The sequence below is a fragment of the Nicotiana tabacum genome, chromosome 20 (genome assembly GCF_000715075.1).
Source record: "Nicotiana tabacum cultivar K326 chromosome 20, ASM71507v2, whole genome shotgun sequence".
Classification (NCBI taxonomy): domain Eukaryota; kingdom Viridiplantae; phylum Streptophyta; class Magnoliopsida; order Solanales; family Solanaceae; genus Nicotiana; species Nicotiana tabacum.
Genome location: NC_134099.1, coordinates 36,411,234 through 36,483,322, shown reverse-complemented (window position 1 = coordinate 36,483,322; position 72,089 = coordinate 36,411,234). Strand labels below are relative to the sequence as shown.

General features: G+C 37.0%; 3 protein-coding genes across 6 annotated transcripts; 2 read left to right on the top strand and 1 right to left on the bottom strand.

Moving 5' to 3' along the window:
- The first annotated feature begins 15,028 nt into the window (after positions 1-15,028).
- Positions 15,029-21,510, top strand: LOC107778573 (uncharacterized). The gene is made up of 9 exons (XM_075240121.1): positions 15,029-15,539; positions 16,080-16,174; positions 16,367-16,492; positions 17,283-17,561; positions 17,652-17,783; positions 17,900-18,167; positions 18,812-19,342; positions 21,259-21,350; positions 21,469-21,510. The coding sequence occupies exons 1-9, from the start codon at positions 15,029-15,031 to the stop codon at positions 21,508-21,510; spliced, it is 2,076 nt and encodes a 691-aa protein (XP_075096222.1).
- Positions 21,511-34,910: 13,400 nt separating this feature from the next.
- Positions 34,911-36,433, top strand: LOC107813502 (uncharacterized). Its single transcript, XM_016638775.2, has 3 exons — positions 34,911-35,382; positions 35,487-35,611; positions 36,075-36,433. Exons 1-3 carry the CDS (start codon positions 35,118-35,120, stop codon positions 36,189-36,191), a joined length of 507 nt encoding a protein of 168 aa, XP_016494261.1. The 5' UTR covers positions 34,911-35,117; the 3' UTR covers positions 36,192-36,433.
- Positions 36,434-36,572: 139 nt separating this feature from the next.
- LOC107813503 (protein PLASTID REDOX INSENSITIVE 2, chloroplastic-like) lies at positions 36,573-40,731 on the bottom strand. Of its 4 annotated transcripts, none has more exons than XM_016638776.2 (3): positions 40,490-40,731; positions 39,841-39,939; positions 36,573-36,817 (listed from the first exon to the last, which is right to left on the bottom strand). In XM_016638776.2, exons 1-3 carry the CDS (start codon positions 40,688-40,690, stop codon positions 36,620-36,622), a joined length of 498 nt encoding a protein of 165 aa, XP_016494262.1. In that variant the 5' UTR covers positions 40,691-40,731; the 3' UTR covers positions 36,573-36,619. The 4 variants fall into 4 exon arrangements, with proteins under 4 accessions (XP_016494262.1, XP_075097077.1, XP_016494263.1 ...); XM_075240976.1 differs by having other exon boundaries at positions 36,573-36,792; XM_016638777.2 differs by having other exon boundaries at positions 39,841-39,930.
- Positions 40,732-72,089: the final 31,358 nt, after the last annotated feature.

Below are 72,089 nucleotides of genomic sequence, written 5' to 3'. Positions count from 1 at the left end.
ATGAACATCATAACTCATACACAGATAAGGTCTGAATTCAGAATTCTAAAGCATGGTATCAAAGTGATAACAGCAGAACCAGATTTATTGCATGACTTATAAAAGAAGTCAAAATTAGGCTTGCCTACTAAATTTAGCATGTTGGCAATAAGGACAGTTCTATTTTTATATAAGCAAATACCTAAGGCTTGTGTAGGCGTAAAGCAATATGCAGTAGTTATCCAAAATTATTAAAACAGTTTGGAGATGGTTTTTACCTAAGAGCATGTTGTTCTAATTGATACGAATGCAAAGATTATTGCCAATTTTATTCAGAAAACATCACGATGTAAGGTTATTTTTATTACCTTTTCATGAATTAGTAATTAACTAGGCGTCTTAAACAAAAATGCAAACAGGGTCCTAGGACATGATATCTAATATACACATGTGAATGACAGGATTGTCAAAAAAACAGAACCCCTAAGGCATGATTTCTAAATGCGCACAAGAGTTGCAAAATTATTCCGCATATGGCTTCTGAAAGTACAAGAGTAACAACTTTTATTCTAATGTTGTTATTGTCCTAGGAGTAGGATTTCTAAGTAATAGACATAAAACATGGATTAGTGATGGATGAGATGCTGAAGCAAGAAACATGGGTCCTAAGAGCATGATTTCTAATGCATGTATGACCCCTAAGCATGATTTCTATTACGCAATTAGGAATATAAACCTAACAACATGTTTTCTACCCTTTAACAACTACAACAACAACAACAACAACAACCCAGTATAATCCCACTTAGTGGGGTCTAGGGAGGGTAGTGTGTACGTAGACCTTACCCTTACCCTAGGGTAGAGAGACTGTTTCAAAATAGACCCTCGACATCCTTCCCTCCAAGAACTTCCCACCTTGATCTTGGGGAGACTCGAACTCACAACCTCTTGGTTGGAAGTGGGGGTTGCTTACCATCAGAGCAACCCCTCTTGTCACTATAGCATTCATATTTACCCCATCCCTTTTTACTAGCCAACCCCAATACTTGTTTACAACAAGTTATTACAGACCAACCTTGAAATGAATTACATAAGTAGCAATGAAAATAAGAAGTTACACTATAGGAAGCCTGATTAGGACTTCCTCTCTGAGTTATGCAATCAATCACCTCAAGTGCCAAGGTTGTTTCATAGATTTTCCTCATATCTAGGTGTGTCAAAGTTCCCTAAGGGCCTCAAGGGATATCGGGCAGTGCTCACACACAGATTGGATAACCAAGACAGAGTAAGTGCAGTGTGGAAAGGCCAGATTTTATGTGTCCAAGTTCAGAGGGAGCTTAAGGGTCCCAAGGCAAGGCTCACACAAAAGGGGCAGAACCTAGTGGTCTAAGAATATATGTGAGAGTGATTGACATAAATTTAAAAGAGTTGAGTTGGAAAACAGTTTTTAAACAACATGTTTGAAATAAGTTTGCAAAGAACAGAATAGTTTTGAAAAAAGGAGAAGGGAATATGAGCAACAATAACTTGGAACAAGACAGCACACACAGAGCAAGTTCGAAGGATAGTACAATTTCAACAGTCACAAGTAGGGGACTAAGGGTTTGGGGACATAGAGGGCCCAAATCAGAAATACATAAAACATGGATGAGAAGAGAAGCATTTAGACCAGCAAGCACAAAAAAACAAGTAGCAATTGATTGGCCTACAAACTACTACTTCAAAGAGTTAACAGGGGAATCATGCTTGAAATTAGAATAGTAACAAGACATAGGGACAGGGTATGGGAGTAATCATGCAGGGGTCTATTACACATAATTAGTCATGACTTAGTGTTAATCAAGTACATTAGGAGGCATGCTAGTTGAGGGACATAAACAGGAACTCAAGTAGACATGCTGATTACATTTGAACAAGAGAGGGCAGAACTTAAGCATGTTGAATAAAGCAGTAAACAAGAAGTGCAATTAAATAACATGAGACATTAGGTCAGTACAGAAAGGGACAAGGATTGGCAAACAATGGAGCATATAGAGTTGAGTTTCAGAATTGAACTAGGAACATACCAGTTAAGGAAGCAAAGTGCAGAAAAGTAAAGCAAGTAGAGTTCCACAGTCTAGCATTGGCTTTCAGCCGGCTAGATAAGCAGGAGCACAAGTAGTAGAGAAAGAAGAGAAATTTTGATTGTGTATGTGTGTGTTCTGAACTAATTGTTCATGTCTTATGCTAAAGAGAGGGTAGAGTATTTATAGTTTGAGAACAGGCAGGAAAATAAGGTAATAAGTACTGACTTAGCATAATAATAGAAATACAAATCAGAATCAATTAAAGACCCAGACTCCCTTCAATTAGGGAGTCATAATTCAAACGGGTACAAGTTGTATCAAGCAGGGAAAAGAACTGATTTTACCATAATAGTAGTAGTAAAAGCATGCAGCATGTAATAAGGACTAAGTACGGAATATTTTCAAGTAAGGAAAATATACTAACAACATATTGGGCATCTAAATAAGGTAGAGCACAATTTCAATTTTGAAAGTCAGTTCAAAGAATCACGGATGATATGGAAAATCACATGGAATCAGCACTAACTAAGGAAAGTGTCACAAAAATACGTAAACAATTTCGAAAAATCAGTGCAGAATTACAAGGAAAATACATAAAATCACAGATGTAGGTATAAAGAGATTACACAAAATCAACATAAATTATGTGAATAATCAATAAAGCAAATAGTCTGACCTATTAAACGATAAATAACACGTGTTTGGACAAAATCAAAGAAACCTTAAGACTAAATTAGGGTAGGAAGCACAAGAGCATATAGAACACACATGAAGTCTAGAATGTTCATGATAGTCATGCAACACATCACAAACAGACTCAAACTTCGAATCGAACCCAGAAGTATTAGGGTTTCTTGACAAAAATGAATCGAGCAAAAAGGAAAGACTCAGGTGATGTTTAAACATGCTAAAAATCAAAGTAATTGCTAAAATCTGAAAGAAATCATTTTTGCAAAAAGGGTTTTGAAACCCTAGTCTGGAAAATGAAGAAATCGTTTGAAATCGGAGAAATATTTTGAGGAAAATAGGTGAAAACTTTAAAAACCCATAGATTAATCACAGATCTAAAAGATTGGAGGATTTATAGTTAGGTTTTTTCAGAAAATAGCAGAGACGAAAAAAATCGTTTAAAAACTCATGGATACACCTAGATCAAAGACAGTTCTAAAGAAAAGTGGAAAATCTCAAGAGTTGGGGTTTCAGAGAACCCAAAGAAGATGAGAGGACTTTAAGATGTTATCGGTTCTGGCCGGAAAAGTCATGGATCTGACTCGAACAGCCATGGATGGCCGGGAAATGGCATAAAAGACCATGGATAGGAGTTGAACAAGATCTGGACTAGATCTCTTCGAGAACTTTCCACGAAATCACAAAAACGAGCAACCAGGAGACGTAGGAGACAAGAATATGTCTCAAACAGCCATGGGAATCTATGGATCGAGTGAGGATCGAAGGGATTAAGCTGGTTTTTAGGTGGTGGCAGCTAGGGTTATGTTTAGGTCTCAGAAAGAATTGGAGAGGAAGGGGATTTCAGGGCGGCTGTTTGTAACAAATGAGTTAGGTTAGGGGGTCGTTTGGGTTAAAAATGGTAAGAGGGAATAGGAGTCGTTGATCTCAAAGATCAACGGCCAGGCTGAGAAGGGTCTGGGTCAGGTAGGATTTTAATTTGGTTAGGGTCGGTTTTTTTAATTCGAAATTGGGCTGGGATTGGGGTTTAATTTGGGCTACAATTGAAAGCCAATTTGGCTATATTTTAAATAGCCATTTTTCCCTATTTGATTTATAAAAAATGGTAAATAGTTTTTTGAAAAATAATTTAAAGTGCTAAAATGATTTATAACACATAATTAGCAATTTAAAAATACAGGATCCAATTTTATGCGTATAAAACATAATTAAATCTTAAAAGGGCTAATATTGCAATTATGTGCAATTTAGCTTTAAAATACCAAATGTAATTATAAAAATATGTAAAACTTACTTTATCCATATTTTGGCATAAATATTGAAATACAATAGATGAATTATCAAAATAATAATTTTGAAAATAATTATTGGGGATTTTATGGATAAAAGGGGAGAAAATAAATCAATTTAAACCTTTAGAATTATGGAAAAATAATAAAATCTTTGGACATACTTATATATGCATATATATGCTATTTTGAAGGTATTTTACATATTAAAAATATATAGGGAAAAATTGGGTATCAACATTGACTATAGACAGTTGGATAAGGTGACGATTATGAATAAGTATTCGCTCCCGAGGATTGATGATTTATTTGATCAGTTGCAAGGTTCCAAATGTTTCTCAAAGATAGACTTAAGGTTTGGGTACCATCAGAAAAGTGTTAAAGAGGAAGATATTCTAAAGATAACATTCAGGACCAGATACGGGCACTTTGAGTTTCGTGTTATGTCATTCAGTTTGACCAATGCCCCAGTAGTATTCATGGATTTGATGAACCTTGTGTTTAGACCATTTCTAGATATGTTCGTGATTGTATTTATCGATGATATATTAGTTTATTCTCGTTCAGAGACTGAGCATGTAGATCATTTGTGTACTGTGCTCAGAGTTCTACAAAAAGGGAAGTTGTATGCAAAATTCTCTAAATGTGAATTCTGATTGAATTCTCACTTTCCTTGGGCATATTGTTTCAGGTGAAGGTATCTAGGTCGATACATAAAGGATTGAGGTAGTAAAGGCTTGGCCTAGACGCACGCCACCGACGGGGGTTCGTAGCTTTCTCGGTTTGGCAAGTTATTATAGGAGATTTGTATAGTGATTTTCTTCTCTTTCAACACCATTGACAAAGTTAACTTAGAAGGGAGCTAAGTTTCAGTAAACTGATGCTTGCGAGCGGAGTTTCCAGACATTGAAGGATAGATTAACTTCAGCACCGATTCTAACACTCCTAAAGGGAACCGATGGTTATACTATCTATTATGACGCTTCGGGTATTGGATTGGGTTGTGTACTGATGCAGCATGGTAAGGTTGTAGCTTATGCTTCTAGACAACTAAGAAAGCACGAGAAGAATAACCCGACCCACGATTTAGAGTTAGACACGGTGATTCATGCACTAAAGATGTGGAGGCACCATTTGTATAGCATTCAGGTTGATATCTATGCGGATCATAAGAGCCTCCAGTATATCTTCAAGCAAAAGGAATTGAATTTATGACAAAGGAGATGGTTAGAGCTACTGAAAGACTATGACGTTGATATTTTATACCATCCAGGGAAGGCAAATGTAGTAGTCGATGCCCTCAGCCGTAGATCTATGGGCAGCATGTCATATTTACAACCAGAGAAGAGGGGGATAGCCCATGAGATTCATCAGCTAGCTAGTCTTGGAGTTCGATTACTGGATTCAGGTGATACCAGAGTTATTATTCAGGACACGACAACATCCTCTTTAGTAACTGAAGTGAAGAAATGCCAGTACGAGGATCCTTTGTTAGCTCAGTATAGAGATACAATCCCTTACAAGGAAAAGACACCATTTGAGATTAGAGGAGATGGGGTCCTCAGATATCGAGGACGATTATGTGTCCATAATGTTGCATGGATGCACCGGTAGGTTATGGGAGAGACTCAAAATTCTCGTTAATCTGCCCATCTAGGAGCAAAAAAGATGTATCATGATATCAGAGAAATATATTGGTGGGACGGAATGAAAAAGGATATAGCGGAGTTGGTTGCTTAGTGCCCTAACTTTCAGCATGTTAAGATTGAGCATTAAAACCCCGATGGACTACTGCAGGCTATAGAGATTCTGACTTGGAAGTGGGAAGTAAGAAATATGGATTTCATCATAGGCTTACCTCATACCCAGTGTAAGTTCGATTCTATATGGGTGATTGTTGATAGATTTACAAAATCAGCCTATTTTCTGCCTGTTAGGACTACATATTCTGCAGAGGATTATGCAAGGCTTTACATTTAGGAGATAGTACAACTTCATGGTGTCCCTATATCTATTATCTCAGATAGAGGTGCTTAGTTTACAGCTAATTTCTAGAGGTCCTTCCAAAAAGGATTGGGGACTCAGGTAAGTCTTAGTACAACATTTCATCACCTGAAAGACGGACAGGCTGAGCATACTATTCAGACACTTAAGGATATATTACGGGCTTGTGTGATAGACTTCAAGGGTAGCTGGGATGATTATCTGGCACTTATTAAGTTCACGTATAATAATAGTTATCATTCCAGTATTCATATGGCTCCATACAAAGCTCTTTACGGATGAAAGTGAAGGTCGCCTATAAGATGGTTCGATATTGGGGAAACTAAGTTATTAGGACCAGAGTTGGTACAACAGGAAATCGAGAAGATTAAGCTTATACAAGAAAGGCTATTAGCAGCGAAAAGTCGTCAGAAGTCATGCGGATAATCGATGATGAGACTTGGAGTTTCAGGTTAACAATTGGGTATTCCTAAAGGTATCACTGATAAAAGGGGCATTATGAGGTTTGGTAAGAAAGGAAAACTTAGCCATCGGTACATTGGACCATATAAGATCATACACAATGTAGGCCAGGTAGCATATGAATTAGACTTCCCTTCTGACTTGGAGTATGTACATCCAGCCTTTCATGTGTCTATGCTCTATAAATGTATTAGAGATCCTTCCAGAGTCATGTCAGTTGACGATGTTCGGGTTACAAAGCAGCTATCATATGAGGAGACTCCCATGGTTATACTAGATAGACAGGTTTGGAGATTGAGGACTAAAGACGTAGCTTCGATGAAAGTACTTTGAAGAAACAATTATGTGGAAGAAATGACTTGGGAGGCCGAAGAAGACATGAAGTCTAGGTAACCTCACTTGTTTCCTCTTCTAGAGGAGGGTCCGACTGAGATATCACAGCCTTAAGATGCGTGTATGGATTCTTGTGTTAGTTATTGTCATTGGTCGTGTGAGGCCATTGTCTTTATTGATGATTGTGGCCCTATGTGGCATTGAATTATTGAGTTTTCTATAGAAAGGGTTGATAGAACTACTGTTACAAAGGCGACTCTGCCAAAATTTATATAGATCCCAGGGAATTAAAAATTCAGGGACGAATGTTTCTAAGGGGGGGAAGGATGTTACATTTCGCGTTTTTGTACGTTAAAGTTTCGTCGTAAGTTAAACGACATAGGCTCGGTAATGAGATTATTTTTGAGGTTATAAGTATTTATGGTATTTATAACAGGTGATAGGTAAGTGCCGTGAAGGTTAGAGGGTAAACAACTCAAAGAAAATGAGTTTCATTGAAGGTTGTCAATTTGGGATAAAATACGGTCCAAGCTATAATACTCAATATTTATGGACTAGTGTCATACAATGTACCACATGACCATGATAGTAAGGTATATAAAATATGTTAAAAGTAATTAATATTTTAAGTAAATTAAGATATTACCTAATTATGTTGGTAATGGGTTAATTACTTATTTGAGTGGGAAATTAACAAATCATTTGGAAATTGGTGGATAATTATTTGGTGGAAACATCATCCCCAACGTGCCAGCAAGAGGTTTATTTGCTAAGACCAAACAATGACTCTTTGGCTTATGTGGCTAAGTGGCATATTAAGGGGATTTTGGCAAAATAATCCTTATCAAGTGGGGCCCACAACCACTATGATAAGAGATCTCCCTAATTCATTAAAGGGAGATGCATATATTTGCAAAGTAACGGATGAAAGCTACAACATAATTCATAAGAAACTACATAATGTAATAGCAACGTGAATTGCTATTCTAAGGGAGACCGGTATAACCTTTTTCAAGAATATCATACGGATTTTTCCCTACTTCGATCTCGCCGTTACGTGTTTTGTTGTGATTGACGTGTGTTAGAGGGATTGTCAAGAGAATTGGCTCAAGTATGTTAAGGTTATCCCTTTTTTCCTTTTTGCATAATCCATACGATACAAACGAAATGAGCAAATGCACAACTTTTAAAAAATGACTCTATTCATAGAAGTTAAGGATGCCTATGTTCTTGATTCCACATGTGTCTTATTATTATATCTGTTACACCCCATATTTTCATACGTAGAAGTATACCATAAGTAAATTAATGTAAATGAGATGTTACATTCCGCATTTTCGTACGTTAAAGCTTCGTCGTAAGTTAATCGACATAAGTTCGGGAATGAGATTTATTTTGGGATTATAAGCATTACGCTATTTCAAACAAGTGATAATTTAACTCGTGAAGATAAGAGGGTAACTGAATCAAAGAAAATGAGTTTCGGAGAAGTTTGGTAATTTGGGGATAAAATACGGTCCAAACTATAATACCCCGAATTGATGGACTAGTGTCATACAAGGTACCACATGACCATGATAGTAAGGTGTATAGAGTGTGTTAAAAGTGAGTGGTATTTTAAGTAATTTGAGTTCATTCTTAATTATATGGATAATTGGTTAATTATTGGATTAGTGAAAAATTACCAAGTTAATTAAGAAAATTGTTAATTAACTAAAGAGTTGGTTAAGGTTAGACCCTCCCTATATGGCAGCAAGCCAACCCAAGAATTGTGACTCTTAAATTCATTATATATGTGTAAAGATTAGAGATGTGAGATTTGGTAAGTCTTAAGAATGTGAGTCACATATCCATTTATTAAAAGAGAGCCATTATAAGTCTTAAGAACATGAGAATTTAGAATCACACCTTCATTCTTAAGAAACATGATTAGCTCAAGATTTGCAATAGTAACATGAGGCTTCTATCACAAATTAAGGATGGTTATATTCAGCAAGTAACAGATCTTAAGCAAATTTCATACGAAATTATACTGCGTAATAGCAACAGGATTTTGCGATTCTAAGGGAGTACGGTACAATCCTTCTCAAGAATATCATACGGATTGTTCCTTATTTCGATCAAGAGAATCGGTTCAGGTATGTTAAGGTTATCCCTTCTTTCTTCTTTTGGCATGATCTACACGACACAAATGAAATGAGCAAATGCACAATTTCCATACATGGCTCTATTCATAGAAATACTAGATATGCTTATGTTCTTGATTCCCCATGTATCATATTATTCTATCATCTGTTCGTGGGTCTTAGAAAATACATAAGTTGATAAAGTTTATCTCATGATATTAATCAAAGGCATAATGGTCTTATGACACTCCGAAAGATTTTATTGACGTACTTCTCATGCATTGCATTTATTTATATTGACCCATGACTAGATGGAGTTATATATGCGTATATGTATATGGGATATGGGAAAGGTTATGGCATTATATATGCACCACCACCTGATCAGCTGGTATACGTTGATGATTTGCCCATAGTGGCCGAGATGATATAATGGGATGCCCTCAAAGGCTTGATGATGTTATGAACGCATATAACCATGCATGGTATGATATTATACGCATATGCATGATATTATAATATTAAATTATTCACAAAGTTATTCAGATATACATATTGAGTTTTTTACTCCATGTTTCTCTCATGTCTATTATTTACTGATTTTCATTCCTAACATACTCGGTACATTATTTCTACTGACTTTTTTTTTGCCCGGGGTTGCTGCATTTTATGTCCGCAGGTCCCAATAGATAGGTCGACAGTCCTTTAAGTAGGCTTTCAGCTCAGCGGAAGATGTTGGTGCTCTCCATTTGCTCCGGAGTTACTTGTTGAGTCAGTATGATTTAGACGTGTATTGTTTGGTATGGCGGGACCCTATCCCGACCTTTATGATAAGTATGTACTCTTAGAGGCTTGTACACAGAAGTCATGTATACGGATACTTGTATGGCCTTGTCGACATATATTTTAAGTATATAATGGATCACATAGGCCTTATAGGCCCTTATGTCACATGTATGAGTTTCTATATCAGGTTGGGCCATTCTATATCGAGTATTCCCTCATGTTTACTCTGCTTATCTCATGACGCTCCTTCTGGCCCACTTACCTATGGTGATGTAATAGGAAAGATACATTATGTTGGTACTCGTTTGAGTAAGGTACCACGTGCCCGTCGCGGCCCATCAATTTGGGTCGTGACAATATCTTCTGTTCATGGATCTCAAAAAAATATGTAATTGATAAAGTTTATCAGAAGGCATATTGATCTTATGATACTCCGAGAGATCTTATTGACTTACTCCTTATGCATTGCATTCATTTATACATGTACATTGACTCATGACTAGATGGCGTTATATATGTGTATATTACATTTATATGGTGTATGAGGAAAGGTTATGGCATTATATACACATCATCACCTGATCAGTTGGTATACATTGATGATTTCACCCATAGAGGCCGAGATGATATAATGGGATGCCCTCAGAAGCTTGATGATGTTATGTACACATATACCTATGCATGATATGACCTTTATATGCACATGCATGACTTTATAAATATTTCAGGATTTTCATAAAGCTATTTAGACTTACAGGCGAATTCCTTTACTTCATATTTCTTTTATGTCTTTTATGTCCTAATTTTCATGCCTTACATATTCGTACTGATGCCCCTATTTCCCGGGGCCTGTGTTTTATGTAGGCAGGTACAGTTAGACAGGCTGATGGTCCTTCTTCTTAGGATCCTTGATCATCGAGAGTTGGTGTGCTCCATTTAATCTGGAACTGCTTTGGGTTTTGGTACGATAAGTTTTTATACATATATGGGTATGACGAGGCCTAGTCCCATCCTTTGTACAGTTGTACACTCTATTAGAGGTATGTAGACAATCATGTGTAGTTGGATAGTATGTGGCCTTGTCGGCTTCTAGTTTGGATATATAGTTATCCATAGTAGCCTTGTTGGCTCGCCCTACCGTATTCTGCATGTATATGTATAAATGTATTTTGGGCATGTTTTCCTCGTGTATGCTATTCATATGATTCAACAGTTTATTGGTAGATGTTATGCATGATCTACCATTTTTATGTTATGTTTTAGACATATGCTTAGGGGTGTTCGACATGTAAGACTCGGGCACTCGTCATGGCCCATCGGTTTGGGTCGTGATAGTTATCATGAGTTCATGGCACGAAGGGTATTTCCGTGCAGACGAGGACGAGGGACATGTCTTATGTTGTGATATTTTTTCCTTGTGTGTACATTCATGCCTTTACCTGGAGTTATTACCGTTGCACCTATGTTATCTACGTGACTTGTCATTGTTGGTCTGTCTTTATCCTCTATCTCGATTATTGTTGTGTTGTCCATGCCTTCTATCTGTTTAACTGCAAATATCATGCCTCCCTTCCTACCGTTATATCCACATCCATGTCGTTACTTATACTTTAGTATAATCCTTCTACCATGTTAGTCATACATGCCTCTATTTGTTAGCTTATAAAGATCATATTTTCCCTTCTTATTTGTTATATCTATATCTACATCTATGTCGTCTACTAGGTAAAATTATGTTCTTCTTTCCTAATTAATGTCATTACTCCTATGCCTCCTACCTAGACCATTTATGTCGTCCAAATATATTGCCTCATTCATTATTGCTACTTATGTACTTCCTACTTTGTCTTTACTGTTGTCGTCATTTCTTTCACCCGGTTGGTACCGTTATATGTATATTTAGTGAGGCTGAGATAAATGCACGAAAGGTGTTGTCGTACCATTTGATTTGATGTCTTGAGTATGTTTCTCACACTATGAAAGTTATGGATTTATTACCGTGATTTGCTGGTTATCGCTCTAAGGAAAGGATTGGTCGTGATGTCGAGGAATATTAATCGTGGTTCTTCTAGAAATCGTTTTCTATTTCACATATTTGTTTCCTTGTAGTCTATTTTGTTATGTTTTTGTATTGTTCTATTGCTAGTCTTCTGTACAGGTTATATTAGTGAGTATCTTTTAACTAAAAGCCTTGTCACTACTTCACCAAGGTTAGTCAAGATACTTACTGAGTACATGGGGTCGGTTGTACTCATACTACACTTCTACACTTTGCGTGCAGATTTTGGAACAGAGCTGCGGTAGATGTCGAGGGTTGAATCTGAAGATCTTTGTGACGTCTGGATGTGGCTACCACTTGTCCCTAGGTAGTTCTAGAGTTGAATTCAGTTTATGTACACTTCAAACAAAAGTTATATTTAGTTCATATCCGTTTTTGCAATAATCCAGTCTTAGTAGTTCATGTCTTGTACTACCAGTCCTTGGAGTATTGTATGAAAATACAAATATATCATTGTTGATCACTTTTATTTTACTAGAATTGGGTTAACTGTTAATTGGCTGACCTAACGGATCGGGTTAGGTGCTAGTGGATTTTGCGTCGTGTATAATACCCTATATTTTTAGTAAGGGTGTATTGGCCATTAGCGAATAATAATAATAATAACTAATTTTTTTAAAAAAAAAAAGAAGAGGAAAGAAAATTAATAAAAAAATAACTAAGGGAAAAAGTAAGAATTTGAAACATAAGGGCCAAGCCCATTAAAATAGCCAAAGGTTAAGAGGGTTTGGGAAAAACTTCAAACAAAAGCTTTTGAAGAGAAATGAAGCAGCAGCTTCAAAACGGAAAAAGGAAAAACAAAGCCAGAGAAGGAAAGAAAGAAAGAAAAGAAGAAGAAAGCTTTGGGCAAAGGCCTTTAGAAGAACTGGGAGATGAAATTGAAAGTATTAAAGTTCTCCTTCGACTCAAGAGGTTAACCTTCTTCTTCTCATCTGTTGAATTATTTCACTGCATCGATACAATTTCATGTAGTACAAAAGAATTCAATATCAATATATATATATATATATACACACACACACAATTAATATGGAGATAATAAGGCTATAAAGGTTTGGTTTAAGCACTGATATGTCTAATTTTAGAGGAATAAATTATACTAAATAATTTGAAATTGATAGAATTATGGACTAGTTCTATGATTAAATATAAATCCACAAACAAAGACTAAAACACGAACCCCGATGATTGGGTATTCTAAATTAGTGATGGATTTAGCCAAAATGAGGCAATTAACATGAGATCAATATTATGTAATTATAGATTGATTTGAGGAAGTTGTACGATTTGCTCGAAGTGAAGCATTTGGTATTTTGGCACGAGTACTGTGAGTAGTAATCTTACCGCAATTTGTGTTTTCATAACTTGCATGATTTACACATGATTTTTAATATGAATATGTTATCGATTATTTTGAGTTGCATATGGGACAAGTCTTTTACTCGATATGATACCGAAATAGTTATTTGAGAAGATTACCGTTGTTTTAAATATTTTCGTTGTCACTAGATCTGTTTTACCGTTACTTGAATTTACTGTTATCGAAATGAAATTATATGATTTGATAAGAACCGAAATGCCCTATGTTGTTTTAAAATATTTCCTATGAGTATATACGGATTACAGACACAAGTATAAATGGGAGTAGACTTTGAAGGATCCTGTAGCTAACTGCGGGTTCATTAGACATACTGCACCGTGTATTTACTAATTATAGAGTATAGTTATAGCCCTCGCTAGTGGGAAGGTAGAACTAGCATACTGTTACCGATTTTCCCTCGAGTAGGGACTACCGTTATATTTGACTTCTTGCAAAGAAGTCCACAGTTATACTGATCACATGATCTGTTCATTGAAACCTCCCAAATGTGAATATTGATATTATACAGTGGTTACCGAGCTTATTACTAAATTTTATTTGTATTATACTATAAGAAAAGCATGATAAGACTGAAAATTATTTGTAGCTTCTGAAAGGGCATTTTTATGTTGTTTTATGTTTGATTACTAGCATGTTTTCTGACTTGTCCCCAAATTAAAACAGTTTTGGTTAAATTTTATTATTCACTGAGCTAGCGACTCATTCCCCGCTAATTTATTTTTACAGAGACAGTAGTTGACACAGGCGAGGATTTCGTTAATTAGAGCGCACAAGTTGATAGTTCTCAGTGAGCCTCGCACTTGTTCGCGTGGACGGAGATTTTATTTATTTTCATGGTCTTTCTTTGAACTCTTAAAGTCACTCCATGGTCATTCTTTAGTATCATGAGTATTATTTTGTTATTATAGTCTTATGTTGAGTATCGTTCTTTATTATCAAGGTTGGAGATAAATTAGTATTTCTGGTTGTTAGTGGGTTGATTAGTAATGGTGGAGACTCATTTTTGTTGATTGATTGGTTGTCAATTGTTTGGTATGATATTAAGATGTTTGATCGTTGATTTGAGACAGGGAAAATATTGGGATAGTCCAAAAATAGGGAAAACTCTATCTGATTTTCTGAAAAATACCGATGAGGCTTACTTGGGGGCACTTGCTCCTAGGTGTTGGTCATGATCCTAAATTGGGTCGTGACAAAGTTGGTATCAAAGCTTAGGCTTTATGTCCCAAGCCATGGAGAAATGTTTAGTAGAGTCTTGTTCATGGGTATGTAGGCGCCCATTCTTATGATCTTGAGGCTACTTAACATCTAGAAATGTTTTCCCTTCTTTCATTTTTTGATCATGCGTTGAGATTGACTTTGGAATATTTCTTTCGCAGATGGCTAGGACATGCACACCCTCATCTGCTGGACGTGGTGCTACCCAGGGTGGCGGTCAAGTTGGGGTTCATCAAACTAGAAGACAGACCGCTCTTCAACCTGAAGTTGGAAACATGGGTCAACCTCAAGCTTCTATGCCAGATCTAGTGCAAGAGCAGGGAGTTCAGAACGCTCCACCATCAGTGCCAACTGTTGTACCTACTGTTGCCTTACCTACAGATGCAGTTGCAAGGTTATTGAATGTGTTAGAGGCATTGGTGCCTACTAAGGGAGGAAGTTCAGCTCCTTAGGCTACTTTACAGACACAAGCACCTGCATAGACTCAGACTTTTGGAAATAAGGAAGTATCCCTACAAGAGTTTCTGAAATTGAAATCACTAAAATTCACAAATTCCGATAATTTAGCAGATCCTCAAGGTTTCTTAGATGGGACACTCAAGGCATTACGTGCTCTTGGATGTTCTAGTAAGATAACCATGGAGCTCGCAACATACAAACTAGAGGATATGGCGAACACATGGTATGAAACTGTATTGCTAGGAAGGCCAGCAGGAGCACCACCACTGACATGGGACGAGTTCACTAAGTTGTTCAAGAATCATTTTCTTCCAGACAGCCTGATGCAAAAATATGCTAGAGACTTTGAGAGATTGGTTCAGACTCTAGATATGGATGTGTCAACATATAACACTAAGTTTTGCAAGCTGGATATATATGCTTTTTACTTAGTGCCTACCGAAGAAGCTCGAGTTCAAAGGTTTGTTGATGGATTGGTCGGTCGTCTATACACTGTAGTAGCCCCACAGATGAAGACTTTATCCTACTCTGATGTAGTCAACCTTGCTAGAAAGATTGAAAACAAGGGACGTGATGAGCGTGCAGCTAGTGAATTACGTAAGAAGGCCAAGACAAGAGGGGCTTTCAATGGCGGTTTTAGTGAAAATAGAAGAGCAAGAAATCAAGGACAACAACAACAACAACAACAAGGTTTTCAGACATGGACACTCATGTCTTCACAGCCCACATTATAGACAAGGTAATAAGGGACCATCATCTTCTAGACATCGTAATTCTAGGCAAATATATGCCACTACTCTAGTCTACCAGACTTGTGGTAGATCACATTTGGGCCAACGCCGTGTTCTAACTGGAGAGTGCTTTAGGTGTGGCCAGTTGGGACATCCTCAGCCTCTGAGAAATTTCAACTAGACTTCTATTCAGTCAGCTGCACCGACTCAGACTACTCGTAATTCTTCAGGTTCTACAGGTACAGGAAATAGAGGTCGGGGTGCTAGAGATCGTGCTACTATGAATCAAGGACAAAGGAATGTTGGTAGAGGTTAGGTGAGAGTTTTTTCATTTACTAGATAGGATGCTCAGGCCTCGAATGTTGTGGTTACAGGTATTCTTTCTGTCTATTCAGTTGATGCACTTGCGTTGATTGATCCGGGATCTACTCACTCCTATGTGTCCTCGTACTTTGCTTTGATGTTTAGTAGACAATCTGAGCTATTGAATGATTCTTAGTTGCTACTCTTGTTGGAGAGTCTCTGTTAGCTGAATACGTGTATCGTGCTTGTCAGATTCGGGTCGAGGGTAGAGATACTCTAGCTGACCTTATTGTACTTGATATGATTGACTTTGACATGCTGATGGGAATGGATTGGTTATCTTCTTTCTATGCTATAATTGATTGTCATGCAAAGATAGTTAAGTTTGAGATACCAAATGAACCTAGTTTTATTCTAAGATGGAGTCAGGTTCCAGAGATTTGTAAAGTTGTATCTTTTATGAAAGCTCAATGACTTCTGAAGAAAGGTTGCTTGGGTCTCTTAGCTATTGTAAATGACACAAGAAATGAAACAGTTAGTATAGAAAATGTACCAGTAGTGAGAGAATTTTCTGATGTATTTCCTGAGGATTTACCAGGATTGCCTCCAGTACGAGAAATAGACTTTTGTATTTATTTGCTACCTGACACACAGCCCATATCGATACCCCCATATCGAATGGCACCAACAGAGTTGAGGAAGCTAAAGCAATAGTTACAAGATTTGTTAGATAAGGGTTTTATTAGACCTAGTGTATCACCATGGGGTGCACCAGTACTGTTCGTAAAGAAGAAAGACAGATCCCTGAGATTGTGCATTGACTACAGGCAGTTGAACAAGATAACAATACGCAATAAATATCCTTTGCCTCATATAGATGACATGTTTGATCAGTTACAAGGAGCTGCCCACTTTTCAAAGATTGACCTCCGTTCTGGTTATCATCAACTTAGAATCAAAGATGAAGATATTTCTAAGATTGCTTTCAGAACTCGATACGGGCACTATGAGTTTCTTGTGATACCTTTCGGACTGATTAATACTCTAGAGGCATTCATGGATTTAATGAATAGGGTGTTCAAGCCGTTTCTGGATAGATTTGTAATAGTATTTATTGATGATATCCTGATATATTCTCGTAGCCAAGGAGAACATGAGGATTATCTCAGGACTGTGTTGCAGACATTGCGAGAACATCGGCTTTATGCTAAGTTCTCGAAGTGTGAATTTTGTCTAGACTCGGTATCATTTATGGGGCATGTTGTTTCCAAAAATGGAATTATGGTAGATCCTAAGAAGACAGAAGCTGTGCAAAAATGGCCCATACTTCTCCTACAGAGATTCGCAGCTTTTTAGGCTTAGCAGACTATTACAGGCGTTTTGTGCAGGATTTCTCTAGAATAGCAGCGCCACTGACCAAGTTAACACAGAAAAATACAAAGTTTCGGTAGAGGAGGAATGTGAGCAAAGCTTTCAGAAACTCAAAATGTGTTTGACAACTGCACCAATATTAGCCTTACCATCAGGTTCTGGAGGATTTTCAGTATTCTGTGATGCCTCGAGGGTGGGATTGGGATGTGTTCTTATGCAAAATGGTCGTGTTATTGCTTATGCTTCGAGACAATTGAAAAATCATGAGCAAAACTATCATACACATCATTTGGAGATGGTTGCAGTGGTATTTGCTTTAAAAATTTGGAGACATTATCTATACGGCAAAACTTGTGAGATTTATACTGACCATAAAAGTCTGAAATATATCTTTCAGCAGAGAGATCTAAATCTTCAGCAGCGTCGTTGGATGGAACTACTCAAAGACTATGATTGTTCTATCTCGTATCATCCTCGAAAAGCTAATGTGGTGGCTGATGCATTGAGTAGAAAATCTATAGGGAGTTTGGTTTGGCACATATAGCCCCTACAAAGAGACTTTTGGCCAAAGATATTCAGAGACTAGAAGATACAGGTATCAGATTTAGTATCGGAAATTTAGAGGCATTGTTGGCTTGTGCTCAGGCTAAGTCTTTATTAGTTGAGCGCATTAAGGCCACCCAATATGAGGATGAACGATTATGCAAATACAGAAACGAGGCCTTAGCTGGTAAAAGCAAGGATATGATTATTGAAAGTGATGGTGTTCTTAGAATGGGTGACACGCTATGTGTAGCAGACGTAGATGAGTTGAGACATGCTATTCTTAAAGAAGCTTACAACACTAAATACACTACACATCCTGGATCCACAAAAATATACCATGACCTGAAGCAATTTTATTGGTTGGAAGGTATGAAGAAAGATGTTGCTAACTTTGTTCTAGTTGTTTGACTTGTCAGCAGGTCAAGGCTGAGCATCAGCAACCCGCAGGACTACTACAACAAATTGAGATTCCAGAGTGGAAATGGGAAAGAATTACTATGGATTTTGTCACCGGGCTACCACGAACCCTTAGAGGTTATGACTCAGTATGGGTGATTGTAGATCGACTGACGAAATCAGCACACTTTTTGCCGGTGAAGACTACATATGGTGGAGTCAGGTATACATAGATATTTATGAACGAAATTGTCCGATTTCACGGAGTTCCAGTATCCATCATCTCTGATAGAGAATCATAGTTCACTTCACGCTTTTGGAAATCTTTTCAAAAAGCATTGGGTACACGAGTAGATCTTAGTACTACATTTCATCTACAGACAAACGGGCAGTCTGAACGTACTATTCAGATCTTGGAGGATATGTTGAGAGCTTGCATTCTTGAGTTTGGAGGTAGTTGGGACACTTATCTACCATTAGCTGAATTTTCTCATAACAATAGCTTCCAGTCCAGTATTCAAACGGCACCGTACGAAGCATTGTATGGTAGAAGATGTCGTTCTCTTATCGGATGGTTTGAAGCTGGTGATACTAACTTATTGGGACCCAACCTAGTACAAGAAGCTATGAAAAAGGTCCGGTTGATCAGACAGAGATTGCTTGCAGCTCAAAGTAGACAAAAGTCTTATGCTGATAAGAGAAGAAGAGATTTAGTGTTCACAATTGGGGACAAAGTGTTCCTACGAGTCTCCCCTATGAAAGGTGTGATGCGGTTTGGGAAAAGAGGCAAGTTGAGCCCCAGGTTTATAGGACCGTATAAGATACTAGACCAAGTGGGAGCGGTAGCTTATCGTTTGGCACTTCCTCCTAAGTTGACCTTTATTCATCCAGTGTTTCACGTCTCAATTCTAAGAAAATGTATATTAGACTCATCTCAGGTGATTGAAGCACCTGCTATACCGCTTGATGAGAAGTTGTCTTACGAGGAGAAACCGATGGCTATTGTTGATAGGCAAGTAAGAAAGCTACGGTCAAAAGAAATTGAGTTCGTAAAAGTCTTATTGCGAAATCATACAGTCGAAGAAGCTACTTGGGAACTAGAAAAAGATATGCAAGCGGAGTATCCCCATTTGTTTCAGTCTACAGGTATGTACTTAAATTAAATTTGGGGACCGAATTTCATAAGGTGGGGAGGATGTAATACCCTATATTTTTAGTAAGAGTGTAATAATAATAATAATAATAATAATAATGATAATAATAATAATAATAATAATAATAATAATAATAATAATAATAATAATTAAAAAAAAAAAAAAAAGAGGAAAGCAAATTAATAAAAAAAAATAACTAAGGGAAAAAGTAAAAATTTGAAACATAAGGGCCAAGCCCATTAAAATAGCCAAAGGTTAAAAGGGTTTGGGAAAAGCTTCAAACAAAAGCTTCTGAAGAGAAACGAAGCAGCAGCTTCAAAACGGAAAAAGGAAAAACAAAGCGAGAGAAGGAAGGAAAGAAAGAAAAGAAAAGAGAAGAAAACGAAAGCTTTGGGCAAAGGCCTTTAGAAGAACTGGGAGTTGAAATTGAAAGTATTAAAGTTCTCCTTCGACTCAAAAGGTTAACCTTCTTCTTCTCATCTGTTGAATTATTTCACTGCATCAATGCAATTTCATGTAGTACAAAAGGTTATAAAGGTTTGGTTTAAGGACTGATAGGTCTAATTTTAGAGGAATAAATTATACTAAATAGTTTGAAATTGATAGAATTATGGACTAGTTCTATGATTAAATATAAATCGACAAACAAAGACTCAAATATGAACCCTAATGATTGGGTATTCTAAATTAGTGATGGATTTAGCCTAAATGAGGCAATTAACATGAGATCGATATTATGTAATTATAGATTGATTGGAGGAAGTTGTACGATTTGCTCGAGGTGAAGCATTGGTATTTCGGCACGAGTATTGTTAGTAGTAATCTTACCACAATTTGTGTTTTCATAACTTGCATGATTTACACATGATTTTTAATATGAATATGTTACCGATTATTTTGCGTTGCATGTGGGACAAGTTTTTTACTCGATATGATACTGAAATAGTTAATTGAGAAGATTACCGTTGTTTTGAATATTTTCGTTGTCACTAGATCTGTTTTACCGTTACTTGAATTTACTGTTTTCGAAATGAAATTATATGATTTGATAAGAACCGAAATGCCCTATATTGTTTTAAAATATTTCCTATGAGTATATACGGATTACAGAGACAAGTATAAATGGGAATAGACTTTGAAGGATCCCATAGCTAACGGCGGGTTCGTTAGACCTGGTGCACCTTGTATTTACCGATTACAGAGTATAGTTATAGCCCTCGCTAGTGGGAAGGTAGAACTAGCATACCATTACCGATTTTTCCTCGAGTAGGGACTACCGTTATATTTGACTTCTTTCAAAGAAGTCCACAATTATATCGATTACATGATCCGTTCATTTAAACCTCCCAAATGTGAATATTGATATTATACAGTGGTTACCGAGCTTATTAGTGAATTGTATTTGTATTATACTACAAGAAAAGCATGATGAGACTGAAAATTATTTGTAGTTTCTGAAAGGGCCATTTTATGTTGTTTTCTGTTTGATTACTAGCATGTTTTTTGACTTGTCCCCAAATTAGAATAGTTTTGGTTAAGTGTTATTATTCACTGAGCTAGCGACTCATTCCCTGCTAATTTATTTTACGAGACAGCAGTTGACACAGGCGAGGATTTCGTTAATTAGAGCACACAAGTTGATAGTTCTCAGTGAGCATCGCACTTGCTCGCGTGGGCGGAGATTTTATTTATTTTCATGGTCTTTCTTTGAACTCTTAGAGTCGCTCCATGGTCATTCTTTTAGTGTCATGAGTATTATTTTGTTATTATAGTCTTATGTTGAGTATCGTTCTTTATTATCAAGGTTGGAGATAAATTAGTATTTCTGGTTGTTAGTTGATTGATTAGTAATAGTGGAGACTCATTTTTGTTGATTGATTGGTTGTCAATTGTTTGGTATGATATTAGGATGTTTGGTCGTTGATTTGAGACAGGGAAAATATTGGGATAGTCCAAAAATAGGGAAAACTCTGTCCGATTTTCTGAAAAATACCGATGAGGTTTACTTGGGGGCACTTGCTCCTAGGTACCGGTCATGATCCTAAATTGGGTCGTGACATCGTGACACTTTTATTGTGTTGGGTTTTCTTTGATTAATCTTTGTTGATTTGTTTCTAGTTTATACTAGAAGAGCTTGTTGAATCTAGGGAATATGCCTAACTTTATTTATCACTGTGTAGGCAAAATATTCTTAAGGACAGTATCATTGACACGCCTCAAGCTCATTCTTATTCTCCATAAAATTATTTTTGCCACAAAATCTATCTTAAAACACGTAGTTTAAAGTTACAATTATTTGGTTGATCACTATATAGACTAGGAAATCTAGTTACACGTCTCTCTTCATCGTTTCTTTTTTTTCTTTTTCTTTATTGAATCTGTTCCAACGATTCCTCCCTTTTGGTTCAAAGCTTAGTTACAGTATCTAATAAATAGTTTCGTATAATAGATCTGTCTGAGTTGTACTCTACAATAGTACGGCAAGTTGCTCCTAATTCATTGAATTTTCTCTAAATATTGTTCAAAACTTCACTTGATCTACCTAATTATATTCACAATACTTTTCATGTGCATGTGATGATTAGGACCTTTCACATCCTCAAACAATTACTGCCACACTTGACAAACATTCTCAAAGGTTCCACATCTTCTACTTTGTTTATGAAACACATCAAAGAAGTAAACTTGACATGCTGTCTTAATAACCTTAAACACCCTAAAATTTATTACTACTAATGTTTTGGCTCTAACACGTTCTATAAGCACTTAGAAGGTTTCGTACAAGTCAGTTGAACTCAGTAGCTTTAATCTATATTGTATATTTGTATTAAGAAATTTATTAAATATGTATAAAAATTAAATTCAAAACACAATTATATACTAAACCTGATGTCACTATTCTAGAAGTTAGAAACTATAAAGTTTAAATCATTAATTCACCTCTGCTAATAATATACACTGCATCAACACGGCAATAAATAACGGAGGGAGAAAAGAATGCAGTTGTATTTGTTATTAAGAGTGTTCGCTATTGCTCCACGTATAACTTTATTATTAGTCTTTTATTCGACAAATAACTGATTATATCAAAGAGGTAAAAGTAATTAATAGGTCCTATCTGGTATTCTCTTCTCCTCTTTAAGCTACACTATTTTATATATGGAAAAAGCTATCTGAAGGAAGTCTACAAAAGGAATTGAGGTAACTTTGGGATTATTAACAAATACTACATGCTCGCAAAACTCTTTGTATGTGTCGCGAAATGTTACAAAAATTTCAGAATTCATATCATATTTTTATTCGTATTGTAGTGGTGTTAATAAACTGGTCCATATCTTTTCAATGGGTCAAGACTTGAAATTATATCGTTGACATATTAGTATAAGTCTCATACATGTCTAACTCAACCAGACTGACCCGAATTTAGATGTTATTTCCCCCTCTAAAAACATATAATAATGCTATCAAGTATTCTTATATGGCCTTTAATGTATATATAGTTCTATAATTTTTGTCAAAACTATGAATTTTGTTAATTATTGTGGCGATTAAAGGGAGTCGTCAAGTGTGTGACAATCTCATCAAAAAACTTAAACTATTAGAGAGAGTCAAATACATGGTAATGGGTGAAATGAGACTCGAACCCATGACTTTTGCTTGCTTATATAAGATGTTGAAGTATGTAATCATCTTATCTAAATACTTAAATTATTAGAGAGCACACATAATTATTTACTTAATTATGCCTTCAACAGTTACGATCTTGCTAAATACACTTTATTTTTTGGAAGCCTCATGTAGCAGGATATTTCCTGTTAAAATTGTAAAAGCTGTTTAGAACTTGTACTTCGAGTCCATTTACATAATAATTTGGTTGATCAATATAGGATAATCAGAAAAAATCAAGGACGTCTAGCTACACTCAACTTTTTTTTCCCTCTTTATTTTATGTTTCCCTGCAAATTCATCCCTTTTGGCTCAGAGCTTAGCTAAAGTATCTAATTCTTTAGTTTTTGAGAAGATCTACCTAAGTTGTACTCTACAATAGTACGGCAAATTGCTCCTAATTCAATGAATTTTCTCTAAATCTTGTTTAAAGCATCACTTGATCTACCTATCAATATAGAAAATTAAACACCTTTCATGTGTCACAATTACAACCCTTCACATCTTCAAGACATTTACTGCCACACTTGAAAAACATTCTCAAAAAGTTCAACATCTTCAACTTTGTTAATGAAACACATAAAAGAAGTGAACTTGACATGTTTTTTCTCTAATCCCTTTATTGTCTTAATAATCTTAAACATGAAATAATTAATTAACCTTTTTTTTCTTGGACATTCTCTAAGATACACCGCATCAAAACCCAAATGATCTGTTGTCCAATGGAAGAAATTAAAAGAATAAGGAAAAAGCTACTTTACATTCATTAATTATCTTCCACATACAACTAAGAAAAGAACCCCACTTACAAATAAACTTAAGTTTGTTAGCTTTTGAGACTATTATATACACAAGAAAATTAGAATGTTTAATTAATGGCCCAGGTACAGACATAGCAAGACCTAACAGTGTGTTGCCCCACATGTGTACAGTTTAAGGACAAAGAAAAAGGTTTTCATTTTCTTCTTTGAATTCCCACTAGTTTGAATCGTGAATGCATTTAAAGTTGTTCCAAACAGTAGAAAAATAACACTCTCAACACATTAATATTGAATTTAAGTTATATATACTAGACGATATAAATCATGACTATCACACTATTAGCGTAATTTAATGTATGTAATATAGCAAGTTTTATTCTATTGATAGATTACCATATTGTACTTACTGCCATGAAAAGTTATCTTATGTTATAGGTCAACTTAACTACATAACGTAAAAGATTTATACAATATCATTGCAAAGAATTTAAACACTTAAATATCAGTGGCTAGCCATAACAAGTTAAAGACAGTTTGTATTTAATAAAATGAGTAGGTTTGTAGTCCCCTACACAGGTCATGTTTGAACATGAAATAGTCCAGTCTGCATTAAATGTTGGAAACCAAGATCCCCCAACATCTCACATGGCTTACATATACTGACAATTAATCACCTAAAGCTTTGGGGCGGAGGTGGGAGGTGAGGGGGAGATTTTCTTCTTAATTTTTTTTACACCATGTGAAACATTGTTCAAGATTTTCCCAACAAAGGTTTTCAAGTTGGAATAGTTTAAATGGGTGAATCTGATTTACATTAGTCAAAGATCTTCTGTGTGCATTAAGGTCACCTTTTTTTCTTCTCTTTTTATAATTCAGTTGAGAGTTTAGGCTCAATGTATTAATGTCAGGGGTGAAGCTACTTGTCTTAAAGGGTGAGTAAAATATTAGGTTTTAGAGTTATATAACATATATTAAATACCTTTTGTCGGAAAATTTTTGTCACTTTCAAGCTTCACAGCCTTTGTAAAATTTCTGACTTCGCCACTGATTAATGTCTATAAAAATTTATACATAATTCATGTCATTATAAGGTAATATATAATTATATGTCTATTGTTAGTCTTAGTGAGCGACTTATATAAAAATAGTAACTAATCTGCTATAAGAGATTAAACAACAGTAATATAAAAAAATATTTACACTTATTATTGTATAGTTAAATCCTTTAATTTAAGCTCAAACTCACTAAACAGATAGATATGGCGGACAAGTTATTAATAACTCAAGTTACTTTTCTTCTAAGTATTCTTGTATGATTACAAAGATCTAGGTTAGGTTTGACATTTTTATCTAAAAATATGCTAGTTTTTGGAACTTGGGTCTCCCAACAAATGTGGACATGGTTTGCACCGGCCATCGTCTTAGGGGAAACTTATATACTTTTTCGTGCATTAATTTGATCATTTGTTCAAGTAATTTCGAATAAAATTTTCTAGTCACTTCTTACAATATACTCCACAACGACTTTAATAAGCTTTCTTAATTATGCTTCATAGGTACTTAATTAGAGCATCTTCACCAAAAGATTAAAGCATTTTTTCCTTTATGGTGGTGGATGCTACTTTTGAGTTCATCAGAGAATCAGATTGTAGCTTTTAATTAAAAAAATATATGCTTTTTATATGTTGTAATCTAGGTAGATGGTGGTGTACTTTATTTATGATTTGCCTTTAAACTTGAAGTTCAGTGAGTTAAGAGATCGTGAAGATTAAACATCAACCACTCGAAACCGTGCCCACTTTACCAAACATTAATTGGTCTCTGTCTGATAATAATGTTTCAATAATTGGTTAATTTCCACCTTAGGGGTTCAATTTTTCAGATAATAATCATAATCATATAAATAGAGACACCTTTTTTCTAGAGTATCATGACATTGAAATTTATGCAAAGCCGGCAGTAATTATAGAAAAGTTTTAATCGAAATAAAGTGAATACACACATTTTGCTAGAATCATAGTGAAAACAATAATTATAGAAGATAATTCTTTGTCCAACCAAGGTCATGTGACAAAGTGTTAGAAAGTATGAATCAGTTTGAGAAACTGTCCAGTGTTACAGAAATTAGAACTAAAATCATAATATCACGAGTTCTTTTTAAAAAAAACTAACGGTGATGTATTGTTCGGATCAACTTGAATGATATCACAAGTTTGAACTTTTATTTTCTGTTAATTATGTGAAAGAAAACTACAATCTAATCAAGAATTTGCTCAACTATGTGCGTTTCTTTATTCTACTCTCTCTTTTGCAATTGATATGTTTATTGTACTTGTAACATGTGTAGAAAGAAGAAATTTCATCTTTGACTAGTCTAGTTTTTAATTAAAAAGAATGAAATGATTTCTTTTTAATTCTTACAACAAATGTACGAGGCATGGGTAGAAGACATTCACTCCATAATTGATATTTTTCTTTATGTTCAGGGAACGAATTTACAAATGGTTTAGAAACAAATAATAAGATATTTTGTACGTCATGAGGAAATTAAAAAATTTGAGTTCATGAATCGAAAGTAATGATTCCCACTAGTAATCTGCAACCAAATTTTGACTCCGTTCCTATCCTACTTTATGAGACGTGGAACACCGAACAAAATTGTTTTAAAATTGGACAAAAATCAAACAATGTGACACTATGTTGAGTTTCTTTTTAATATAGAAAGGTATTAAAAAGAGGGTGAATGGGAAATGGAGGGAAATAAAAATTTTGAGTAAATTTTTTAAGTTTTCTTTTCCTTTTAATGAGACATTGTCCCTCATTGGTAGAGTTTGGTGGGTTTATATACAAATGCACTTCATGTAGTTCTTAAAGAGTTAAAAAGAAGGCAAGCCTTGCGCTGTCGTCGTCGCTCGCTCGGTTCGGCTACGGCTTCGGCTTCGGTCAATTGATTGATTAATTTTTTGGACCAAATTTATTTATTAATAGTAGATATTAACGTAATATTATCCGTGTTTGTAACGGATATGTTCCAATCCGTGTATTGTACCACCAGTTGCAATAGCAGCCGCCTAGTGCTCCTCCCACCATGGCTAAGTGCTTGCTCCATAACAAGCTAGTGCATGCTCCACCATGGCTTGCTCCATAACAAGCTAGTGCATGCTCCACCATGGAGAGGGGGCGGGTCTCACAACTGACTGCTATAAATATGAGCAGCAGTAGTTGGAGAAAAACACACCGAAACAGAATTGAGAGCTATTGATATTTTCTTCACCGAAAACTCAACGTTGGCTATAATTTGCATTCCTTCCTCTCAGAATTTCCATTCGACTTCTGCGTTTTCCTCCCTTGTTCTGCATTATTTTAAACTACAAACAAAGCATCCGTAAGTGTGATTTGCTGTCGAACTTTGTATTCGCTGAAACACTGGGGTTTGAAGTACCGCTACACCAGTGTGTAATTCGTTCTATCCTGGGAGGAAATAATCCATAACCTTGGGTACTAGGAGGGGATTAAATTCCTTAAAAAAACACTGTGAATTCAGTGGGCTCGAATTAATTTTTGTTTTATTTATATTTACGTTTATAAGCTAATGTTCTAATTTCCAGAATCATTATTTACAAATACAGGCATAGTAGTAACAAGCTTAAGAAATTTAATAATTTTAATTTCTGTATTTGTGTTACTTTTATTATTCTGGAAACTATAACCTTTGTGGTTTTTGTGTACTCCCGTTTGGAGAGTAAAGCCTTCGTGGCGGTTTGTTGGAGATTAAAATCTACGTGATTTTTACTCCAGTTTTAAAGCCTTCGTGGTGTTTTGTTGGAGATTAAAATCTACGTGATTTTTTACTCCAGTTTTAAACGTTTGTTTGTGTCATTTTTTTTCAGAAAAAAAAATGGCGAATGACAACGGAAATCAAGTTGTTCCGATGGTGACTGCCAATGCATTGACAAGCCGAACACCGACTTTAGCACCAACAAAAAAACCCGAAAAATTTTCCGGGATTGATTTCAAGCGCTGGCAGCAGAAGATGTTTTTCTACCTGACTACGTTATGTCTACAGAAGTTCATCAAGGAAGATGTTCCTGATCTGCCATATGAAACTCCAGAGAATGAAAGCTTTCTCCTAATTGAGGCGTGGAAGCATTCTGATTTTTTGTGCAAGAATTATATTCTTAGCGGACTGGATGATAATTTGTATAATGTATAAAGTGGCGTGGAGACATCAAAAGAATTGTGGAATGCGCTTGAAAAGAAATACAAAACTGAAGATGCCGGGATGAAGAAATCCGTGGCTGCAAAATTTTTGGACTACAAAATGGTAGATAGCAAGTCTGTTATTACCCAAGTCCAGGAATTGCAAGTAATTATTCATGATCTACTTGTTGAAGGTATATTTCAAAAGAATATTGATGTTGAAAGTAAAATTTTTAGTAATTTTATTAACGGAATTTTCATTGAAGGTCTTGTCATCAATGAAGCATTCCAAGTAGCAGCAATAATTGAGAAGTTGTCTCCATTGTGGAAAGACTTCAAAATTTATTTGAAACACAAACGAAAGGAGATGTCCCTTGAAGATCTCATTGTTCGATTGAGAATCGAAGAGGACAATAAAGTTGCTGAAAAGAGAGGCCATGGAAATTCAACAATAATGGGAGCAAATATTGTTGAAGATAACAAAAAGAGAAAGAAGACTTCTGGTCCGAAATACAACCCAAGCAAGAAGCGGTTCAGTGGAAACTGCTACAACTGTGGGAAAATCGGACACAAATCTACGGAGTGTCGTGCTCGGAAGAAAGACAAGAAAAAGGGTCAAGCAAACATGGTAGAAAAGCATGATGATGTTGATGACTTGTGTGCCATGCTTTCTGAATGCAACTTGGTAGGAAATCCTAAGGAGTGGTGGATTGATTCTGGAGCCACTAGCCATGTTTGTGCTGTGAGGGAAGCATTTTCTACTTATGCTTCTGCTGAACCCGAAGAGACGCTTTCTATGGGAAATGCTGCTACAGCAAAAATTGAAGGATATGGGAAGATATTTCTCAAGATGACTTCTGGCAAGGTCATGACTTTGAACAACGTCCTTCATGTTCCCGAAATTATGAAGAATTTAGTCTCTACTAGACTTCTTGTAAAGCACGGTTTCAAGTGCGTTTTTGTATCCGACAAGGTTGTAATAAGTAAGAATGAAATGTTTGTAGGAAAAGGTTACCTCACCGAGGGCCTTTTCAAGCTCAATGTAATAGTTGTTGACAATAATAATAAGACTTCAGCTTCTTCTTACTTACTTGAGTCAAATGATTTATGGCATGTACGTTTGGGTCATGTCAATTATAAAACCTTGCGGAAAATGATTAATTTGGAAATATTGCTTAAGTTTGAATGCAAAAAATCAAAATGTCAAATATGTGTGGAATCTAAGTATGTTAAACATCCTTATAAGTCGATAGAAAGGAATTCAAATCCTTTAGACTTAATTCACACATATATTTGTGATATGAAGTCAATACCATCTCGCGGTGGAAAGAAGTATTTCATAACTTTTATTGACGACAGTACTCGATATTGCTATATTTACTTACTTAATAGTAAAGATGAAGCAATAGACGCATTTAAGCAATACAAAAATGAAGTTGAAACGCAACTTAACAAGAAAAACAAAATGATAAGAAGTGATAGGGGTGGTGAATATGAATCTCCTTTTGAACAAATATGTTTAGAATATGGAATTATTCATCAAACAACAGCCCCTTACACGCCCCAATCCAATGGGATTGCGGAAAGAAAGAATCGTTCATTAAAGGAGATGATGAACGCATTGTTGATAAGTTCTGGTTTGCCACAGAACTTGTGGGGGGAAGCCGTTCTTACGGCCAGCCGAATACTAAATCGAGTACCCCATAGTAAAACACAATCCATTCCATATGAAAAATGGAAAGGAAGGAAGCCCAACTTGAATTATTTTAAAGTGTGGGGGTGTTTGGCAAAAGTACAAGTTCCTAAACCCAGAAGAGTAAAAATAGGACCGAAAACAGTTGATTGTGTTTTCATAGGATATGCGACCAATAGTAAAGCATATCGATTTCTGGTTCATAAATCAGAAAATCCTGACATTTATAATAATACGGTTATAAAATCAGATAATGTTGAGTTCTTTGAAAATATATATCCGTATAAAAAGGAATGTGAGTTTTTTGGTGAAGGATCTAAACGACGTCGGGAAGAAACAAAAGAAAATACATTTTATCAGAACGATCCTAGACGTAGTAAACGTCAAAGAACGTCTACTTCGTTTGGACCAGATTTTGTGACTTTCTTATTGGAAAATGAGCCTCGAACATTTAAAGAAGCTATGTCTTCTTAGGAATCATTGTTCTGGAAAGAGGCAGTCAATAGTGAAATAGAATCCATATTGAACAACCATACATGGGAATTGGTTGATCTTCCTCCTGGAAATAAACCTTTGGGGTGTAAATGGATTTTTAAAAGAAAAATGAAAGATGATGGCACTATTGATAAATTTAAAGCAAGACTTGTTGTCAAAGGGTATAAACAACGAGAAGGTCTTGACTACTTTGATACATATTCTCCACTGACGAGAATTACGTCCATACAAATGCTAGTAGTTTTAGCTGCAGTTTATGGTCTTGAAATTCATCAAATGGACGTAAAGACAGCCTTCTTAAATGGAGATTTGGAGGAAGAAATTTACATGGAACAACCTGAAGGGTTTGTAGTTCCAAGTAAAGAAAAGAAAGTATGTATACTTGTTAAGTCCCTCTACAGACTAAAACAAGCACCCAAACAATGGCATGCGAAATTTGACCAAACAATGTTGTCAAATGGTTTTAAGATAAATAAATGTGATAAATGTGTGTACATTAAAAATGTTCCAAATCACATAGTCATTGTTTGCCTATATGTGGATGATATGCTGATAATGAGTAATGACATTGCCAACATAAATACGACTAAGCGTATGCTAACAAGAAAGTTTGATATGAAGGACTTGGGAGTTGCAGATTTAATTCTGGGGATTAAGATCCAAAAGACTCCTCAAGGACTGGCATTGTCACAATCTCATTATATTAAGACAGTACTTGAAAAATTCAAGCACTTAGGCTTTAAAGTTGCAAAGACTCTAATTGACGTGAATCTTGCATTAGCAAAGAACAAAGGCCAAAACATATCACAATTGGATTATGCTCGTGTGTTGGGATACTTAATGTACATCATGAATTGTACACGACCAGATATAGCTTGTGCTATAAGTAAACTGAGTCGATACACGAGCAATCCAGGTCAATCTCATTAGATGGCAATGAAACGAGTTTTGGGATATTTAGAACATACCCAAAATTTTGATTTGCACTATAGTAAATATCCTGCAGTGATTGAAGGATATTGTGATGCAAATTGGATCACCGGTTCAACTGATTCGAAGTCCACAAGTGGATATGTATTCACTATTGGTGGAGGAGCGGTATCTTGGAAGTCGTCCAAACAAACATGTATTGCCCGCTCTACAATGGAGGCTGAGTTCATAGCCTTAGATAAAGCCGGTGAAGAAGTTGAATGGCTCCGAAATTTCTTGGAAGACATTCCATTTTGGCCTAAACCGTTGGCACCAATATGCATACATTGTGATAGCCAAGCAGCAATTGGAAGGGCTGGGAGCGTTATGTATAACGGTAAATCTCGTCATATACGACGAAGACATAAAACCGTTAGGCAACTACTCTCTAGAGGAATTATCACGATTGACTAGGTAAGGTCAAGTGATAATGTGTCGGATCCACTTACAAAAGGCCTAACTAGAGAGGTAGTTGAGAAATCATCGAGAGGAATGGGACTATGGCCGAGAACAAGTCATTATGGTGGTAACTCTACCTAGAAGACTGGAGATCCCAAGATCTAGGTTCAAGGAGATCAAACAAAGTCATTAATGACGGTTCAACATTGTCAACAAAAATTTTGGTCCATTGTCGTGATGAGACAATGTTCAGTACCAAGGATAAAGCATTAAGGCTTTTTAATGATTTCTAAATTTGATACGGGGTATATTAAATAGTGTATCTACGGGATGACACATTTAGGAATCACCTATGTAAGTGTGAAGTGTTAGCCGCTTCAAGAAGAATTTTGCAAGGCCAATTCTCTATGCACTTATGAAACCAGACAGTGTTCATGGCTGAAAGGAACACAACAATGAGAACCAAAGACGGTTAAGGTTGATTGTGTGACTTATGGTTGTCTAGGTATACATTAAAGTTCGACGGTTCAAAGATATCAAATCTACCGATTGACCGAGTATATCCGACATAAGTTCACTACGGAAAGTTCAAAGGGAAACCTACTTATCCAGATGCAATTATTCCTTGCTTGCAAATCACACAAAATTTTCATGCATACTTCCGTGATATAGTCATTCCCCATTCATGTGGGGGATTGTTGAGTTTCTTTTTAATATAGAAAGGTATTAAAAAGAGGGTGAATGGGAAATGGAGGGAAATGAAAATTTTGAGTAAATTTTTTAAGTTTTCCTCTCCTTTTAATGAGACATTGTCCCTCATTGGTAGAGGAAAAAGAGTTTGGTGGGTTTATATACAAATGCACTTCATGTAGCTCTTAAAGAGTTAAAAAGTAGGCAAGTCTCGTGCCGTCGTCGTCGCTCGCTCGCTCGGCTCGGTTTCGGCTTCGGATTTGGTCAAATGATCGATTGATTGATTAATTTTTTGGACCAAATTTATTTGTTAATAGTAGATATTAACGTAATATTATCCGTGTTTGTAACGGATATGTTCCAATCCGTGTATTGTACCACCAGTTGCAATAGTAGCCGCCTAGTGCTCCGCCCACCATGGCTAAGTGCTTGCTCCATAACAAGCTAGTGCATGCTCCATCATGGCTTGCTCCATAACAAGCTAGTGCATGCTCCACAACTGACTGCTATAAATATGAGCAGTAGTAGTTGGAGAAAAACACATCGAAACAGAATTGAGAGCTATTGATCTTCTCTTCACCGAAAACTCAACGTTGGCTATAATTTGCATTCCTTCCTCAATTTCCATTCGACTTCTGAGTTTTCCTCCCTTGTTCTGCATTGTTTTAAACTACAAACAAAGCATCCGTAAGTGTGATTTGCTGCCGAACTTTGTATTCGCTGAAACACTGGGGTTTGAAGTACCGCTACACCAGTGTGTAATTCGTTCTATCCTGGGAGGAAATAATCCATAACCTTGGGTACTAGGAGGGGATTAAATTCCTTAAGGAAACACTGTGAATTCAGTGGACTCGAATTAATTTCTATTTTATTTATATTTACGTTTATAAGTTAACGTTCTAATTTCCAGAATCATTATTTACAAATACAGGCATAATAATAACACACTATACACGTATAGTTTTTATCGATAACAACATTTCAAAATATAATTTTTTATGACAAGTAAAATTATAATTTTACCAGCAAATATATTATCTAAATCACCAAAAGAGTTGTAATGAAATGAATAAGATCTTTCTACTCTCTTAACTGATGTTCAAATTAGAGTTCTGAAATGAAAAAAGCCTCGATAAAAGCAACTTTCCTTTAACAAGAAAGCGAATCCAAATTAATATGAACCAATGCAAATATCGAAAATCAGGTCCAAAAGATTTTTTTTTAAAAAAAATTGTCCAAAAGAATAAAAAGGTCAAGTGTTTTGGGAATGTAGCCAAAGGAGTTTAGGTAATCTGAAGGGAATAGGGGTTAAGTAGTAGTAGAAGTTAGATGGGGCGACAATAGAATCTCAGATACACGCCTTGATTTGTTTTTCTCAATCATTTTTCATTGATATCTAGGCATTGACCTATAAATATCATTATTATTCATGTTACTATCTATCTATTTATTTATTTATTTTTATTTTTTTGTTTGATGATGGAAAAATTTTCCCTTCTTAAAAGAAATTCAAATCTTGACCCCGTCGACACCGCCGAGCATGGCCGTCCAAGATCCCGGCCCCTCGCCGTTGAACCACGTGGCAGCCCTACCTGTTTTTTAGGACTCTGCCGGCAGCTACTGTTGATGACGTCAATTTGATTCGTTTTCTTAATCTTACCAATATTATTTATTTGTTTCTTTGAGGTTTAATATAATGCAATTTGAGTGTTACTATAATATATAATAAGATCACCTAGCAAAAGTTTCAGATGGATTACGAGGATTTCGAAGAGGTATAAACTACCCGTGTTTAAAATTGATGTGACACGTAAATAAAGAAAGTATAGTAATTATTTTTGGCACAGATAATGTAAAGAAACGATTGAGTTACTTAAAAATCAACTCTGCCTATATGAATCTTTAAGCAAAAATGATTATGAAACTCATAAAAATCTCATGAATCTTCACAATACTAGAAGATTAATATAACTAGTCCAAACTAGTGCAAAATTAATTGATAAATTAAGGTTGCCCTTTTCTTTTTAGTTTAACAATTCAGTTTCTACAATCCATTGTCCCAACTAATCGGATTCGCATAGTATATGGCTAATTAAACTTCCTAACAGGAGATCTTCATTCTCAAGACTCAAACCGAAAACCTCTAGCTAGCTGATGGTGAAGGAATCACCTTCATCTCACAACACTTGTTAGTGGTAATTAAGTAGGCGTTTGGACATAAGAATTGTAAAATTCAAAAAAATGGTGAAAAAATTTTTCAAGTGAAAATGGTATTTGAAATTTAGAGTTGTGTTTGGACATAAATTTCAGTTTGGGTTGTTTTTGAAATTTTGTGAGTGATTTGAGTGAAAATTTTGAAAAACAGTTTTTTTGCAGTTTTTCAAATTTTCGAAAATTTTTAAAATGCATCTTCAAGTGAAAATTGAATATTTTATGAACAAATGCTGATTTCGGAAAAAAGTAAAAAAAAATAATAATTGAAAAAATCTTCCATCAAATTTTTTGTGGCACTAAGATCACTTAAAAGCCAATTACAATTAAAAGCTTATACTCCAATAATCATGATTTAGTAACATGGAAAAAACCATTTGCTTCGTCACTATCCATGCATATAACTTAAAACTTTTTAAAATTATCTTTTTAGGTGGCATATATAACTATATAAATTAGTTAGGAATAGATAGAGAGAGGAGGGGACTGCTGTGCTAGCTTGAGTGAGACCTATTTTACCATTCTCAAAGAAGGGGGTTGGGTACTACTAGTTGGAAAAAGACTCTTGTCTATTTCATATCCTTCTTTCCTTCCTCCTCCCTTCTTATCCCTTCTTCTTTTCTCTCATCTTAGGAGTCAAAGAAAGATCATTATATTTGGAAGAAAAAAAAAGGAAAACAAAAATGGGTAATTGTCAGGCTGTAGATGCAGCAGCATTAGTAATACAACATCCTAATGGAAAAATAGATAGGATGTATTGGCCTATGACTGCTAGTGAGGTTATGAAAATGAACCCTGGTCATTATGTTTCTCTCATTATTCCTCTTCCTATCTCCTCCTCCGATGATAATTCCGACGATAAAACTGTTCGTTTCACCCGTGTTAAGCTTCTCCGGCCAACGGATACTCTAGTTCTTGGCAGAGCTTATAGACTTGTTACAACTCAAGGTATGTATCTAGTTCTTTGTTCAAGTTCACAACTTTTGCTGCAAAACCTTTTGTTAGTTATTCTTTTCTTGATGTTAATAAAGTTTGTGGTGTTCTATTTACAGAGGTGATGAAGGTATTGAGAGCAAAGAAACATGCAAAGATGAAGAAGAACCAACCAGAGTTGCAAGAAAATCAGAGGTCAAGTTGTGAACTTGAAGCTGGAAAATCTGAATCAGATAAGAACAAGGTAGGAGTAATAATTTTGAACCAATCAATTGTAAATTTTATTTTTATTTTGTTCTTTCTTAAAAATTACTATCTACCAAGAAACAGAACAGTCACAGAAGGGAAAAGGGTGCTATCACAACTATGCCTTTATCCCTAACTTGTTGAAACCGACTATATGAATCCTCGATATTTGTTCTGTTCTATTTAAGCTAATCTCACCAATTACTTAGAAAGGTTAGACAGGAAAAGAGGAAGTTCTTAAATGCATGGCCAATTAAACACTTTTAAATATACAAGCTTTATATCCCTTTTGTGCAACAAATGCTATATTCATTTAAGGAAACTTAAGGATGGGATCAAAAAGTAAACGAAAAAGAAATATTCCAAGAATTCAATAACCAATAGCAGAGTTGAAAACACGAAAGAGACTAATATATAATGATATTCAGGTTAACTATTTACATAAAATTGATCATTTGCAGGCTATGAGACATGAAGGACACAGGCAAAGGCCTGGAGCAACAAACTTAGCTGCTGCTGCTGCAAGGTTCAAATCATGGCGTCCAACTTTACAGAGTATTTCTGAGTCCAGTAGCTAATGGTGGTTGCAATCCGATCACCGGCAATGGGACTTCTAAAAGATACGCAACAAGGAACTCACAGAAGTTGGTGGTTCTCATTCAGCCATTGTCATTCACAACTCTAGTTAATGAGGGATGTTGAGCAATAATGCTTTTGTATAGAATAGAATGGAAAACTAACTCCGCTTGATAGAAAGAACATCCCATAATGGAAATACATATTCTCCAGAATTCTAGCATTGTTCTTTTCTAGAGCAGAAGCTAGATTCAAGATTAGCCACGGCTACTTTTTTTTTTTGGTAATTTTATGTCGATGGTTCGATTCAGCTTACACACACCTCGACTATTCCACCACATACCGGCTACCTTTTACTAGTACAGTACCAAGCAACTCTGAAGATTAGCCATGATTATCGACCCATGTATGCAAGAAAAAATGACGGTTTTCATTGTCTTAGTTGTTTTGAGGTCCAAGTCTCCCAATCCTGATCAACATAATTTTGAGCCCACAATAATGATGCTCGCGCAGACAATGCCGCTCCTGGAAGTTTCCTCTCTTTGAGAGCTACCATCATATCAGTAAAAGGCTCCACCAGTAGTGTCCCGGGTCCTCCATATTCTTTGTGCAAGAATTCATTAAAAATCTGATTAATACAAAAGAAGGTACTTTAAAGCTAAAGAATAGCAAACCAACTCTATAATCTTTTAATACTCATGAAAGTAAAAAGCATCATATAATAAATGTTTATTCTAGAAAATGCCAGTGTTGGTGGCACAAAAGGCCAAGTACAGCTTGATATAAACTGTCCCTGCTATATTTCTATAGTAACAAGTACCAGATATTTCTTTCAAATATCAATCATTGTACTATTTCCAGATCAGTAACAAGTCAGATTATCAGTAGAAATAAACATGATTTTATATTGAACAAAATCTGTAGTACACTAAATGACCTTTGGATCAAGAGTTGTGTGCTAGCTAAGTATGTCAGTTAGTACAATTATTTCACTAGAAAGGACCATAATGGGCGTGATAGTGTTTTATGAGGTTATTCATTCCAAGTTGTTAAACTGAAGTTGGAAGAAAAAAAAAATAAAAGGCAGCCTGGTGCACTAAGCTTCTGCTATGCGGGTTCCGGGGAAGAGCCAGACCATAAGGGTCTATTGTACGCAGTCTTACCTTGCATTTCTGCAAGAGGTTGTTTCCACGGCTCGAATTTGTGACCTCTTGGTCACATGACAGCAACTTTACCAGTTATGTCAACACTCCCCTCCGGAAGATGACAAGCAATATTTATGATAGTCTGGAAATTTCAGACAAAGGAATGGATTCACTCAATCTAACTAATAGCCTGTTTGGCCAAGCTGCAAAAATCAGCTTATTTTGAGGAGTGCTTTTTTTCAAAAGTGCTTTTCTCAAAAGTACTTTTGGTGAAAAGCAGTTTGTGTTTGGCTAATTAGTTTGAAAAGCACTTCTGAGCAGCAATTAGTGTTTGACCAAGCTTTAAAAACTGCTTCTAAGTGTATTTTTCTCAAAAGTGCTTTTGGAGAGAAACTACTTTTTTCTGCTTCTCCAAAACTGCTTCTGCTTCTCCTCAAAAGCACTTTTTTTCCTTCCAAAAGCTTGGCCAAACACCTCAAATTGAGGCCAAAAGTGCTTTTGGCCAAAAGAAAGCACTTTTGGCCAAAAATAAGCTTGGCCAAACAGGCTATAAAAGCAGTTAACTCCCCCAAATAATATTTGCTCAAGAGGACTATAGCTTCAACTATAGAAAGTAAGAACAACCAACTAAAATTTGCACAATTTTCACAGATCAAGGGCAGAATATTAAAATGAAAAAAGAGCAGGCTATTTCCAAAAACTCTTTTCCAGATCCAATCAAAGTCAGCACATTTAAGTAGAACATTCAATACTGAGACAGATTGTCAGCATGTCAATTTATTGCGACCAAAGACAAACTATTAGGAAAAAAGGTCAAATTATGTTGAGAATATTGAATTTTCTTTCCTTCTCATGTCAATTACTCAATTGGCACTATATCTTTTATAAGTCTCATCTTCATTAAATGAAACATCTGATTCTTGACAGTCTATGGGTTCAAACAAAGAAAAGTAAGGGGCAAATGCAAATTCAAACTAAGTCAGTTACACCTAATCATATCTGGTGGAGTAAAGTCATCTCATCCTTAAAAACTAACAAGTGAAAACCAGATAAAAGTAAGTTTTTACACAAGTATTCTCAACGTAGTTAGAGGTAGCAAAAGAGTTTACTCCTGAGACTAATATTAGGAAAAGGAAAATGATACAACAGCTTACTCCACATGTTCTGTAATTTTAACTCCGCGAGGTTATATTTAAGTTAGATGGCACGATTTATGGACCACTAGAGGTGTTTCCAAAATCAGCCAGCTAATTCTATATCTGCGGTAATTCCTCTTAAGCTCTCCACAGAGCACCAATGGAACCGAATTTTTTATGAAACGAGGACTATATTCTGGAGTTACACAAATTCTGGTTTTTAATCTTCAAAAGGTCCACGAAAACCGCTATAAACCTCACTGTTGTAGGATCAATTGGAAGAGAGCTTCATGATCCTCTAAAGACTATAACTGCAAAAGACGAACTCTCAACACTAAATCCCACTCAATTCTTCAGCATGCTCCGAGCAGAACTTACTGCACCTGTTCAGCTGGTTTAAAGTGCAGTTATCTTCTAATATGCGAACCAAAACTGATAAAATTGTTCTTTTCCATGCTGTAAGCTCTGATATCTGTCCCTTTAAAGTAAATGATCCAGCGCTGTATGTGCAAAATCAAAGAAAAACTACGGATAGATCTTCCAAGTAATCACTTCCAAAGTTCCAGTTTATTGCATTTTATTTTAATGAATTTTAAGTTTAGGCCATATTTAATGCAATTAGACGATTTCATGTTCCATGTCCATCAGTTTCGTATGATCTTTTCTTCATACTGTCACTGAGGGAAGGAACATGAAACTATCAACAACTAGAGGAACGAAGCAGATATCTTGGAACATAAGCAACCATGATTCAGTAGAAAGCCTAAAACCAGAATTAAATGAAAATCCACTAGAACAACACTATGAAATTCAGTCGTGACATTTAATCAACCAAGAATTTACACATTAGTGAATAGAACATTTCTAAACTGCAACATTGCGATCTCTTCATCAATTAGTATGGTAATCCGAATGTTGGAACATAAAGCAAGGACAGGAGTCCATCTTTACATATTCAAGAAAGGTTCAGCATACATGCCTTCTACAATAACTATCATTTACCAAGCACAAGAATATAATCTTTTACCATTAAACGCGCATCAAAAGCGAACCAGAAAACATTCGTAAAAAAAATTACAGAAATGAGGAGATCAATCAAAAAGAGATGTAATTAATCAAAGGTCTGACTGAACACCACACATGTATTATAAGTACTCAATTAGAAATAGTCCAGCTAAAGTAACATGAATTAGACCCAACATACGAGAAATATAAAAAATAAAGCAAGTTACATATCTTCACCTAGACATTTCATTAAACATATCATGAGATGTCCAATTCCTAAACTTTAACCAAATCTCATTCTATTACCACCATATAGAAAAAGAAATTCTTCCCCAACACTGAGAAGTGCCACTAGAAAGCCTTACCTCAGCACAAACACTAACAACATCATCAAGCTCGTCCCCAAATGTCTCCTTTTCTTTTGACAGCTTCTTCAATAGCTCAGTCTTGAACTTCTGTGTCTCCTACATTTCGCAGCTAAATAAATCAATCAACATTAAATAGTGACAAATTAAAACTCAATTCCAAACTAGTTAGGTGCATTAATGAATATGCTATCTTTTAAAGGCACATAGGGGATCCCAATTAAAGATGTCAATCAATATTAACAAATAAAAACTATATATAAGTTCTGCGCAAGTGAAAATTTATTCCATCAAGTCATTTAGTAAAAGGTAACTGGAAGTAATTCTCTATACAATATTGGTAACCTTAAGAAAATGGAAAGCAATCTTCTGTAATAGGTGAAACTATACTGATGCATAACTTAAACCCATCAAAAAAACTACTCATAACTTAAACCCGTCAAAAAAATACAATTAAATTTCAAACTAATTACTACTACTCTATTGGGGCTCATTTCTTTCTAATAGTACATGTAAACAAATTTTCCTTCAATAAACTATCCCACAAACAAACCGCGAGTTAGATTACAGTAATGAGTAGTATTATTTTTCTAGTTAAAGGGCTAAATTTTAAGTTATATAAAGAGTGAATGATGCAAGAATGAGTTACAGCAACAGCAAATTCAGGGATTGGGTCAGGATAGACATATTTCTGAGGCTGTGTTGAACTCTGAGGAACTGACAAGTGCCTCGTTGAGATGGGTATTGAGAAGTGAAGCTGGAGAGGGATTTTGGGTTGGATTGAATGATTAAATATTTTGGAGGGAAATGGAACTGCTGCAGCGGTGAATGTTAGAATGTTAAGCGCCATTGTTAGAGATTTTTGGAGGGAGGAGAGTGGTAGTAAATTAGTAACAAGAAGTTGAAGCAAATACGGGCCCACCCCAATCCCCATATACTGGAGTAAATTTTGTTGGTGCTAATTCAACCTTATGTTAATTAAGCAAAAAGTAAAAATCATTTAACTTTGTGTTAAAGTCACCTTTTTTTATTATATAAAAATTATTTTACTTTGCTCTATTTATCACAAAAATCACCTTGGACAGATTTTATAATACTTTTACTTGAAAAGTCTATTATATCTTTGATATTATAAATCCTCTCATTTATATAATACCTTCTATATGAGGGAGTATATAATATATTTTTACCTAGGTATTTTACTTATAATTAAAATAATTTTAAATTATTTTATTTATTATTTTTATAATATATCCATATATTTAATTTTTCAATTGGCACTCAATTTGTTTAATCATATTCAAACATGAACACATTTTAAATATAAAAATATTTATTTTTAATATTTATTTAAAATAATAAAAATAAATTTGTTTAACAAATGATAGTTTTTTATAGGCAATAAAAATTTAAATAAAGTTTCAAAGATATTTGTGTTTAATATTAAATTTTTTAAAGCTTTATCTGTTAATATTATTTATTTGAAAGTATTAATACGATGTGTCATTTTGCTAAATGTGGATATTTTATTTATTAAATTAATGGGTATGGCTTAACTGATAAATCAATGAGTGTTGATACCCAATTTTTTTTATATATTTTTATGTACAAAATATCTTTCAAAATAGCGTGTATATGCATATATAGGTATGTCCCAAGGTCCAATTATTTTTTCTAATTTTTCAAGAATTTTTAAATCAATTTACTGGCCTATTTTATCAAGAAAACCCCAATAATTATCCCCAAAATTATCATTTTAGTGATTCATTTATTGGAGTCTCATGTTTACACTGAAATATGGCTAAGATATTTTTTATATATTTTTTTACAAATTTATTTGGTATTTTAAGGATAAAATTGCATAATTGCAATATTAGCCATTTTTAGTTTTAAATTTGTCTCGTGTTTATAAAATAGGGCTTAGCTTTTTAAATTGTTAATTTTATATTATAAACTATTTTAGCACTTTCAATTTGATTTCAGAAATTCATTTACTATTTTTATAAATTAAATGGGGAAAATGGGTTATTTAACTTATAACCAAATTTGGCTTTATAATCTAACCTATATTACACCAAACCCCAACCCAAATTAAACCAGCCCAAAGACCCAAGCCCAATCCCAATCCCTAAATCTACCCGACCCAAACCGGATTAAATCTTGGTCGTTGATCAAAATTGATCAACGGCCCAAATTCACTCTTACCAAATTAAACCCAAACCTCCCCCCCCCCCTCCCCAAACCCCGCTCATTTCCTCACTCAACCAACTCTCTTCTCTCTCTATATATCTCTGGTTCTTTCTATAACCTTTCCCCTTCCCCTCCGCTCCGATGAGCTCCACTCGCCTTCTCCGCCACCTCCTAGCCAGAATCCATGGTGGTCTAACCACCTACCAGCCTCTTATGGCTCCTCACGTTTGGTTACTGAAGTTTCATGACTTGACCATGAAGATCTGGGTCCAGACCTCTGTTGATTCAAGCTTTACGGCCATCTCCGGCAAGCCATGTCTGTTTCGAGCCTGGCCTTGACTCCTCTCGCTTAGATCCAAGCTTTTCTCACTGTTTGGGTTCCTCTGAAAACCCTAGCTTTTGAGGTTTTTCTGATCTCTTTAGATCTGTTCCAGATCTATGCTTTCCCTAAGCTTTTAAATGATTTTCTGATATTTTTTCAATAGTTATGCTTTCAAACCCGTTATTTTCCGATCTAGGGTTTTTAGATATCTATCTGATTTTTTTTTCTCCTGTGTGTTTCTTCTACTATGTTTCTTCTACTGTGTTCTCGTTAAGCTTCTGCTACCATGTTCTTATCAGTTTCCTCTACCATATTTTTTTTAGTTCCTTTACAGTGTTCTGATTAGTTTTCTTCTACTATGTTTGTTATTAGTTTCTTCTACTATGTTTTCTTTGAGCTCTTATACTGTGTTTCGCATGTTACTCTTCTACTATGTTTCTAATGAGTTTCTGTTACTAAAGGAACATGTTAAAGGGCTCAGTTCCTTTCTGAAACCTCTGAACCTGTTTCGACTTGATTACTTGTCCTCTCATCTCTGCACACGATTGATGGTAGAAACCCTAGAATTTGGGGTTTCTTCCGAGTTTGGAAACCATTGGCTATGTGATTTGCTTGAAACGGGTTTTATTTCAAGAACCCTAACTCCTGTAGACCTATTTCGAGTCTCTGAACTGAGTTTTGAAATCTTTGTCTTTCATATGATTCTGACTTTTGCTAAACTCTTCTAAGGTCTTTTACACTGGACCTTTTGTATGCTATTTGATACTATCTGTCTTTTACAGTGCTAACCTAGGTGACTACCATGATCCTGTAGTCTACTATCTACTTATTTTGCAATTGCATGACACTTTCACTTTGTCCTAAATTCAGCCTCGCATGTCTGATACTTGTGTACTCTTTATATGTGTTGAACTTCCCTTCTAAAGGGCTTTCAAATTTTGATTAGTTTCAGGCTTCCTTCTGTATAGGCTTGATTGATTTCTTTCCTTGTTTGTTGATTTCCCTATGACTCGATTTACGTTAAAAGTTTTCCTTAGCTTTTCTGACCTGGTTCATTTATGGACAAATACTTACATAATCTCTTACCCTTTGATTTACTGCCTTCTGGGGGATCCTTACCTTATTTATTTTAACCGTGTATTTCAAAATTCTTGCCTTAATTAAAACCCCTATATATTTACCCCTAATTGCCTACTTTGCACAAGATGTTTATTTGATTTCTTTCCCTAAATAGCTTTTACCGTTTAAGTCTGAATTCCTTGATTAAAGGAAGTCTTGTATTGATTGATTTTAATTGATATTCAGTTCCTTAATTATTTTCTTACCTTGTTTCTGCCTGTTCTTCACACTACAAATACTTGCTCTTCATTGACACAAACACACCACCACTCATAGTCTTTCTGAACTTACACTTACACTCGAAAGAAAATATTCTTTCTTGTTGCTTGTACTGTGGCCTGTTTATAAGACCTACTGCTTGCTTTTCTTTACTTGCTTCTTTGAAAACTGGTATGTCCTGATTTAAGCTTTTAGCATTACAACAATGTGTTTATTTACTACTTTTGTATCCCTGTCTGCTTACTGTTTCTATATGTTTCAACACTACTGATCTCTTTCTGCCTGTTCTAGTATGAATCCCAAACCCCTGCCCCCTATGTGTTTAAGCTATGGTTTGAGGCATGGCAATACTACAAGTTATTGTCCATGAATCAAACTCGATCCCTTGGGATCCTAGCCTCTAAATAATGTGTTCTGACAGGTTTGAGAGTATGCTAGCATCCTCCATTGTTGAGCATGCTTGAAGCCTGTCCTGTCCTAAGCAATAGGCTCTTCATAATTTTCCTAACCCCCTATGTGTGTTTATTAGTAACTGTTTCCCTCTCATTTTCCCCTTTAGTAGTCTATTCTGCACTTGCACACTTTCTTAGTCTTTAAGTTCTGCCCCCCTCTTGTGAGCCTTGCCTTGGGACCCTTTGAGTTCCTTCTGAACTTGGACACTTGAGGGCTAGCCCTTTCACACTGCACTTGTCCTAATATGACAATACATTTGGGTGTGAGCATTGCCCGGAATCCCATTGAGTCTCTTAGAGAACTTTGACACATTCAAATGGGAGAAAAGCTTTGTATCATGATCTCTTAGAGTTAGTTTACCTCATATTTCAGACATGAAGTCTGAATCAGGCTCTCCTTTGGTTCTACTTTTATATTTTCTGATGTATTTTTTTTACTTTATTCTGTGCTGTAATAAGTTGTAATAAACTTTTGGGGATGGTTAGTGAAAAGGGCGGGTAACTACGTATGCAAAGGGTAGATGCCATGCCTATAGGTCATTCTGAATTCTGCATTCTCACGTAGATACTATGCTTACAGGTCATTCTAAATTCTACATTCTCACATAGATACCATGTCTATAGGTATTTCTGAATTCTACACATTCAAATGCATATAGAAAGCATGTTTATAAGGGATTCAGAATGTCCATTTTCGCATAGAAATCATGATCATAGGATTACTACATTCGTATAGATATTATGCTCATAGGTTTTAAACAAATGTTGCATCTAGATATCATGCTCATAGGTTTTTCTGCCAGTTAGATACCATGTTTATAGGTTAAAACCAGTCTTATGCATTTAGATATCATGTCTATAAAGCTTCTGCATTTTTTTACTATGTCTACAAAAGGCTTAAAATCAACTATGCGTAGAAAGCATGTCTATAGGAATCCTTAAACGAATCTGAATTGCTTTATTCACGTATCGAGCTAAAACCAGTAATAATAAGTACCATTAGTTACAGAACTTATAACCTTCGTTAAACTGGCCTTTTCTTTTTTACTACCATATCAGTTATTTTTTAGACCTTATTATTTCATTGCTTTCTGAATTCAGTAGATGTCATGCCCATAGGATCCTTGCCCAACATTTAGGCAAGCCTTAGGGTAAAGTTATAAACTGAATCTGTTCTATTAACTACAACTAGCAGGCAGGCCTGATTCGGGCTTCTTATCTGAATTATGTATTAAATCAGTCTGCCTCAACCTTTAAGTCCTCTCATGTTAGTATTTAATCAGGCCCTAAACAGTATGTGTAAGTCATTCTAATTATGTGCTTCTTTGTTTAAAGGAGGTGTATCTGGGCCCTTTTTGCTTGTTATGTGCTTTCCCCAAATTTGCTATACATGTTTTGTGTGTCGCCTTAGAAGTTTTCCTTTGAAACTAAAAATAAGCATAATACCCCTCCCCTTTAGGATTAGTAGTCCTAAATGCCTCCGGGACTGATAGGATTGGGATGGGTAATAGCATGCAATAAGTAAATGAGACCATTCCGCACTTTAAAATACCTTAACGAGTGGGAAAGGGTAGATATGGATATGATGACCACGCGATAATGTCACGTGTAGCCCCTCATTGAGGAGTGATTACCAGGCATTGTGTGGGGTGATCCATATTATTAATAAACCTAGGACCCCCTTTCCCTTTGTTTCTTTATTTCTTCTAAAGATTTTAGACTATGTCTTTAAAAAATATCAGCTTTCTTTTAGTTCTTTCCAACTTTGTTTATTTTTCAACCGTTATGTGAAAATCCCCTCTTATTTGAAGTTTCATTCGCTTACATGTTATTTTCACCTAAAGTCACAACAATAGTCTGGTCGGGAACCACACTAGTGGATCCTGAGGGGTGCCTAATACCTTCCCCTTGGGATAATTTCAAGCCCTTACCCAATCTCTGGTTACTCAAATCAAAACCCTCTTGGTGTCCTAATGCACCTTAATCATTAGGTGGCAATTCTTCAATTCAAACCCAAATCCCCAAAAGGGAATGAGTTGCCCTACCAAATGTCATGAACCCGATTCCGCGAGGAAAAAAGGGGTGCGACAGCATGGCGACTCCGCTGGGGACCTTTTAGACTTTTACCATTTTAGACTATTACTGTGTCTTGACATTTTCTTTATATGCCTTTATTTGTTTAATATCTTTAAGCATTCAATTCCCCTTTTTAACTACAAAACTGACTTATCTTTTTGTTCTTTCCTTTATTTCTTTTACTACTTTCCTTTACTACTTTTCTTTATTACTGCTTTAAATTATGAAGAACTGTTGTATTTACTGCTTTCTCAACGTGCAAATACATGACAACCTGCTTTAGTTATTGCATAAACATGTTTTCAACATCATATTCCACGTGTGCCAAACAAAATACCATAGCAACGCTTATAATGAGTGGTTGTGATCTTCCGATGTTATCACCCCCTAAATCCGGCGAAGGCATATTTACGGTAAAACTAGTCGATCAATGGTATAGTCGACGGTTCCGCGCCTTTCTCTCTTGAGTTGTCTGCTCAAGGGTACCAGTCTAAAACCCTATAAAAACCTTACTATGTTTAATTGTGCATGCATCATGGTCAAACCTAGCCGAGTCAGTAATGTTATCCGCATAATGACTCTTTAAGATAGCCTTGTCCAAAGTCCACTGGGTTTTCCTAAAACCCAAACAGACCCTACCACGTTTTGTGCATTTATTTGGAGAACTAAATGTTTTATGCCAATTATTAGTATTTAATAGTCGAGTCTAGTGGGAGTAAGGCCTAACCCTTTTGTCTTGCAGAAATATGAGGCACGAAATCCCCAGATTCGGCATGGTCACCAACATCCACCCAAAATTGCTAAGTTGGTGGGAGGATCTTCATTCCAGTGATCAAACTCTTGTCCGGAAATACCTAGGAAATCTACCTTCTCTCCTGGAGATTCAACCCAACAACAAGATCATAGAAGCTGCTACTTTGTTCTGGGACTATGAGAGGGCTTTATTCCGCTTTGGTGATATTGAAATGACACCCTTGCTAGAAGAAATAGGAGGATTGGCCGATATACCATGGGAAACACTGGGATTGTTAATGCCTGAGAACCGCAAGGGCATGGGTTTTCTCAAAATGATAGGTCTGAAGAAAAATCCAAAACTGACATGCCTGAAGGAATCTTATATCCCCTTCGATTACTTGTATGAGAGGTACGGTCACAGCAAGTCCTACCGTACCTATCCTGACGAATTTTCCATCACATCATTAGGGCATATTCACCGAAGGGTCTTTGTATTTATGTTTCCTGGGGTTGATAGTGTTTCCAATGAAGAAAGCAAAGATCCATACCAGGCTGACAATGGTAACTAAAACTATGATGGAGGGAATTGGTGGGCAACCATTCAACATAATGCCCATGATCATTGCAGAGATATACCGAGCCTTGGAGAAATGTCAACAAGGAGCCGGATACTTCGAGGGCTGCAATTTGCTACTCCAGCTCTAGCTCGTAAAACACCTCCAAAGGGGTGAATACCGGCAAGAGATTCAGTGAAGGGACTGGGATGATCATATAGCTTTCCATCATCCAAGGCGGATGAATTACATGCCTAACATGTTCGCCCAGCCAAAAGACACCAAGGGATGGTTAGAGATGTTTGAAAACCTAACTGAGGATCAAATACAATGGATGTTCGAATGGTTCCCTACCGATGAGTTTATCGCTCGATCTAGGGACGCGCCGTTTCTGATATTGATCGGTCTGAGAGGAACCTACCCTTATGTCCCTCATCGAGTTATGAGACAGGATGGTAGGAAGCAGGTTATACCAAGGGTCGACAAGAGGAGTCACTTCCGGGCCGACTTCCAAGCTGATGACAGCCTTATAAGTACCAAGCTCAGCATATGTGGCATTACAAGATCATCATAGGAAGAGATACTATCAAACCAGACAGATACCACGCTGGTTGTGCTCCCTACTATTCAGGCTAGTTAGAATCTAATCACGATGGTCTGGGTCAGCCAGGACTTGCTAGGGGCCACAGGATCATAAACAAGAGGGTCGAGGCACAGGTCAAATACAATCAACTGCGCAAGAGGATTTGAGAATGTGAAAGTGAGCACCGTGAGATACAAGAAGCCCACCAAAGGCTGATTGAAGAGTGGAAAGACATGGTAATCAGTGCCAACAAGCGACTGGGATACTTGGAGCGGGGTTTAGTAGAGTTCGAAAGGAAATTTCTCAAAAGAATTGAGGATTTCCAGAATGCTGAAGGAAACGAGGGCGGACACCTAGCCAGAGATTACCTGTTGCTGGGACTTCGCGAGTTAGTGAAGCTGTTCGATGGAGCCAAAGATGTCGAGTTTGGGGAAGGTCTTTCTGGGACCAAGTAGATTGAGTTTTCCTTTTTTGCTTTAGAAGATGTAATAAGGCCAACGACCATTAGTGATTTTTCATTTTCCTGTTTATTTAGTGTCAATTTGGGATTCGTCTACTTTTTATCAATAAAATGAGGCATTTAGCATCTTAAGTTCTCCAAATCAATTTGTCGCTAGGCCTACCTCGGACACAAAGAGGTCCCCAAATTAGGACACGATTTAAATTCCCGCACTATGTATTTAAATACTGCAATACTTTTTATGATCCTCACTAACTTGGTTACCTTTTGTTTTATTCTTTGTTTTTGTTTTTATTATTCCCCTCCCCAAAGGTTAGGTCATGCACTCTGGCATCATCATCCTATTCAACGAGATCTAGGGGCCCTTCCACCCACTCCTCCTCTTAGTCCTATCAGAAACAAGAATAAAGGGAAGATGGAAGATTTAAACAACACCAGAAAGGAAAACTTAACTGAACGGGTAGAGGTCACTCATGGTACTTAGGTTTCCAAAGAAAGTGCATCCCAACTCGAGCAGAAACTGTTGAAGCTCCAGGAGGAACTTGATCAAGTTCGGAATCTGGCGAATTTGTCATTTTCCCTCACCACTCCAGATGTCAACTTCCTAAATGCTCAAGACCCCACACCTCCACAAAATATACCAAAGCCACTAAACCATCCCGCTCCTCACCGTCACTGCAACACCTGCCACACTTCCAACAATACTCCACTACCCATCCCGGAACCCCAAAACTCCACAAATGACCACTTTCACACCCATCATAACACCCCCATCTATGTGGAAACCATGCCACACTCCACCCAACCCATCTCAAGCACACCCGAGTCTGATAATAAAAACTTGCTTATTAGGAATCTGGCTGAAGAACTCAAGAAATTGACTAGCCGAATTCAGGGCGTCGAAGGAATTAAGGGGATTGAAGGGTTGAACTACGAAGATCTTTGCATACAACCCGATGTCGAACTGCCCGAGGGGTACAAACCTCCTAAGTTCGAGATATTTGATGGTACAAGGGATCCAAAAGTTCATTTGAGAACATACTGTGACAAGCTGGTCGGGGTAGGAAAGGACGAGAGGATCCGCATGAAACTTTTCATGAGGAGTCTGAAAGGATATGCTCTGTCTTGGTACATTAGCCAAGAACCGAAGAAATGGTCGAACTGGGTGAGTATGTCATCCGACTTTATGGACAAATTCAGGTTCAACACAGAAAATGCACCAGATGTGTTCTACATCCAGAACCTAAAGAAGAAGCCCATGGAAACATTCCGTGAGTATGCTACTGCTAGAGATCAGAAGCTGCTAAGGTCAGATCTGCTTTAAAGGAGGAGCAAATGAACAAGTTTTTTGTCCGATCTCAGGATCCGCAGTATTATGAAAGGCTAATGTTGATTGAGAACCATAAATTTTCTGACATCATCAAGCTGGGAGAAAGGATCGAAGAAGGCATCAAAAGTGGTATGGTTACAAACTTTAAAGCCTTACAAGCCACCAATATGGCTTTACAGTCTGGTGGTACGTCCAAGAAAAGGGATGTAGGCGCCGTAATGGTGGCACAGAGAACCAAATCCCCTATCAAATACCAAACCTATCCAATGCCTCCACTCATATATCAGCCTACTCCGAACTACCAGGCACCCTCACCCTCTTACCAAACTCCACCACCCACTTATCAATCACCTCCATCTCCCACATATCAACCTACCTCACCAAGATATTCCCAACCTGCACATGTCTACCAAGCCTAAAATGCTCAACCATCCCACTATCAATCGCCTCCCACACGTCAAAACTTTCCTAGACTTCGACCAAATTTTAACTGAAGACCTCCCAAACAGTATACTACCATTGCTGAACCCATTGACCAGTTGTACGAAAGGCTCAAAGCTGCTGGTTATGTCACCCCTATCTCTGCCATAACCCCTGAGAACCCTTCTCAATAGGTCAACCCAAACAAATCTTGTGCATACCATTCCGGCATGAAAGGACATACCATCGACGAATATCGCTCCCTGAAAGACAAGATCCAGGCCCTAATTGATAACAAGATTATTGTGGCAAAGGAGACTGCTCCGAATATCCGCAATAACCCTCTGCCAAACCACAAGGGTGGAGATGTTCACATGATTGAAATAGAGGGTGATTGGGACCCCAAGGGATCGATCGATTTGATCATAGAAGGCGACGATCCAAAGAAGCCAATAGTCACCTTTAATCCGATTGTAGTCCAGATTCAGCCTTCTGGGGATGCCGAGGTAAATATGTCCATGCCACTTGAGTTTGAAGCACCATCCTCTGCAAAGACACCAATGCCGATTGAGGTCGAATCTATGCCACCAGCAAATGCATCTACACCTTTCGAAATTGTAGTTTTACCGCCTAAGGTGCATGCTCTATTCGGAGTAAAGATAGCTACACCAATTCCGGTGGCAATGTCTGCTGTCACACTATTACATACAAATGCCATACTTTGGGACTACACAGTCGAGACAAGAAGAAAAGGGAAGGTCAAGTTCGGGGAAGCCGTTGCGGCACAGGGTATGACGAGAACCGGTAGGGTTTATACCCCGGAACGTTTGACTGAGTCAAGCAAGCAGGCCTCTGGTCGGCCAACCATCACTGAAATCGGGCCCGATGATCTTTGGAGAAAGATACAAGCCAAGGAATACTCGGTCATTGATCAACTGAACAAAATGCTGGCATAAATTTCTATCCTAGCTTTGCTACAAAATTTCGATGCACACAAGAATGCCTTGTTAAGAGTGCTGAGCGAGGCATATGCACCAAGCAACATCACTGGAGGAGAGATGGAAAACATGGTAGGGTAGGTATTGGAAAGTCACAAGATCACTTTCCATAAAGATGAGCTGCCACCCGAAGGGTTTAGTCACAACAAGGCGTTGCACATCACCGTGCAATGCGAAAATTATTTTATCACCAGAATCCTGATTGATGGAGGATTCAGCCTCAACATTTGTCCGTTGGTAACACTTAGGACATTAGGAAAGGGACTGCATGAGATCAAGAACGGGGCCATCAACGTCAAAGCTTTTGACGGTTCCCAAAGGTCCACTATTGGGGAAATCAGCCTGTGATTGCAAATGGGGCCTACTTAGTTCGATGTTGATTTTCAAGTGATAGACGTATTGGCATCTTACAATCTGCTGCTGGGACGATTATGGATTTATGCTGTTGGGGCTGTGGCATCGACACTGCATCAGGCAGTGAAATTCGAATGGAACCATCTAGAGGTAATCATTCACGGTGACAGAAGCAATCCTAAACACAGTCTCCTGACCATTCCGTCAATCGAAGGAAGAAGGAAGCTAGGAGGGGAAACTTACCATCACATCGAAAGGGTGAACGCTGTTGAGAAAGATAAATGGTGGGATAACAAGATCGAGAGTATATTGAACTGGAGCAGATACGAACCTGGCAAGGGACTTGGCAGGAACCTCCAAGGAATCGCTAAGCCTATCAATCTAAATAAACATGGCACCACCTTCGGTCTGGGATATAAGTACACTTGGGAGGAATTCAATAACTGGTCGCCACCATGGCACGGTCCTTACTATCTACTGGAGCAGCCAATACCACATTTGGAGCAAACTTTCCAGCCAGCCGATGTTATTTATGGGTCAGAAGAAGAGGAAGCACTGGCAACAGTGAGGAATTTGTTCTTAGAATATGATGATATGGATTGTTGTGTTGTTTTCGAAGAGGAGGGGGAGGAAGGCCCTTCCATACAGGCAGTAAGCAGAAGAGCATGCCTCAATAACTGGACCATCAGAACCACAAGAGCCTGGAAAGCCTCGGGGTAGCAAGGCTGAACAAGCATCATGCACTATCTTTTATTTTTACTAGTTCACTTTCCTTTCGCATTTAAAATTTCGCAATAAGATCTTCAATGTTCAAAACAGTTATGGAATTTATCAAAGCATTTCGATTTTCCCTATAAATCTTACTCTTATTATTTTCTCTCATTACTTTACTTATATAGCATTACTATTACTTATTTTGATGAACCAATGACTGTGACGTGCAACGAGACAACGTAACAAACGGATATAGATTCAGAGGAAGATGACATACCGGAAGAGATTATTAAAGAAGTCGAGAATTCTGGGAGATGCAGAGAATGTCAAAGAAACACGAATCAACATTCATTTGTCACCGTCAGAAAAGGAAGAGTACACAGAATTTCTAAGGGAATATGAGGACATATTCGCCTGGTCGTATGATGACATGACTGGTCTGAGTACATCCATTGTGGCTCACAAACTGCCAACCGATCCAGCATGGCCGCCAGTAAAGCAAAAGTTCAGAAAGTTTAAGCCTGATATGAGTCTGAAAATCAAGGAGGAAGTCGCTAAGCAAGTCAAAGCCAAGGTTCTCAGGGTAGTAGAATACCCAACATGGTTAGCCAACATTTTGCTAGTACCAAAGAAGGACGAGAGGGTCAGAGTCTGTGTCGACTACCAGGATCTCAACCGGGCCAGTCCGAAAGACGACTTCCCCTTACTAAACATACACATCCTGATCAACAATTGCGCCAAGCATGAGTTGCAGTCATTTGTAGATTGTTTTGCGGGGTATCATCAGATCTGGATGGATGAAGAAGATGCTGAGAAAACGGCTTTTATTACGCCGTGGGGGATGTACTGTTACAAGATGATGTCATTCGGATTAAAGAATGTTGGGGCCACCTACATGAGGGCCATGACAACCATTTTCCACGATATGATACATAAGGAGATTGAAGTATATGTAGACTATGTTATCATCAAGTCCAAGAAAGCCACTGATCACATAGAAGATTTGAGGAAGTTCTTCAACAGGCTGCGAAGATATAACCTAAAACAGAATCCCGCAAAGTGTGCATTTGGGGTTCCTGCTGAAAAACTACTTGGGTTTATTGTGAGTCTCCAAGGAATAGAACTGGATCCATCAAAAGTCAAAGCTCTTCAAGAATTGCCACCGCCAAATAACAGGAAGGACGTAATGAGTTTCTTAGGGAGACTCAACTACATCAGCCGGTTCATAGCACAATCTATTGTCATCTGTGAGCCAATCTTCAAGATGTTTAAGAAGGACGCCACTACCAAATGGACTGATGATTGTCAAAAGGCCTTCGACAGAATCAAGAAGTACCTGTCAACACCACCAGTTCTGGTCCCGCCCAAGCCAGGTAGACCTCTATTACTCTATCTTGCGGTACTGGACGGAGGTTTCGGTTGCGTCCTAGGGCAACATGATGAGACAGAGAGGAAGGAGCGGGCCATCTATTACCTCAGCAAGAAGTTCACCCCGTAGGAGGACCGGTATTCTCTGTTAGAACGCACTTGTTGCGCTCTGACTTGGGAAGCTACGAAGTTGAGGCATTACTTCTGTGCCTATACTACATATCTCATATCAAGGATGGATCCTTTGAAGTACATCTTTCAGAAGCCCATGCCCACTAGAAAGCTAGCCAAGTGGCAAATCTTGTTGAGTGAACTTGATATTGCCTACGTAACTCAGAAAGCGATCAAAGGACAGGCACTAGCAGATCACCTTGCTGAAAATCCCGTGGACGGAGAGTATGAACCCCTAAAAATGTACTTTCCTGACAAAGAGGTATCATTCATAGGAGAAGATATTGCAGAATCCTATGACGGTTGGAGAATGTTTTTTGATGGAGCAACAAATTTCAAAGGAGTCGGCATAGGAGCAGTCCTAGTATTAGAAATCGGTCAGCATTATCCGGTGTCTACTAAACTCAGGTTTCCTTGCACTAACAACATGGCCGAGTACGAAGCCTGCATCTTAGGGCTCAAGATGGCCATTGACGTGAACATTCAAGAATTGCTAGTAATTGGGGATTCAGACTTGGTTATACATCAGGTCCGAGAAGAATGGGCGACCAAGAACTCCAAAATACTCCCTTATCTGCATCATGTACAGGAGTTGAGAAAGAGGTTCACAAAGACAGAATTCCAGCATGTCCCCAGGGTTCAGAATGAATTTGCTGATGCACTGGCTACCCTATCATCCATGATACAACACCTAGACAAGAACTTTATTGATCCCATTTCGGTAAAGATCCATGATCAGCCAACTTATTGTGCTCATGTTGAGGGAGAAGCAGATGAAAAGCCTTGGTTTCATGATATCAAGGAATATTTGACAAAAGGAGAATACCCAGAACTTGCAAAACCTACTCAGAAACGCACACTTCGGAGGTTGTCCAATAATTTCTTTCACTGGGAGGTATCCTGTATAGGAGGACTCCTGATTTGGGATTACTAAGGTGTGTCGACGCGAAAGAAGCCTCTAAACGGCTAGAAGAAATCCATGCTGGGACCTGCGGTCCACATATGAATGGTTTTGTCTTAGCCAAGAAGATACTCTGGGCTGGTTACTTCTGGAGGACTATGGAAACGGACTACATCCAGTATGTCTGAAAATGCCACCGCTACTAGATACATGCAGACACGATCAAGGAACCCCCAAATGAGCTTACTGTGACAAGCTCACCATGGCCGTTTGCCGCCTGGGAAATGGACGTCATTGGACCAATCGAACCTGCCGCGTCTAACGGGCATAAATTCATCCTAGTAGCAATCGACTATTTCACCAAATGGGTCGAAGCATCGTCTTACAGAGCAGTAACTAAGAAAGTCGTGACAGACTTTGTCCGCGACTGCATTGTTTGCCGATTCGGGATTCCAGATTCAATCATCATTGATAATGTCTCCAATCTCAATAGTGACTTGATGAAAGCTATGTGTGAAACCTTCAAGATCAAACACAAGAATTCTACAACTTACAGGCCTCAGATGAATGGAGCCGTAGAAGCTGCCAATAAGAATATCAAAAAGATATTGAGGAAAATGATAGAGAAGCATAAGTAGTGGCATGAGAAGCTATCATTTGCTTTATTAGGATATCGCACCACATTCCGCACATCAACCGGGGCAACCCCCTATATGCTAGTTTACGACACAGAGGTCGTTATTCCCTCCCTAAGGATTATACAGGAAGCAGAGCTCGACGATGCAGAGTGGGTAAAGAGTCATTACGAGCAGCTGGCTCTTATCGATGGAAAAAGAATGAATACAGTTTGCCACGGTCAACTTTATTAGAACAGAATGTCTCGAGCCTTCAACAAAAGAGTCAAGCCAAGACAGTTCACACCGGGGCAGCTGATGTTAAAGAAAAAATTTTCACATCAAGATGAAGCCAAAGGAAAATTCTCTCCCAACTGGCAGGGTCTATACATGGTTCACCGGGTTCTAATAGGATGAGCCCTCATACTTGCGGAAATAGACGAAAAAGTCTAGCCAAAACCGATCAACTCAGATGCAGTCAAGTGATACTATGTGTAATCTTATGCTTTCCTCATATGATGTAATTTGAACTACGCCCGACCTGATTCTCGTTTAAGAGGGGATACGTAGGCAGCCCTATGGGTTCGGTCACAAGTCAATAAAATTTTCATTTCCTCTCGTAATTGGAAACTGGGACAGAATTTTGAGGAGGACCCTCAAAATTCCGAAATGATTTCAGTCAGTCATCGCAAGCAGCCGTTAGAAGCATCAACCCAGTAAACTGGGGCAGAATTTTGAGGAGGACCCTCAAAATTTCGTAGCAAGAAAAGTTGCAGTCTCTTGAACCACGTCGCAATCGTCGGTTCATCTAAAGAAAACTATTTTCGATTATGTACTTATGTTATATTTTTTACTAAATCATGCATGTTTGTTATCAAAACTGCTCTGTTTAGCAACGCTACCCTAATGACACGTACAGTATCACCGAAACAAAGCCGAGCAGATCGAGCAGAGCCAACGGGGATACGAACTAACCTTTCCACTTTACAAAACTCATGATTTTTCTTTGGATGCAGGCACTTGAGTTGCAAAATTATCGAACATATTATACACTCATATTGTTCAGGAATACAACTCTCAGAAATGTTCACGTTTACCAGTATTTGCTATCCACGCAGGTCGGCGATATTCACTATATCGCAACGTCCCCGGCAGTCACAATGTCGCAACTTGCTATCAGCTAAGAAACTTTATTACCATCTGCCCTTTTATTTTTATTTCTGCATTGCATAAGGCTACTATTCTGTCTTCCGAGACTAAGCACTGTCTCCATCTGCATTTTTGTATTGCATAAGGCTACTATTCTGCCTTCCGAGACTAAGCATTGTCTCCATCTGCATTTTTTGCATTGCATAAGGCTACCATTCTGCCTTCCAAGACTAAGCAATGTCTCCATCTGCATTTTTTGCATTGCATAAGGCTATTATTCTACCTTCCGAGACTAAGCACTGTCTCCATCTGCATTTTCTGCATTGCATAAGGCTACTATTCTGCCTTCCGAGACTAAGCACTGTCTTCATCTGCATTTTTTGCATTGCTTAAGACTACTATTCTGCCTTCCGAGACTAAGCATTGTCTCCATCTGCATTTTCTCATTGCATAAGGCTACTATTCTACCTTCCAAGACTAAGCACTATCTCCATCTGCATTTTTGCATTGCATAAGGTTACTATTCTGCCTTCCGAGACTAAGCACTGTCTCCATCTGCATTTTTTGTATTGCATAAGGCTACCATTCTGCCTTCCGAGACTAAGCACTGTCTCCATATGCATTTTCTGCATTGCATAAGGCTACCATTCTTCCTTCCAAGACTAAACACTGTCTCTATCTGCTACTACTATTCTTCCTTCCGAGATTAAGCACTGTCTCCATCTGTATTTTCTACATTGCATAAGGCTACCATTCTGCCTTTCGAGGTTAAGCTCTACCTCCATTTGCATGGATAAAAGATCACCACCTTTACATTTGCATGGCTGAAATATCACCGCTTTATTTACACTTGCATGGCTGAAAGATCGCCACCGTTACACCTGCATAGCTGAAATATCGCGGCTTCATTTTACACTTGCATGGCTGAAAGATCGCCACCTTTACACCTGCATGGCTAAAATATCGCCGTTGTATTTTACACTTGCATGGATGAAAGATCGCCGCTTTATTTTACACTTGCATGGCTGAAAGATTGCCGCGTTATTTTACACTTGCATGGCTGAAAGATCGCCGCTTATTGCTTTTTGTGGGCTGAATTATTGTCAAACACTACATTTCATGGGCTGAAAGATCGCCAAATTATCTAAGAGTGTCATTGTTTGGAGACACCATTTACATTGCCCGAGAACACCATGTCATGGCATGAAGATCCCTTTTATCTTTTGCATATCACTATTCAAAGACATCATAGTTCAGAGGCATCATTCTCATAGCCCGAGAGCATCATTTCATGGCCTGCGAATCCTTTATCATACGCTTCACGGCCCAGACGTCATGGTCTGAGGACGTCATCCTAACCGTCTAGAGACAACATTTATGGTCCAACGGTAACTTGCATCATGTTTAAATTTTCGCACAATATACGCTTGTATTGCTCATTTGCAAGTAAATCGGCGAGCAACAGCCATCTCGGCAGGAGCGATCCCGCTCCAGTTCCCGCAGCCCTATTAGACCTTAACCATTCAGCTCAACCTGAATATTGCGTTCGTTCTTGAAAGATCTCCATCGACATACTCCGCCAACGGATCCTGAACTATATATGGCCTGATTCCTGTAAGACCAGGGATATGTAGGCCGCTCAGAAGCCAGGGCATGGCCATACCTCTTCAAACCATTTCGTTCGGTCAAAATTGGCCATCATATCTTTACCCGATAACTCTTTCATTCTTCCAGGGTAAAGAGGGGCAGCTGTTGATACCCAATTTTTTCCTGTATTTTTATGTACAAAATACCTTTCAAAATAGCATGTATATACATATATAGGTATGTCCCAAGGTCCAATTTTTTTTTCTAATTTTTCAAGGATTTTTAAATCAATTTACTGCCCTATTTTATCAAGAAAAAACAAATAATTATCCCCAAAATTATCATTTTGGTGATTAATTTATTGGAGTCTCGTGTTTACACTGCAATATGGCTAAGATATTTTTTATATTTTTTTTTACAAATTTATTTGGTATTTTAAGGATAAAATTGCATAATTACAATAAGCCATTTTTAGGTTTAAATTCGTCTCGTGTTTATAAAATAGGGTCTTAGATTTTTAAATTGTTAATTTTATATTATAAACTATTTTAGCACTTTCAATTTGTTTTCAGAAATTCATTTACTATTTTTATAAATTAAATGGGGAAAAAGGGACTATTTAAATTATAATCAGATTTGGCTTTATAATCTAGCCTAAATTATAGCAAACCCCAACCCAAATTAAACCAGCCCAAAGACCCAAGTCCAATCCCTAAATCTACCAGACCCAAACCGGATTAAATCTTGGTCGTTGATCAAAATTGATCAACGGCCCAGATTCACTCTTACCAAATTAAACCCAAATGACCCCCCCAAACCCCACTCATTTCCTCACTCAACCGACTCTCTTCTCTCTCTCTCTCTCTCTCTATCTCTAGATCTCTCTAGAACCTTCCCCCTTCCCCTCCATTCCGATGAGCTCTACTCGCCTTCTCCGGCCATCTCCTGGCCTGAATCCATGGTGGTCTAACCACCTACCAGCCTCCTATGGCTCCTCACGTTTGGTTACTGAAGTTCCATGACTTGACCACGAAGAGCTGGGTCCAGACATCTATTGATTCAAGCTTTACGGCTATCTCCAGCATGCTCCGACAAGCCATGTCTGTTTCGAGTCTGGCCTCGACTCCTCCCGCTTAGATCCAAGCCTTTCTCACCGTTTGGGTTCCTCTAAAAACCCTAGCTTTTGAGGTTTTTCTGATCTCTTTAGATCTGTTCCAGATATATGCTTTCCCTAAGCTTTTAAACGATTTTCTTATATTTTTTCAAAAGTTATGCTTTCAAAACCGTTATTTTTCGATCTAGGGTTTTTAGATATCTATTGGATTTTCTTTTTCTCTTGTGTGTTTCTTATACTATGTTTCTTCTACTATGTTCTCGTTAAGCTTCTTCTACCATGTTCTTATAAGTTTCCTCTACCATATTTTTTATTTAGTGCCTTTACGATGTTCTAATTAGTTTTCTTCTATTATGTTTGTTATTAGTTTCTTCTACTATGTCTTTTTTGAGCTCTTCTACTGCGTTTCGCATGTTACTTTTCTACTATGTTTCTTATGAGTTTTTGTTACTGAAGGAACATATTAACGGGCTCAGTTCCTTTCTGAAACCTCTGAACCTGTTTCGACTTGATTACTTGTCCTCTCATCTCTGCACTCGATTGATGGTAGAAACCCTAGAATTTGGGGTTTCTTCTGAGTTTGGAAACCATTGGCTATGTGATTTGCTTGAAACTGGTTTTATTTCAAGAACCCTAACTCTTGTAGACCTATTTCGAGTCTCTGAACTGAGTTTTGAAATCTTTGTCTTTCATATGATTCTGACTTTTGCTAAACTCTTCTAAGGTCTTTTACACTGGACCTTTTGTATGCTATTTGATACTATCTATCTTCTACACTGCTAACCTATGTGACTATCATGATCCTGTAGTCTGCTATCTATTTATTTTTGCAATTGCATGACACTTTCACTTTGTCCTAAATTCAGCCTCGCATGTCTGATACTTGTGTACTCTTTATATGTGCTGAACTTCCCTTCTAAAGGGCTTTCAAATTTTGATTAGTTTCAGACTTCCTTCTGTATAGGCTTGATTGATTTCTTTCCTTGTTTGCTGATTTCCCTGTGACTCGATATAAGTTAAAAGTTTTCCTTAGCTTTTCTGACCTAGTTCATTTATGGCCAATACTTACATAATCTCTGACCCCTTGATTTACTGCATACTGGGGGATCCTTACCTTATTTATTTTAACCGTGTATTTCAAAATCATTCCCTTAATTAAAACCCCTATGTATTTACCCCTAATTGCCTACTTTGCATAAGATGTTTATTTGATTCCTTTCCCTAAATAGCTTTTACCGTTTAAGTCTGAATTCTTTGATTAAAGGAAGTCTTGCATTGATTGATTTTAATTAATATTCAGTTCCTTAATTGTTTTCTTACTTTGTTTCTGCTTGTTCTTCACACTATAAATACCTGCTCTTCATTAACACAAACACACCATCACTCATAGTCTTTCTAAACTTACACTTACACTCGAAAGAAAATATTCTTTCTTATTGCTTGTACTATGGCCTGTTTACAAGACCTACTGCTTACTTTTCTTTACTTGCTTCTTTGAAAACTGGTATGTCCTGATTTAAGCTTTTAGCATCACAACAATGTGTTTATTTACTGCTTTTGTATGCCTGTCTGCTTACTGTTTCTGTGTGTTTCAACACTACTAATCTCTTTCTGCATGTTCTAGTATGAATCCCAAACCCCTTCCCCTTATGTGTTTAAGCTATGGTTTGAGGCATGGCAATACTACAAGTTATTGTCCATGAATCAAACTCGATCTCTTAGGATCCTAGCCTCTAAATAGTGTGTTTTGACAGGTTTGAGAGTATGCTAGCATCTTCCATTGCTGAGCATGCTTGAAGCCTGTCCTGGCCTAAGCAATAGGCTCTTCATAATTTCTCTACCCCCCTGAACTCCCTATGTGTGTTTATTAGTAACTGTTTCCCTCTCCTTTTCCCCTTTAGTAGTCTATTTTGCACTTGCACACTTTCTTAGTCTTTAAGTTCTGCCCCCTCTTATGAGCCTTGCCTTAGGACCCTTTGAGTTCCCTCTGAACTTGGACACTTGAGGGCTGGCCCTTCCACATTGCACTTGTCCTAATCTGATAATACATTTAGGTGTGAGCATTGCCCGAATTCCCACTGAGGCTCTTAGGGAACTTTGACACATTCAAATGGGAGAAAGACTTTGGATCATGTTCTCTTGGAGTTGGTTACCTCATATTTCAGACATGAAATCTGAATCAGGTTCTCCTTTAGTTGTACTTTTATATCTTTTGATGTATTTTTTTACTTTATTCCGGGTTATAATAATTTGTAATAAACTCTTGGGCATGGTTAGTGAAATGTACGGGTAACTACGTATGCAAAGGGTAGATACCATGCCTATAGGTCATTCTGAATTCTGCATTCTCACGTAGATACTATGCCTACAGGTCATTCTAAACTCTACATTCTCACATAGATACCATGTCTATAGGTGTTTCTGAATTTTGCACATTCAAATGCATATAGAAAGCATGCCTATAGGGGATTCTGAATGTCCATTTTCGCATAGAAATCATGATCATAGGATTACTACATTCATATAGATATTATGCTCATAGGTTTTAAACAAATGTTGCATCTAGATATCATGCTCATAGGTTTTTCTGCCAGTCTTATGCATTTAGATATCATGTCTATAAGGCTTCTGCATATTTTTTTACCATGTCTACAAAAGACTTAAAATCAACTACGCGTAGAAAGCATCTCTATAGGAATCCCTAATCAAATCTGAATCGCTTCTTTCACGTATAGAGCTAAAATCAATAATAATAAGTACCATTAGTTGCAGAATTTATAACCTTCGTTAAACTGGCCTTTTCTTTTTGACTACTGTATTCAATTTATTTTTTAGAGCTTGTTATTTCATTGCTTTCTGAATTCAGTAGATGCCATGCCCATAGGATCCTTGTCCAACATTTAGGCAAGCCTTAGGGTAAAGTTTTAAACTGAATCTGTTCTATTAACTACAACCAGCAGGCATGCCTGATTCGGGCTTCTCATCTGAATTATGTAATATATCAGTCTGCCTCAACCTTTAAGTCCTCTCATGTTAGTATTTAATCAGGCCCTAAACAGTATGTGTAAGTCATGCTAATTACGTGCTTCTTTGTTTAAAGGAGGTGTATCTGAGCCCTTTTTGCTTGTTATGTGCTTTCCCCCAATTTGCTATACATGTTTTGTGTGTCGCCTTAGAATTTTGCCTTTGAAACTACAAATAAGCCTAATACCCCTCCCCTTTAGGATTAGTAGTCCTAAATGCCTCTGGGACTGATAGGATTGGGATGGGTAATAGCATACAATAAGTAAACGAGACCATTCCGCGCTTTAAAATACCTTAACGGGTGGGAAAGGGTAGATATGGATATGATGACCACGCGATAATGTCACGTGTAGCCCCTCATTGAGGAGTGATTACCAGGAATTGTATGGGGTGATCCATATTATTAATAAACCTAGGACCCCCTTTCCCTTTGTTTCTTTGTTTCTTCTAAAGATTTCAGACTATGTCTTTAAGGAAAATCAACTTTCTTTTAGTTCTTTCCAACTTTGTTTATTTGTCAACCATTATGTGAAAATCCCCTCTTATTTGAAGTTTCATTCGCTTACATGTTATTTGCACCTAAAGTCACAACAATAGTCTGGTCGGGAACCACACTAGTGGATCCTGAGGGGTGCCTAATGTCGCACCTCCGTTTTCCGCCCCCGCGAGGGTGCGTGGGGAGTTTTCTCCAATTAAAGGACAGTCGAAACGGGATTTGTTTATTTATTTCAGAGTCGCCACTTAGGAGATTTAGGGTGTCCCAAGTCACCAATTTTAATCCCGAATCGAGGAAAAGAATGACTCTATTTAACAGTCTGCGCACCAGAAATCCGGATAAGGAATTCTGTTAACCCGGGAGAAGGTGTTAGGCATTCCCGAGTTCCGTGGTTCTAGCACGGTCGCTCATTTGTTATATTTGGCTTGATTATTTTGATTTGTTGAATACATTTTTATTGCATGATTTTATTGTTACCGCTTCTATTTAGATTTAAAGACCCTTCTTTGAATCGAATCACGCGTACGTATATTCGTGTGATAAATTATATTTTTAAAATATGCGGAGTTGTGTCACGCGCACGTGTACACAATGATATTGATATTATAATTATTTTTTTTAATTTTTTTTATTATTATAAAAATAGACTTAAGTTCGAAATTGTGCTTAAATAAAATTAAGGACGTCTGTCGCTCTTGTATGATGAAATAGTGAACTGCACATCTCGGGTTATATGAAATTAATATTGATGATCTCCGAAGAACCCCTTTTTATTAAAAATTTGCTCGAAGTTGCGCGAACGCATAATCCGAATCGCCTTTAGAAGTATAATCAAGTCACGCAAACGCATCCTTAATTATGCAAATATTCTTGACAGTAATATAAATTCTCTACAAATGTTTATTGCATCCATCTATTTTTAAATGTAAGAGTCATGAGAAATCACTATTTGAGATGCCTCTAAATTCCTTGAAAAGAATTCACAATTCATTAGGTGTTGACCGCAAATTATATTTTTACGTGTGAATTATATTCCTCAAAAACCATGAGTTTAAAGAGTAAAATAAAAATAAAATAAAAATAAACAACGTGTGATTAATACTACCATTTTTATGGTAAATACAATATTTATCTACCCAAAAAGCGAATTGCGTATAAAACTTAGGAAAACAATTGATTTAATAAATGAAGTAATATTTTTTGAAGAATTTTCATTGTTATATTTGGAGCAAACGCTATTTACACATTTTTTGACTTAAAATGTTACAATCTATAAATCTCATCCTTCTTTTACACCACTTGTTTTTAGTCCGAGGTTATAATTGTTTGTTTAATTTTGCTTACGAAGATTGGGTTTGAGATAAATAAACCAATTCTTATATTCTGCCTATACGAATATTTGCAAACACTAACTCTATATTTTGTAAAAAATCATTGACATTATTTCATATATTAAAAGAAATGAGTTGATCGCGTTCCTAAAATAACTAAGCCATTTGTTATTAAGAAAGAGAACTAATCTACCAATTGATTTAATACTATATTAACCAACTAAAACAAAACTGAAACTTAAACTAATAAAATTTAAATGAGTAGAAGACATCCTTATAATTCCAAACTTCATTTACTTGCCATGTTGAAGCTCTTCACAACATGAGTTTAAAAGATATGTACCTGATATTGGAAGCAAAAGAAAATGAAGATGAAAATCAGCAACAGTAATAACAGTGTAACAGCAACAACTGCCCAGCAACAGTAACAACCCAGTAACAGACCGGTGGAGTAGTAATCCCAAAAACAAAAGCTTTAAGCTTTAAATGAAACAACAACCATTGATACTAATTTCAAACAAAGAAAATAAAAAGCTGAAGATTTTTTAGTTTTTTATTTTTATTTTGAAAGCTTAAATATTTTTCGGAATTTTTCTTTCTCTTAAATGTTCAGCCTTTTTTTTTCTCTCTATCTGTATCTGTGTATTTTTCTCTCGTATCTCTTCTATCTCTGTTCTTGTTATCTCTTCTTTGTCTCTCTATATTGTATTGTGTTCAAGGCTTCTTCTTATAACTCATCCCATAAACCTTTCAATTAATTAAAATTCATACTTTTTCTCTACCCAACCCATTATCTTTCCACTCATCCCCATTACATTAAATAAACATATCACACCACCCCATTATATTTTGTCCCCCATGCTTCATTTAAAATAATGCAAGATTCCCCCTTTAAATTAAATCTTGTCCCCCTTTATATTAAATAACCATATCACAACCCACCCCATTTTATTTTGTCCCCCATGCTTCATATAAACAATTACAAAATGTACAATTCCTAAACTACCCCTCTGACCCTATTGCAAATTACTATTTTACCCCCGAAAGTACTATAAATTACCAAACTACCCATCAGCTATAACACATCAATTAATCAAACTTAACCAAAATATAGACAATATGATCAATTTCTAACAATGTTCAAACAACAATATGAACACGGATGAACATCATAACAACAATATCACATGAACACGATTTTAACAACATTTCAACAACAAATCACATGAACAACAAAGAACAACTAAAATTTGATTGAACAATATTTTAGCAACAAACCTATTTTCGGAAAACAACAACAACAAACAAGTATATTTAGATTTCTAACTTCAATCATATTGAACTTAAAATCAACTACTAACAACATTACAACAAGCAATTCTTATATTAAACTTTAAACAAGATTATGAGACCAATTCAAGAAATAATCATAAATGGTAAACAAGAAATCAAACTATACAAATTTCGGATTCAAGATCAACCAAACAAAGTATGAACATGAATGAAAATATTCAATAACAATAACAAACAAACTTTGTTCAAACTTCGAATTAAACTTAAACAAAACAAATAAACATATTCAAATCACTAATATTCAAATAATCAACTAATCTTTCTTAAATTAAATCCAACGAAACTTATAACAAAGATGCATGATCCAAAAATTAAAACCAAAACATAACTTCACATTAAATCACTAAATTAAAACCAACTTCAAAAAATGAATACGAATTAAATCTATATTAACAACAAACAACGGATTTAAACGATTTAAACTAACACCTTTCTACATTAAAACTAAATCCTCTTAAAATTAATAAAACAAACTGAAAATAATTAAATTGAATCTTCAACTTAAATCTAACAACAATATAATTAAACTAACAATTTTTATCTAAAACAAAATAAGAAAAATAAAGCAAACTTATGCTAATTCAAAATCTGAAAATATCAAACAAATTATGGACGTAATAGAACTTAGAATAACTAACCGTGAATGACCAACGACGAACATCGAACGAACTCTAAACGAAACCAACGAACTTGGGCATAAACGGACTTGAAGACGACAAAGAAACAAGCATCATTTGAGGTGAAAGATGAAGAAAAACGCAGCAAGAAGCAGCTGGAACGGAGCAGCAGTAGCGCGATGGAGTTGGGCTTCGATGAAGAAGAAACAGCGGCATCCATGGATGTCGAGCTCAAGCTTGAGCTCGACGAAGAGGACGAAGGCAGACCCGGCGAGAAGCAGCTGAAGCAGAAACGTGAGCAGCAGCAGCAATGGTGAAGCTGAAGACGCAGCAACGCAGCAGCACGACGGAGCGACAGTGGAGCTCGTTTTTGGGCTGGTTTCGAGCAGCTCTCATTGCTGCGTTTTGGAGAACGGAGCAGCTTGGTCGTTTGGACTTGAGGTTGAGAAGATGGAAGCAGAAGGACCTCCATGGATGACGAAGGAACAACAGTAGCAGCTGCAACGACTGGAAGAAAACGCAGCAACAATGGCGGACGTGAAGTTACTCCAATGGTCGTTTGGTTTCGACAACGGGAAATGGGGTGGAAAGTAGCCATGGCTGCTCGTGTTGGGGTCGATGGGACGATGGAGAATGTCGTGTGTGTGTATGTGTGTTGAGGTGGTGGAGGCGTGAGGAAGGGCTGCCATGGATGTGTGCTTGAGAAAGCTTGAGGAAGAAGAAGAAGATAGGAGGGGGGCGGATGGTTTAGCAATTTTTTAGGGTTTTCTTCATTTTGTTTTGTTTTGTTTTGTAAAATGTAAGACAAAAGGGTTTGGGTCTTTTGGGTTATGGACTGGGTCGACCCAGTTCGAAATGGACTGGGTCGTAGGGAAGATTGGGCCATTTTTGGGCCTATGGCTTGAAATCGAAGAAGAGGCCCAATTCCGACTTTCTTTATATTTTCGCTCTTTTTTCTTCTTTTATTTCTCTAAAACTAAATTATAAAAATACTTAAACTATTATTAAGAATTAAATTAAGTTATAAAAGCGCAAATTAACTCCCAATAATAATTAACGCACAATTAAGTAATAATTAAGCATAAAATTGTATATTTGGACATTAAATGCTAAAAATGCAAACGATGCCTATTTTTGTAATTTTTAATTTTTGTAAAACAAATTTAATTACTAACAATTGTAGAATTAAATCCTCCATGCGAAATGCAACATATTTTTGTATTTTTAATAATTTAACAAATAAACATGCACAAACAAACATACAAATAGTTACACAAAATATCACAAAAATTGCACACCAATGAAAATTATTTTATTTTTGAATTTTTTGGGAGTAATTCTCATATAGGGCAAAAATCACGTGCTTACAGCTGCCCCTCTTTGCCCGAAGACACGAAGTGTTTTCGTGCAAAGATAAAGCGAGCGATTTTTGCCCATCCGAGTACTCCGTGTGAAGCATTTTTTTGAAAAAGATTTGACCGAACCTTTGCTTCAAAGGTTTCCTACATATCCTGGGCTAAACAGGAATCATGTCAATGTAGTTCGGGAAATTTTGGTAGCTGGGACTACCGTGAGACTGCAATGTTACTGTTGTTGCATGCTATTACTACTGCTTACCGATCTCCTTGTTACATCTTGCTTAAAAGAAAACAAGAAGCTAGGCTAGAGTACAATTTGTTTTTGTTGCCTTGCTTCCTTATCTGCTTGCATTTCTTCCGGTGCTTTTCTTCTTTTGACACATGTACTTGAGTTTGTACTGTGACCTCTTGTTGCAACCTTCTGTTTCCCGGTGCCGGGGAATTTTATTGTTTCCTGCTGAGGATTCCTATTGTAACCCTCTGTTTTATTGTTCTCTGACTTGATCTTGAAATGTATGCCTCTGTTCTCTGGGCGGGCTCCCAAGTTCAATGCTTGAAAATTAAAGACTGAAATGTTTGCCTCTGTTCTATGGGCGGGCTCCCAACTTTAACAACAAAAATGAATGCCATTCCTCTCTTCAAGCGGGCTCCTGATTTCAACAACTTTTAAAAATGCCTTTCCTCTCTTCAGGCGGGCTCCTGACAACAACTTTGAAAATAATCGTCATTCCTCTCTTCAGGCGGGCTCCTGACTTCAAACCATACATCGCCATTCCTTTCTTTAGGTTGGCAAGATTTCAACAACTTTTTTAAAAATGCCTTTCCTCTCTTCAGGCGGGCTCCTGACAACAACTTTGAAAATAATTAACACTCTCTTCAGGCGGGCTCCTGACTTCAAACCATACATCGCCATTCCTTTCTTTAGGTTGGCAAGATTTCAACAACTTTTAAAAATGCCTTTCCTTTCTTTAGGCGGGCTCCTGACAACAACTTTGAAAATAATCGACATTCCCCTCTTCAGGCGGGCTCCTGACTTCAACCAATATATCGTCATTCTGTTCTTCAGGTGGGCTCCTGACTTCTTCTTAAATTCTTCATCCTCGTTCTCCAGGTGGACGCCTGACTTCTTCTTAAATTCTTCATCCTCATTCTCCAGGTGGATGCCTGACTTCTTCTTAAATTCTTCATCCTCATTCTCCAGATGGATGCCTGATTTCTTCTTCAATTTTTTTCATTCTCATTCTCCAGGTAGACGCCTGACTTCTTCTTAAATTCTTCATCCTCATTCTCCAGGTGGATGCCTGATTTCTTCTTCAATTTTTTTCATCCTCATTCTCCAGGTGGACGCCTGACTTCTTCTTAAATTCTTCATCCTCATTCTCCAGGTGGATGCCTGATTTCTTCTTCAATTTTTTCATTTTTTTTAATTATTATCCTAGGAGAAAATTCATCAGACTAGGATTTGATATCTTATCTTAGGAGAAAGATTCATCTGACTAAGATTTTATCTTGGGAGAACAATTTCATCAGACCAAGATTTTGACTCTAGGAGATAAATCGTCAGACTAGGTCCATTTTGTTGTGATCTTAGGAGAAAGATTCATCCGACTAAGATTTTATCTTGGGAGAACAATTTCATCAGACCAAGATTTTGACTCTAGGAGATAAATCGTCAGACTAGGTCCATTTTTTGTGATCTTAGGAGAAAGATTCATCCGACTAAGATTTTATCTTGGGAGAACAATTTCATCAGACCAAGATTTTGACTCTAGGAGATAAATCGTCAGACTAGGTCCATTTGTTGTGATATTAGGAGAAAGATTCATCCGACTAAGATTTTATCTTGGGAGAACAATTTCATCAGACCAAGATTTTGACTCTAGGAGATAAATCGTCAGACTAGGTCCATTTGTTGTGATCTTAGGAGAAAGATTCATCCGACTAAGATTTTATCTTGGGAGAACAATTTCATCAGACCAAGATTTTGACTCTAGGAGATAAATCGTCAGACTAGGTCCATTTGTTGTGATCTTAGGAGAAAGATTCATCCGACTAAGATTTTATCTTGGGAGAACAATTTCATCAGACCAAGATTTTGTCGGGAGGTAAATTCATCAGACTAGGACTTTTTATCCTAGGAGAAAAATGTAGTAAAGATCAATGATTTGAGAAACTTACCTTCGTAATTTCTTCTTTTCTTTTCTCCTTCCTTCGCGCTGCTTTGTTCTTGCTTGCTGGGGATAATACCACTGCGGTAGTTTTCTTTCTTCCCCTCCTTCAAATTCAATTTTTTTTTTTTTTTTTCAGAATTTATTTTCTCTCAACACTGCTGGGGATAAAAGTGTTATCTTCTTGGGATAACGTCGTTGAGGATAACGTTGCTGGGGAATTTTATCCCTTCAAATCGATGCTTCATTCTTCTGGAAGCTCCTGGGGATGATAATGGCTTTTGTTTTTCTGAGCACAAATGTTATCCCTTTGTTCTGTCTGCTGGGGATCAATTTCCTCCATTGGAAACTTATTATAATGGGGCAACACTGGTTCAAAGACCACTTCTCTTGAGACTGGTGTTATTTTTTATTCTTCCTCAAATGGGTACCTGACTTCCAGAAAATTTTCCAAATGAAAGGAAAATTTTCTGCCCCAGTTTTACAGTCTCCCTTATGGCATGCATTTCTATCATCAATGCCATTTCTTTTACCTGTTTCAAAACAAAATTTGTTAGCTTAAAGCGTGGTAGTTGGTTGTGATACTCCACTGGGACGGCTTTTCCCTTTTTCCTTCCTTGCTCTGCATTCCACAAGGGATGATATTATTTGCTGGGGATAATCCTTTTCTGCTGGGGATATCCCGCTTCTTTCGTGGCATGGCTCGGAGACTTGCATTTTCCCGACCTTTTAGTCTCGCATGAATTTTCCAAGTCATGCTTATTGCTCTCCTTGTTTTGTCCACGGGCCTTGGCCTTGAGGTTTTAATAACCTCTGATTTCGGCAAGGATATCCCTCTTGACACTCGTCGATCCTTTTGTCAATTCCCTTTTGCTGGGGATATCTTTCTTGACATTGGCCTCGCGCTTGTTCCTTCCTGACTATATCACTTGGATGTATTAGTCAGATCTTATCTTGGAAAGCTGATGGCCTATTTTGAAGTCATTTCTCACTGGTTCTGACCAAACAGACTCTACTGGAGAAATTTCTATGAAAGGAAAAGATAAAAGGGAATAGAATAAAAGACAACGGAAAAAGATGACTCTTTAACAAAAGAAACTATAAATAAAAACCTATCAAACGCAAATACCGACTCTAATGGTCATGACATGCACATGTGGCCCATCCTCTGCCGTCAATCGTCTTTTAAGACCTTCAATTGGCGATTCCCCATTTGATTCCCAATCTTATTCGACTTGTAGTGCCCAAAGGGTTTTCACTATCAAGCTTCTCTCATTTTGGTTTTTCTCTCAGCTTGCGTCGCCTTATGGTGTCCGTAAAGATTTTCACCAATAAGACTCTCTCATTTGTATCACTTTCCAGCTGGGGATTTGGAGTGTTGCCGGTATGACTCTCTCTGCTGGAGATTAGAGTCCTTTCTGCTGTGGAACAGAATGTTATGTTCGCCGGTAAGACTCTCATTTGTCTGACTTAGCATCTTTTGCAGACTGATCAGAAGGTCTTTCTTTGGACCGTAATGTGGGTTTTTTGGATAGGCTTAGAAATAAAGGGTATTAAAGGCTCAAAAACAAATCAATTTGGGGTTCAAAATTACAACCTTCGAAATCATATTTGTTTATAACAAGCGCAACCCTTGCCCCAGTTTCTTGCTTGGGGATTATTTATTTATTATATATATTTTTTAAATTTTTTGGTTACAGTATGCATATTACGCACATTATGCGCACTATGCACCCTATGACCGAGCCGTGAAGCGCCTACGTATCCTCTTTGAGGAATCAGGTCAAACGTAGTTCCCAATTCCTCTTTTTACTTTTTTTTTTTTGATTTTTCTTTTTCTTTTTCGTTTTTTTTTTTGATTTTTTTTTCTTTACCTTCCAGACTCGTATTTCCTAGTCGTTGCTATTGATTCCGAACGAGGGGTATGAAAGAAAATAAATAAGACTCAAAAGGGGTAACGAAGGATAAAGTGTTTAGGTAGCGGAATAAAATGCCTTCGTCATTCCAGTCTTCAAAACATGCCAAGTGCAAATAACACAATTGAACATAGATTTATAGTCTCTTCCGATGGTGCTGGACTTGACAATTATGTTAAACACTTGCTTTTTCATTTGTCATTTCTAAAGCACTGCTGGGCGACACTCTCACTCTCATGCACGACCCTCATGCCAATTTGGCGAATCTTGCATTTAACGGTTTTCTTTATGTTTTACTTGCCCCAATTCCACATGACTCGGGCTTCAAATAATCTCAAACCGTTCTTTATTTCCTTTAAATGATTTGATCACCTTCCCAGGGTTTTATGATTAACTTTATAGACTAGGCCCAAACTGTGTGCGCATGTCATGTCACTAGAATCGGCGCTTGAATAAAAATGATAAAAGGACTAATCAAAAGAAAACTGGAAATAATAAAAGACCGGCTTTTGTATTAGACTACTGGCGAAATGGTTTGAATAATAAAACAAACAAA

Bases quoted from the DNA above. Each gene is read 5' to 3' on its own strand.
- LOC107778573 (XM_075240121.1), top strand. From the start codon at position 15,029: ATGGAGCTCGCAACATACAAACTAGAGGATATGGCGAACACATGGTAT. The intron at 18,168-18,811 runs GTATGAAGAAAG...GACCCAACCTAG, and splicing joins GCAATTTTATTGGTTGGAAG to TACAAGAAGCTATGAAAAAG. The intron at 19,343-21,258 runs GTATGTACTTAA...GTATGATATTAG, and splicing joins CCATTTGTTTCAGTCTACAG to GATGTTTGGTCGTTGATTTG.
- LOC107813502 (XM_016638775.2), top strand. From the start codon at position 35,118: ATGGGTAATTGTCAGGCTGTAGATGCAGCAGCATTAGTAATACAACAT. The intron at 35,383-35,486 runs GTATGTATCTAG...TTCTATTTACAG, and splicing joins TAGACTTGTTACAACTCAAG to AGGTGATGAAGGTATTGAGA. The intron at 35,612-36,074 runs GTAGGAGTAATA...GATCATTTGCAG, and splicing joins CTGAATCAGATAAGAACAAG to GCTATGAGACATGAAGGACA.
- LOC107813503 (XM_016638776.2), bottom strand. From the start codon at position 40,690: ATGGCGCTTAACATTCTAACATTCACCGCTGCAGCAGTTCCATTTCCC. The intron at 39,940-40,489 runs GTAACTCATTCT...TGCGAAATGTAG, and splicing joins TCCCTGAATTTGCTGTTGCT to GAGACACAGAAGTTCAAGAC. The intron at 36,818-39,840 runs GTAAGGCTTTCT...TGTATTAATCAG, and splicing joins TTGTTAGTGTTTGTGCTGAG to ATTTTTAATGAATTCTTGCA.